This window comes from Quercus robur, chromosome 10 (genome assembly GCF_932294415.1).
Source record: "Quercus robur chromosome 10, dhQueRobu3.1, whole genome shotgun sequence".
Lineage (NCBI taxonomy): Eukaryota > Viridiplantae > Streptophyta > Magnoliopsida > Fagales > Fagaceae > Quercus > Quercus robur.
In genome coordinates, this window is record NC_065543.1 from 35,822,795 (window position 1) to 35,894,883 (window position 72,089).

Here is a 72,089-nt window from a genome sequence, read left to right on the forward strand (position 1 = left end):
AGTTCATCTCAGCTTGATCGTGACAAACACCATATCAACTGTTATACGTGTACTAAAGCCTAGCTCTTCGACCCACTCTCTACAAATTTATTGTACTGGGTTCACTGGCCCAAGATCCCATACATCTTGGGCTAAAAAACGTGACCCTACAAATATTAATTCTTTATTTTTTTTATTATTATTTTTCCCAAAATTTGATACAGTTTTTCATTCAACAAATACCAAAATTAATCTCTTTTGTATTTTCATCAATCAACAACACTCAAATCTCTTCTACCCAAATTTTTACCAAACAAATTGATTCAAAGCTTTCTTTTGCTAAGATTTGATCACCTAACTATATCCATATCTTTTACTAGAAAGAAAAGCCCCAAATCTTAAGTCAAAGATAGAGAAACAAAGGTGTTGTGTTGAGAGAAACAAAGAAAAAGAAACACAAAGTTTTGCTTAGATTTCACCAACCACCAACATCAAAATTGTTCTGTGTTGGGTTAAGAGAAACAGAGAGAAAGAAACCCAAATTTTTTGCTCAGATTTCATAAACCAACAACTTGAAAATTGTTTTGTCTTGTTGGGTTCGATCAAAATAAAATAAAGGATCCCAACCGTGCTAGATAGGTTTTATGTTGTTAGATTCAATTGGTGGTGCAACAGTGCTGGGTACTGTTCCATTGGGTTCCATTTGTAGTGGTTGTGACTTTGATTGATTGGATCAGGAGAGAGACATTTGAGAGTGAAAGAGAGGGATGGGTATTTAAGAGAGAGAGAGAGAGAGAGAGATGAATAAAAAAATTGAGTGGTTTGATATTTTATTGAATTTAATTCATATGGAGCGTGAATAGTGCCTTATTTACCAAGAGAGCAACTATAGCAATTCCCTTCTTTTTTATTTTTTTTATACATTTTGAAGAGTCTGTTGGATCTGATTTTTTGTGTATTTGGTCTCCAAAAATAGGTTTAGAGAGCCTATTAGAGATGCTCTAAATGTGTTATATTTGTGTCAAACCCACATAAATTGTTTAATATGTCTGACTTGTTTAACTTGTCATTTTATCAATATTCACTTCAAAACCTTAGATATATAAACTTATTTTCTTTTCTATTAGTGATATTGAGATATGTTTTACTTTTGAATGACTATTTTATGATACAATATAATTATTTATGATCCAATTACTCTATTAATTTTGAATTTTATATTAAAAAAATCTTCTTCTTTTTTTAAATTTCGGTTTTTCATAGTTCAAATCAATAAAATTAATACTAAAAAAAATCTTCTTTGATAAAATTTTATATATGGGTCAACACGACTAACAAGTTTAATAAACAGGTCATGTTATGATTAAGGAATCCTCCATTTAATAAACATGTTGGGTTAGTGTTAACCCATATAGTTAAATACTCATTAATTGACATGATACAAACTTGACATGCGAACATGAATTGCCACCCCTATTCCTAAACACTAGATATCTTTAACTATCAGCTTTGTGAGTGTTTTTGTTAGAACTTGTTGGGCTTTGTGGAGCCGAGTTTTGTTTGATCCGGTTTGACAACCCAACCCGGCCCGAATAATATTGCGTGGTTTTTAATGGGAGATTTATTGAGGTTTAGTCCATGGAGCGGAGGCTTGGGCCGATAGGCCCAAGTTGGAGCGCTCATGGACAAGCCTATTGTAATTAGGGTTTTTTAGTGTGGAGTTGGTTGTCGTGTTTCATATATAGAGAAAATATTGTAGCCGTATGTTGTATTGTATTCTTTCCTGAAAATAGTGAAATCCCTGCAACTCCGTAGACGTAGGCAAATTGCCGAAGCACGTAAATATTGTCTTGTGTGTGTGATTGTTTTTTTTCTTTGGCATGTGTTTTCTCTATTTTTTGTTTCTCACATGTTGGGAATTCGGCTTAATTCCCTACAACTGGTATCAGAGCCTACGGTTAGGTTTGAGTGGGAGCAATGGTAGAGGAAGCAGGAAAGGCGTCTGGAATAGAAAAGTTTGATGGCACAGACTTTGGATTTTGGAGGATGCAAATCGAGGATTACCTTTATGGGAGGAAGTTGCATCTGCCGCTTCTAGGGGAAAAACCTGAGGTTATGAAGGCTGAGGAATGGGCGCTTCTTGACAGACAGGTTTTAGGAGTTATTAGGTTAACTCCGTCTAGGTCTGTTGCACACAATGTTGTAAAAGAGAAGACCACAACAGATCTGATGAAGCCTTTGTCCGGTATGTATGAAAAGCCGTCTGCAAATAACAAGGTGCATCTGATGAAGAAATTGTTCAATTTAAAGATGGCAGAGAATGCATCAGTAGCACAACATCTGAACGAATTTAACACTATCACAAATCAATTGTCATCTATAGAAATTGATTTTGATGATAAAATTCGTGCTCTGATCATTTTAGCTTCTTTGCCAAACAGTTGGGAGGCAATGAGGATGGTAGTAAGCAACTCTACAGGAAAGGAAAAACTCAAGTACAATGATATACGAGATTTAATTCTGGCTGAAGAGATTCGCAGAAGAGATGCAGGTGAAACCTCAAGATCTAGTTCTGCCCTAGGCAGAGGTAATAACAGAAATTCAAATTGGGGCAGATCAAAATCCAGAAATTCTAATTGGAACAGAAGTAAATCTAGATCAGGCCAACAAGTACAATGCTGGAATTGTGGGAAAACAGGTCACTTTAGGCATCAATGCAAAAGTCCTAAGAAGAAGAATGAAGATGATTCTGCTAATGCTGTAACAGAAGAGGTACAAGATGCATTACTTTTTGTGGTAGACAGTCCATTTGATGATTAGGTTTTGGATTTAGAAGCTTCATTTTATACCACTTCACACCGAGAAATCATACAGAATTATGTTGCAAGTGATTTTGGTAAGGTGTATTTGGTTGATGGTTTAGCCTTGGATGCTGTTGGTATGAGAGATGTCCGAATATTGTTACCCAATGGGTCTGTTTGGTTACTGGAGAAGGTTCAACATATTCCTGACTTGAGGAGGAATCTGATTTCTGTTGGACAACTTGATGATGAAGGACATGCAATACTATTTATTGGTGGTACTTAGAAGGTTACAAAGGGAGCTAGGGTATTGACTCATGGAAAGAAGACTAGTACTCTGTATATGACTCCATGTCCAAGAGACACAATTGCAGTTACTGATGCAAGTATTGATACAAGTCTATGGCACCGCAGACTTGGTCACATGAGTGAGAAAGGGATGAAGATGCTGCTGCCAAAAGGAAAACTACTAGAATTGAAGTCCATTGATTTTGACATGTGTGAAAGCTGCATTTTAGGAAAGCAGAAAAATGTGAGCTTCTTGAAAATTGGCAGGACACCAAAGACTGAAAAATTGGAGTTAGTACACACTGATTTGTGGGGGCCTTCTTCGGTTGCATCCCTTGGAGGTTCAAGGTACTACATCACTTTTATTGATGACTCAAACAGAAAGGTATGGGTTTATTTTCTGAAAAATAAATCTGATGTATTTGAAACTTTTAAGAAGTGGAAGGCCATGGTTGAGACAGAAACAGATTTGAAAGTAAAATGTTTGAGGTTAGATAATGGAGGAGAGTATATAGATGGAGGGTTCAGTGAGTATTGTGCTGCACAGGGAATTAGGATGGAGAAGACCATTCCTAGGACACCACAGCAGAATAGTGTGACTGAGCACATGAACAGAACTCTCAATGAGCATGCTAGAAGTATGAGGTTGCATGCTGGACTACCAAAAACTTTCTGGGCTGATGCTGTTAGCACTGCAGCTTACCTGATAAACCGAGGACCATTAGTTCCTATAGAGTTCAGACTTCCTGAAGAGGTTTGGAGTGGTAAAGAGGTAAAATTTTCACACTTAAAAATTTTTGGTTGTGTTTCTTATGTTCATATTGATTTTGATGCTCGTAGTAAACTTGATGCAAAGTCTAAAATATGTTTTTTCATTGGCTATGGTGATGAGAAATTTGGCTATAGGTTTTGGGACGAACAAAACAGGAAAATCATCAGAAGTAGAAATGTGATATTTAATGAACAGGTAATGTACAAGGACAGGTTAACTGTAGTGTCAAATGTGACAGAGATAGATCAAAAGAAATCTGAGTTTGTCAACTTAGATGAATTGACTGAAGGTACTGTCTAGAAAAGAGGTGAAGAAGATAAGGAGAATGTAAATTCACAGGTAGATCCGAGTACACCTGTAGCTGAAGTCTGCAGATCTTCCAGGAACATTAGACCTCCACAGCGTTATTCACCCACTCTAAATTATCTCCTGTTGACTGATGGTGGTGAGCCAGAGTGTTATGATGAAGCCTTGCAAGATGAAAATTCAAGCAAGTGGGAGTTAGCCATGAAGGATGAGATGGATTCCTTGTTGGGGAATCAGACATGGGAACTGACTGAATTGTTAGTAGGAAAGAAGGCTTTGCACAACAAGTGGGTATACAGAATAAAGAATGAGCATGATGATAGCAAACGTTACAAGGTTAGATTAGTTGTTAAAGGGTTCCAGCAGAAGGAAGACATTGACTACACAGAGATATTTTCTCCAGTTGTGAAGATGTCAACAATCAGACTGGTACTGGGAATAATAGCTGCAGAAAATTTACATTTTGAGCAGTTAGATGTGAAGATAGCATTCCTTCATAGTGACTTGGAGGAAGACCTTTACATGATTCAGCCAGAAGGGTTCATTGTTCAGGGATAAAAGAATCTAGTCTGCAAATTGAGAAAGAGCTTGTATGACCTAAAACAAGCTCCTATGCAGTGGTACAAGAAATTTGACAGTTTTATGCATAGAATTGGGTTCAAGAGATGTGAAGCTGATCACTGTTGCTATGCTAAATCTTTTGACAATTCTTACATTATATTACTGTTGTATGTGGATGATATGCTTATTGTAGGGTCTAGCATTGAGGAGATTAATAATCTGAAGAAGCAATTGTCCAAACAGTTTGCAATGAAGGATTTGGGAGCTGCAAAGCAAATTCTTGGTATGAGAATCATTAGAGATAAAACTAATGGTACATTGAAGCTTTCACAGTCAAAGTATGTGAAGAAAGTTCTCAACAGGTTCAACATGAATGAAGTTAAACCAGTGAGCACACCCTTAGGAGGTAGTCATTTCAAACTAAGCAAAGAACAGTCACTGAAGACAGAAGAAGAAAGGGACCACATGAGCAAGGTGCCCTATGCCTCAGCTATTGGCAGCTTGATGTATGCTATGGTGTGTACAAGGCCAGACATTGCACATGCAGTGGGAGTTGTGAGCAGATTCATGAGTAGGCCTAGAAAGCAGCATTGGGAGGCAGTCAAGTGGATTCTGAGATATCTGAAGGGTTCATCAGATACATGTCTTTGGTTCACAGGTGTAAGCTTGAAACTGTAGGGTTATGTAGATGCTGATTTTGCTGGTGATAATAGAAAGAGTACTACTGGGTTTGTTTTTACTCTGGGTGGTACAGCTATATCATGGGCTTCAAATCTACAGAAGATTGTTACTTTATCTACTACAGAAGCTGAGTATGTTGCAGCAACTGAAGCTGGAAAGGAGATGATTTGGCTACATGGTTTCTTAGATGAATTGGGTAAGAAGCAAAAGATGGGCATTCTACACAGTGACAGTCAGAGTGCAATCTTTCTTGCCAAAAATTAGGCTTTTCATTCAAAGTCGAAGCATATACAAACAAAATACCATTTTATCCGTTACCTTGTTGAAAATAAACTAGTAATACTTGAGAAGATTTGTGGATCTAAGAACCCAGCAGACATGTTGACTAAGGATGTTACTATTGAGAAGTTGAAATTGAAGTTGTGTCCAGCTTCAATTGGTCTTCTAGCTTGAGGACAGGAGGATGAGTTGCAGGGATGAGGGATTGTTTTTGGAGGATTGCGGTTGATGTTGGTGATTGAACTAGTCTCCAAGTGGGAGATTTGTTGGGTTTTGTGGAGCCTAGTTTTGTTTGATCCAGTTTGACGATCCGACCAGACCTAAATAATATTTGTGTGGTTTTTAATGGGAGATTTATTGAGGTTTAGTCCATGGAGCGGAGGCTTGGGCCAATAGGCCCAAGCTGGAGTGCTCATGGACAAGGAAATTTTTTTTGGCCCGTTTAGCCCATTGTGGAATCGCCTTTTGTAATTAGGCTTTTTTAGTGTGGAGTTGGTTGCCATGTTTCATATATAGAGAAAATATTGTAGCCGCATGTTGTATTATATTCTTCCATGAAAATAGTGAAATCCCTGCAACTCCGTGGACGTAGAAAAATTGCCGAACCAGGTAAATATTGTCTTGTGCGTGTGATTGTTTTTTTTTTTTTTTGGTTTGTGTTTTCTCTATTTTTTTTTTGTTTCTCATAGGTTGGGAATTCGGTGAAATTCCCTACAGAACCTTTGTTGATGTTGATTTAAGCATCAGAGTATTTGTTGATGTACATGAATGTCAACTTTGAGTTCTTTCATGATTTATTATTATTATTATTATTTTTGCAAAAATCCCAAAATTAGAGCAAAACATGTAACAATTGATCTTAAGCATCATTTGTTGGCATCCTCTATAGGAAACTGTAAGTCATCTTACTAATTCCTCAATAATAGGTTACATGGTCCAAACCTCGACAATAGATGCCAAAAGAACCAACACCCTTAGAAGTTCTCAACCTCAACAGATGACCCTTAAGGAGTTACAACTGTAGAATTAGTGCTCTAAAATTCAACTTCATGACTTTATCTTAGTAATAAAATTGTTTTATTTTATGAGATTGTATGTCTATGGACATTGTACATTATGTGTTGTAGTCTATGAGATGCATTTTATGTGATTCAGGTATGAGGATAAAATTTGCATACAAAAGATCCAAAATACAAATCCTTGCTCTTAGTTGGTGATAAGATTGGGCATCTATGATAATCTATTTTGATCATAGAGGTGGTGACTCGATGGAAAATACTGCCATGACTAACAAATTGCTTATGTGTTACTTAATTAGAATAATAATATATTTAATTGATATTAAAAAGCTTGGTCATCACTTATATGCAAAAAAAAAAAAAAAAAAAAAAAAAAAAAAAAAAAAAAAAACTACCACATCAACGTTTTAAAATTCTCATTTAATTTGATAAAATCATGAAAGTGAAAAAAAAAAAAAAAAAAAAAACGTTCTTTTCTCTTCCCCCCAAAATAATTCTAGCACACGCACATAAATCAAATTCAAGTTGGCATTAACTCGTAACTAAGATGACATCCACACAAAACACCACTACCAGTTGCCTACAATAGAGCAAGGGCCACAACCAAACCAAAAACCCACACCATAAATACACAAAACCCACATTTGAAATTCATTCATGCAATCCGTGGAGGTTTTTTATTTTATTTTTATTTTTATTTATTTTTTAACAATTTGAATGATAGCCACAACAACTTCAAGGGACCCTATCCCAATAATTAAACAGCAACTCAACTCACTGTTTCTTGTGATTTCATTTCACCACTATGTGGAGCTAGTCACATTGTCTTGTCCATCTTGTTCATCAACGTCCACCCCTTAACCCCAAAGCGTAGATTCCTAGATATATGGATACTGCTTATTTTATTGAAATTGAAAAACTATTGCTGAAAGCACTTAATTAAAGGTAAAAGTTAGTTGAAATAGTACAGTGATACTCATGATATAGTGCCAAAAAGTGTAGTGGGGTCCATAAATAACAACAAAAAAAAGTTAAATAGTGAGATAATTTTAATTTTTAATCCTAATCTAAACACACACATAGTTTATTTTCCCTTACAAACAACTAAACACTAATATTGCTTTTTTAGTGCCCCACTGCCCGTTTGGGAGTCATAGAAGCAATTATAAATAGTTTATTGTTTACTATTTTTGGGACTTACGTAAGTTACTTATTTTATTTAACTTTTACATTTTATCTTCAGTATTTTTAGCAAAGAAACTAGATAAATTATTTTCAAAATGAAAAAGAAGAAAAATTAACTAGATAAACTAGATAATTTGTTAGTCATTTTTCTGTTAATAATTAGATAACAACAATGATGAAATTAAAACTGTTCAAAAAAGAAAAAAAAAAAAAAAAGGACTAAAATGAAAGAGAAGAAAAATAACAGACTTAAAATGAAAATATCCCAAAAATATAGGATGTAAAATGAATTATAGTCTAAAATCAGGGTTTACAATAGCTCCACTTCAGTTCAGCTCCTCCATTGACCACTACTAGAGTTTTGTAGGGTTTAAGCCCAAAATTTAACACAGGAAAAGCTTAGTCTGAAGAAAATGGCGAACTCAGTGGGTGCACTTTCCAGAAGGCTATGCCGCTCTCTACTCTCAACCACCCATAACCCTAAGCCCTCTCATTACGCTTCCTCCATGTCCATGTACACTACCGAGTCCGACCACCCCGAACCCACTTCCGACTCGGACGAGTTAGACCTTGACTCAGTTCCACCTGAGCAATCTTCTTCTCCAACCCAAGACTCCAATCCTCAACAACAACAACAACAACAACAACGCACGGTCTTCGATTGGCCTCTAGAGAATGGACTCGATGTGGGCATTTACAAGGTACATTTTTTTTACACTGATTGATTTTTTTTTTTGTTCATTTTTCTTTATTTTTGGTTTGAGTGTATAAATGGGGTTTTTGATTTGAATTTTTGTAGGCGATATTGGTTGGGCAAGTGGGGCAGAAACCATTGAAGAAGACACTGAAGAGTGGGAGGACAGTGACGATGTTCTCTTTAGGGACAGGTGGGATTCGAAACAATCGTAGGCCATTGGATAACGAGGATCCGAGGGAGTACGCGAATCGCTGCGCGGTTCAGTGGCATCGGGTTTCTGTCTATCCCGATCGCCTAGGTGGGATTGTCAACAAGCATGTTGTTCCTGGGTGAGGACTCAACCTTTGTTTTGTTTTGTTTTTTTTTTCACTCCCAACTTATATGATTTGTACATTACACACATATGCATAGGACTATATATTTGTAAAATGCCAAAATTTTCTGTCTATTGGGTTTTTGGGTTTCTGTTTTTGCAAATTTGCCGAATGTTGTAGATAAACATTTTTGAATTACTACCTTTTAAAATGTTGCTCCTGGGTGTGAGCGTGCCCGTCTGGGGTGAATGTCCCTAGATTACCCGGTAACTGGTTCTGGCAGGTGCAGTCAGTTGCCCATTAGTTTTACTGGCTAGAGGTGAGTCCATAGGGCTCTTCTTCAAAACTTTTAATATACATATTTTGTTTTAGCAAGCAAAATGCACTTTCACAATGCTAACAAAACAATGTCTGTGTGTTCTATATACTTTGTTGTGGTTTTTGAGTTTTTACTCAGTATTGAAGGAGAATTGGGTTTGATAGTATTTGGAAAGAAGGATACCATGAGGGTTTTTTTTTACAGACAGGTGTAGTGCATACAATTTTACTCATGTTTGCTTGATTTAATTAAATTTCTTTGTCGAATATTGCTTTCTTCTTATTGTCTTATGTAGGATTGCTTCCTCTAAATTTCTAGTTTTTGTTCACATCTGGCTTTATTGCAGATCATCTTTTTGAAGTAATAACAATATTTTGTTTGTTGTAGTTCAATTCTATATTTGGAGGGCAATCTGGAAACCAAAATCTTCACTGATCCAATAACTGGTCTTGTTCGACGTATAAGAGAGATTGCCATTCGTCGTAATGGTATATACATGACTTTATCCACTCTATTGAAATTGTTTATAGATACAGAATAAATTATTTATCCTGACACACGCTAAATATCATATATTTTTGTTGCATCTATATACAATCATTGTAGTGTTTTTATTCATTTGTGCTTTACTGTAGAGATTTATCATAAATGAAATGTATGCTTTGATTCTTAGATGGACATGCTGCTTTCCTTATCTCTTTCTTCCTTCCCTCCATGCATGGGGAAAACTCAATTGGAGCCATTCCACCCCCTTGCCACACCACTAAGTACTGAATTTTTTGGTCCCTTGGATATATATCAAGTTCCATGAAAGTGCCAATCAAATCCAAATTTACTTATTAGGGGGCTAATGACCAACCCCAACAATTTCCCACATTAATTTGATTTGTTTTGACTTTACAATGTTGTGATTGTTTCTTCATTTTGCAATGCTTTTAGGTATTCTTTTTTATTTGTATAACTAGCATGGATGTTAGAAATTTAAATTATGCTTACCTACACCTAGGGGTGTTCGTGGTGCGGTTTTGGACCATTTTTAGCACTACACTTTCTGGTGCGGTTTAGGCAAAACCATAACTGCACTGCACCTCATTTTTGCGGTTACTTGTTCGGTGCGGTGTATAAGATGCAATTTGAAACTAATATATTTTTCAGATTTTGTGCTTTTCCTGCCTAGCAATAAACTGATTTTCCCCTTTGTTTTGGGCCAAGTCTTAAAATATTGAGCTAGTTTTTCTTTATTTTGGGTTGGCTTTCTTAATTAACACTTACAAGGGTTATTATTATTTTTTTTTTTTGAAAACTAGGGTTATTAAACTATTTTTTTTTTTTTTGAGAAGTATTAAACTATTAATTAATAATATATTTAATATTAAAAAAATAAATATATTAATATATAGAGAGAGTGCGGTGTGGTGCGGTTTTCTTATTATAAAATCGCAAATTGCACTGCACCATGCGGTGCGATGTGGTTATGCCATTTTGCAGACGGTTTTGGTGCGGTTTATGTGGTTTGGTGAACACCCACACCTGACATTCTCAACAATGTTTTGCTTTATATTTCATGCACAAATGTGATTAACATGATGAAAATTCAAAGAGAATATGCTCTGTTCCGTACCTGTGCAGTATTCATGATGGACAAATCTTTGCTTCTTTTGGTAGACAGTTTGATTTCAGTCCATACTCCCATATTTTTCTGTGAGAATATGGCTACGTAGAGGCCACCAGAGCCTAATAGCATTTATTATTTTGCATCAAAAATTTGTACTAGTCTAGATGTTGAACCTTCTGAAGCTGTGGTTGGTGAAACAAGCTTTAAGAGTTAGTGGAAAATGCCTTAGATTATAGTTTTTTTTTTTTTTTGGTTGTTGTTGTTGTTGAGTTTCTCCATTATATATGATGGGTGCTTATTTTGTGGACTTTGCAGGTCGCCTTGTATTTTTAAGTAAAGGTGATGATGCACAGCAAGCATCACAATCAGAATTGAGAGGTGTTGGCTATTACTAGAAGTGTTGCTGAAGTGGGAGTGGCTGAAGGTTTATTTGACAGAAACCAATTTTCACATTTGTAATTATGTCATAGCCAATATGGAGGAGGAAAATCTGAAGGAAACACTAGCGCATGGTGGCCTTGTGTCTTTACCTATTATCACTTCTGTTTTGGAAGTCAGTATAAGGTTGGGAAAGTAGTTTTATAATCTTCATTATCTGTTCATCCATCAGATAGGATATTACTGAGCCTCCACTTGGAATGGTCTTGTGAGAGAAGTTGACCTTTTTATGTAATTTTGATTTTTCATGTTTTGATTGTTTAATATCATTTAGATATTCGGTGGTTCTAACTGGTGCACGCTTTTGAGTTCTTGTAAAGGTGGGTGTAGAATCACTTTTTTTTTTTACATGAAAGTACAGCTAAATCACCAGCCACATTTTGGATGGAATGCAAATATAAGAATGGGAAGGGTTGGGTTTGATATAAAACAAAAATCCGCAGATATCAGATTATCAGTTGATAGCACCGTCCTAGAAGGTGAATGAAAGTGTGACCAATTTTGATATGTAGCTAGACGAAATAGAACGTTTCTTCCTCGGCTTGCAGGATGTTGCTAATGGTGGCGTTGGGGTTTATGTTCTGTGAGAGGGGTGTTCCGTGCAGCCAAGATACCCCTCTTATCCTCTTATGAGAGAAAGATGTGGGTACGTTGGGCTTAGGCCGAATTGACTGGACTTAGAGGGGCCGAAGTATGAACTAATTTTTTTATAACAATCCAAATTAGCATCTTTTTTTTTTTTTTTTTTTTTTGTTGTTGTTTTGAGAAACAATAAAATTAACAAAAAGAGAGAAATAAAACTCACACCAAAGTCAAACTCCTCTTGAATATGTAAAACATATCAAATATGATGTAATCAAGTTAAATATCCAATGAATAATCAAATTCAAAATTTTTAATAAAGTTTTGAAGTCATGCTACAGAAATAGGTGGTTGATCCCAAGCAAAAGTATTGATTGTACGTACATAGCTTTATAAATGATGATTGTAACTCCCAAAAAAAAAAAAAAAATCACTAAAGAGTACAATTCCAAAGAGGAGAAAAGTAGAATAAAATTTTAGAAAAAAAAAAAAAAAGAAGAAAAATACATATGAATAATAAATAGATAGAAAAATAATTTTAAACACAAAATTGATTTTTTTTTTTTTTTGCTTAAAAATATCATAGAATACACTAATGCAATAAGAAAGATAAAAAGCAATATATGAAAATATTTGGAAGTGTTTAAACCAATTACTCAGTCATCTAGAAACATTATATAAGAAAGACATAACAATTTTTTGCTAATTTATTAAACAAAATATTTACAAACAGTGAAAGGAAACTGCACAAAGATCATCTTCTTTAATTGCATAAATTTTCTTCATCGTTTTGTCCAAACCATCCTATTAAAACCTGACAACAACACAAAATAAGACATTATAATATGTTTTTTTTTTCCTCAAATCAGGTCAACAACATAGAAATAAATAAACCAAATACTTACATCAAGTAACAAATATGAATTAATTAATAATAGGACAATTGGGGTACAAACCTCTACTAGGAGATCTGTACCATGCTTGATTTGGTCTTCTTCAGGGTAATTGTCAAGTTATATATTTTCTACCATCAAAGATTAAGCAAGGCTTATGAATACCTTTTTATAGACAATATCTTTTATAAAAAAAAAAAAAAAAATCCATTCTTCATTGATTTCATTTTTTAGTTATAAACATCTAAATTAAAGTAGATAAATATGTAAAGAGAAGATCATATGTAAAGTTAAAACCACCTAAGATGAACATTTATAGACAATATCTTTGTTTTGATTTTTCATTGATTTATCATTTAATTATAACATCACAATTAAAGTAGATGAATATATATATAAAGTTAAATCTACTTACGTTGAATTTGTAAAGTCAATATATTTATGTGTTTAATATTGTCAAAAAAATTGAAGGTAATAAATGAAGAAGAAAAAGATAATGATGTGGCCAATGACATGGTAGATGAGGTGACTTAAAATAAGCATACTAATAATAAATACTACAATTCAAATTTATATATATATATATATATATAAGTTAGGTTCAAATTACACCTGATGTAACTCTAAGTAATGTTACACCACCCAATAACTTGTTATAGAATTCATATTTTGAAAATCTCACCGTTAAATTAAATGTTTTATATGTTTTTAACATTCTTGCCAATTTTTATGTCAATTAGATATTATTCAATATTTGATCCATAAACTCATCTTTTATATATTATTTTAAACTACAATAATTTGAATTTAAACAATTGATTAACAACATAGTTATTAATCTTTGATCACCATGAAAATTTGCAAGAATAGAGAATATACGAAGATAATGTAATCTAACGGTAGATTTGTCAAAATTTGCATCAAATTAAAAAAATATTGAGTTGTGTAACATTGTTTAAAGTTACACCAAGTGTAACTTGAATCCAACCCTATATATATATATATATATATATATATAAATTAAGGGCAACTTTAAGTGTTCTTTGAGGTTCAGAAAACCCCTGACTTGAAATAAAAATAATTTATATATAAAAAATAAATTTTTATTAGTTTACTTTACCTTTAAAAATATTCTTGCACACTCTGATCTAAATCTTGCACACATTGATCGCAGATCAACTCAGCCCAAAACTAAACCATAACATATATTAGTCCAGTCCAAAACTAAACAACAACATAGATTAACTCATTCCAAAAACCAAAAACAACATAGATCACATATCTCTCTCTCTCTCTCTCTCTCATGAATCCTATCTCATCTCTCTTCTCTATCTAACTATATTGGTATGTTCAACTCTAAGAGTAAAGGGTGAATATTTGTGAGTTGCGAGCGTCTTTCTTTATTATAAATTTGTATTATCTGTGTAAGTGTGTCTGATACTATTTATGAGTTTTTTATTTTATTTTATTTTATTTTTATTTTTATAATGTTATTTGTGTGAATTGTGATATGTTCGAATGTGTGCATGTATAGTATAAATATAATATAACTTTATATAATTTAATAGCTAGTAAATACAGATGATTTTTTTTTTTGTTTTTTCTTTTGTTTTATGAAACAAAAGGTTTGTTATATGTGTGCATATTGTTATTATGTTATAATAATATTATGTTATAAAGTTAGTGATTCAAGTAAAAAAAAAAAGAAAGTAAAATTAGTGATTGTTCAAACATTTGATTGGTTAATTAGACATTGAGTGTATTATTTGTGTGGATGAGTGTGACTATGTGGATCAATAATTAACATAGTGCCAGTGGGTTGAGTTTTGTCATTTAGTTTAACATGTTTTTTAAAAAATAATGACAAATAAATAATGACAACTGTATAAAAATAAAAGTGGTCACACTTACACCTACCTATATTGACAATAGATAATAACAACTGATAGTTAACTATCATGTAATGATTTCGAATATAAAAACTCATAAAAAACTTCATGCATTTGCGTGTTTTTTATTTTATTTTTTATGTCAGTAACTCAATATAGTCAAATTTTCTTTTTATTAAATTTTGTTAAACTTAAATTTGTTAATGTAAAATTCTTGGAGCTGCCACTTATATAAATGTAAAATTAGAGCAAAGTGAATAGAGGGACTAAGCAAAAAAGTTCCTGTACCTCCAAGATCTTTGCTAACTATTAGCATTTTTCCAAATATGCATTTTCAATTCTATACAATTATCATTTTTTTTATAAAGTTTCAATCTATGGTATCCATTTCTGATAATTGCCCTTTAAACACTAATCAATTTTTGGTGTAGATAGAGATTGAACCTTAGATCTTTTATACAATTATCATTTAAATACTCCTAGATGGGAGTTGAAAGGCCTTTGCGAAGCCAAAACCCTTTTCTAGACACGGGAATGAAAACTATTAATTAGCCCATAAGAAGTTACTGTACAAGTTATTGTCTTATAACTAGCAACGTAACATATATTTGTCTTTTTGCTAAAAAAGATTGTCTATTAAATATTTTTTTTATGAATATTAAATATTTTTTTATGAATACCAAATAATAGTAAATAAACTAGTTCCAAATTAGTGTCCAATAGATTTGAGTCCATGATCAGCAACATTCTTGCATTCCACCCTTAAAGAGGCTCACATTGCTTAGATAGCTTATATATATACTGTTGGTTGGGATTCTTATTGAGTGCACCACACAGCACCACCAGTGCATTGAATTATGGTTACATTCGGTAGGAAATCACCATATTAGTATATGATATTGCAGTAAATCAAAAGAAAGCCACATATCTAGGCTTTTGCTCTTCCATTAGGATTTGTCATTCTATACTAGGGAAGCAATTGAATAATAGTATAATACATATAATCACTTTATCATTGAGCCTACTTAATACAGGTAGTTCTAATTAGCACCTTTCTTTCTTAGGGAAACAAAACCATCTTTCTTAACAATGAGTGATTTCTAATTCTACCAAAGTCTACATGATTTTCTCTTTATTGATCTACTGCTCACGAAAATATTTCTTGGCTCTTTTGTTGGCTAGAAGTGGTTTCAAATGGTGTGACTTGCATATTAAAAAAAAAAAAAAAAAAAAAAAAGGAAAAAAGTTGCATATGCTTTTCATTTTTATGTATTTTTGGATACTGACCACAGAAAGGGTGATATGCTAACCTACTATATGACTTGCCCAGCATCACATATCTGTCTCGCTGTTCTGTCTCATTGGTCTCAGTTTCTCTTGTTGTTGTGTCTCATGATCCACTAGTTTTTCCTATATAAATGAAAAATATGTTTGTGATTTAAGTGATCATAATTTTTGCAATTGGAAAAATGACAGTGGCTGTGTGAATCTGAGATTACTGTTTGCTCTTGTTGCTGTATGTCATGAGTCACTCATGATCCACCTGTTTTTCCTGTACAAATAATACATAAATGCGATTTAAGAAATCATAATATTTGCAATTGGAAAAAATGACAATAGCTATGTGATTACTATTGGTGCTGCTATAGTTGATCCAATGAAAAAAATTACCGTCTGTCAAAACATTTTGTTCACATAGACAAATTGTGTTCTTTCTTTCTTTCTTTTTATAAAACTGTGGTCTAATTTCTGCTTATTAAAAAAAGTTTTTAATATTTGTAAAATATATACTGCAATGGTCTACACAATACAAGTGTTAAATTCTTCCATTGCTGAGATATTTGTGGTGAGAATGTGCCATACCTTACCTTTGAATATGTGCTCTAAGGTGGCATTGAGGTCCCCCTTCCACTGAGGTGTTCTGAATTTCTTGTCTTCGTATACTCCTTCTAGCTTAGGTGTCTTTAGATTAGTTGGAACAAATGTCCTTAAATTGGGACATCCAATTACCATAATTTTCTTCAGGGATGGCCACTCAAAAGCATTTTTTTCTTTGCAAAAACACTGAAGATTTGGTAAATCCTCGAGCCAGATTGAGTTCACTTTGTAGAACAAAAATTCTTCTTCTTCTTCTTCTTGTTTTGCTATTGCAAGGAGTTCTTCAATTTTTTCACAGCCAATAACTTTTATTTCCTCTAACATTACAAGCAATTTCCCTATGGATGGTGAGAACAAATTTGTCAGATTGTTACATTTCTTAACTTCTAACAATCTCAGGTTTCCAAAGCCCATGATCCTTTTTGGACCCTTCTTCCATATGTGCATCAGTTTTGATAAACCATTTAGATGCAATTTTCGTAACTGGTCAAGTACGGGTGCCACGTGACTTTCCTCAACATTTAGTTCCTCAAGTTGAAATATAACTTCTATTGAATCACAAAACTCCAAGTAAACTGATTCTAGATTCTTTAAGCACTCAATTAGATTGGATGGAAAAAGAGACCATATCTTTGAGGGATTATTGATATCACTAGCTCTTGGATCCTTCGGCTTAGTCAAAGTACCCTACAAAAAATCAAGGACTGTTAAACATGCAAAATAATAATTTCTTTTCAATTATTATTTGCATTTTTTTAGAAAAAAAGATTACTCTTGAATGTCTTTTTTATTTTTTATTTTTTTATCTCACTATGTTGAATGCTTTAAGGTTATGGCCAACAATTGATTTTATTGGATATCTATATGAGAGTCAATGACCATGATCCATTGGAAAAAAGTGCATAAATCATAGAACTTCTACGTACCTCTTTCTTCACAGAATAGCTTCTTTGGGATTTATTGGTGGTGCCTTGGTCTGACACAGCCATTGGACCATAATTTTTGCTACGTGGTACACACTCAAGGCATCGCCCAAGAAAACCAAGGGACCCAATTCTAGGCTCATGAGGTCTTGAATCCAATTCCTCGTTGATTTTCTTCAACTTTCTTGGTCTCTGAGTTTCTGAACCAATTGTTTTCAAATTGTAACAATGACTCAAAGTAATATCCTTAATGGATGGCCATTCAAAAGAATAAGCTTCAATACAGAAACTCACGAGATTTCGCAACCATTGTAGCATCAAGGAACTAAGTTTAGGGAAAACGATGATATCTGCTGCCTCTTCTTCTCCATCTCTCTGAACAATGTTTTTGATTGCATAACACCAACATAGCTCAATGCTTTGAAGTTTCACAAGTAGTTTTGCAATAGAAAGTGGGATTAAATAAATTAGGCGGTCACAGAAAGATACGTTAATTGATGTTAGGTTTTGAAAGCCCTGAATTCCTCGTGGAACATTCTTCCACATGTACGCCAACTTAGATAAACGCTTTACCGTTAAAGTTTTCAATTCAGAAAGGATTGTGATTCCCTGGCAGTCATTGTCGACCTTTAGTCCTTCAAGATCAAACAGCACTTCAATTGAATCGATGATAATCAACCGAAGTTCTTCTAAATTCGGTGGCCACAAGATGGTTGTAGATGAAAAGAGTTTATGAGAGATAAGGGGTGTTGATTCAAGTAAGTCTGAGCCAGTAGTATGTTGCTGAATGTCATCAGTCACCTCAGCCTTTTCAGAAGTGGTCAATTTATCAGTTTCACTGCTTCCAACCTGATGAATCCATTAAATTATTATGATATATAATCAACAATTTTCAAGTTTTCATGTAAGAAGCATCAAATTCAAACCAGATCGAGCTTGAATTGTTAAAATCAATAAATCAATTTCAAAAACATAAAACAACGAGCTTTGAGTGGTACATACATACCTCCTGATTCAAGGATGATTGGACAAGCTGAACGGGACCCACGCTTGTACAAAATCCAATGAGACTTCGTAGCCTCTCTAGGTGTAGAAGTGTCAATTGCGGAAACATGATCTTATCAAGTGCCTTCTCATCTTCTCCTTCCTTTGGGAAAATTTCTTTCATGTGAGCACTGTAATATATTTCTAACTCTTGGAGTTGAACCAAACCTCTCGCTATGGACAATGAAAAAACATTTTTCAACTGTTCGCAACAATATAGCCGAATTGATCTTAGGTTGCCAAAGCAACCAAGCTTTGCATCGGTCAAGGATCTCTCTGGGAATTGGCAATGATATATCTCTTTTAAATTATACAAATCAATCAAGTCCAGTGACTCCAGGATAGGGAAGGCAGCACGTGGAGTCTGATGCAATGTAGCATCGATTACATATTCTACATTTTTACATTCACGAACTTCTAGAACCTTCAAGCATTGAAAACCTTCTTTGTCTAACTCATACGCAATGTTTTTAAAATCTTCTATTTCTCTCAAATATAAAATTTCACGTCTTGCTAACAGTTGAAGAAGCGTCCAACTCTTTGCAATATCACATCTTCCAAGTGCCAATCTATTTTTAAATAAATAAGAATCTGTTTCTGCCAAATAGTGATACATTCCCTCACCTACAGATATCTGAAATTTTATCATTTGATTTTTAAAGAGAATGTGTTTTGGCAAGACCTCAATATTTGGTATATCAATTTTTAAAGCCATCAAATGGTTGGACAAAGACATCAGTTCAGCAAGGCTTGCATTTGCTCCCTCTTTGTTGCCTTCCATAGGTTCCCAATCCACACTGACTCTAGACATGTACAACTCTTCTAGGTGAGATAAACTCAATAGGAGACCAGGTGGAATTCGCTGCAGAGTCGGGCATTTTGACAGATCTAACACCTTTAAATGACTAAGATTTCCCATTTCCCTGGGCAACTCTTTGATGTAAGAACCCAAAAAGCTAAGAATTTCTAGTTTCCTTAGTGCTCCAATTGCTGACACATCTGTTAACCAACAAAAATCTAAATGCAGGGCCCGAAGGTTTTGAAGGACATGGATTGACTCCGGTAGTGATGGAAATGACATACGTATCAAAGACAAAACCTTTAATCCACTCATCCCTTTAAATAGATTGGCTGGGAGCGTCTGCAAAGTCCATCTGGGACATAGTAGTTGCAAAAGCTCAAGTTTCGGACACACCAAGCCATCAGGATGCCTTTTCAGTTTTTCAGATACAAGTGAAATTGCAGAGTGCTCGTATGTCTCTTTCTCTGGCCATTCTTCCATTCCATTATTACATTGTACCAAATGATTTTCTGCAATTGATATTGCAACATCGCGGACAACATCATGCATTTTGACAGATTCTTCTTCCTTGCTATCCAACAATAAAAATGATCTTTTAAGATACTCAACAATTGCATGGACTCTATTTCTCGCTTCTCCCACATTATCAATCTTTGCCAACAAACTTTGTCCCACTCCATATCTGACTATATATTCAATAGGAATATCATAATCTTCTGGAAATAGACAGCATAACAAAAAGCATGACTTGGCTTCATCACTTTTTAAGTAATCGTAACTAAGCTTTATGCTGGAATACACCTTAGAATCCAGACCGAGAATATTTTTTGGGATTGAATTTTTAAGTTGTTGAAGTGCAGCACTCCACTCAAACTCACTTTTGTTTTCAAGCGCTCTTCCAACTGTCACAAGAGCAACAGGTAGACCTCCACATTCCTTTGCAACCTCTTTCGCTATTGGATGTAGATTGGGAGTATCAACACAATTACCTGCCATCTCTCTAAAAAGATTCCATGCTTCTTCTCCAGATAAGACTTCGATTTTAAAAATCTCCTGAGATTTCATCTGATTGCAAGCGTCTTCACTTCGTGATGTCAACAAGATTTTGCATCTGTTATGTTGACCTCCATAAGGAATTCCTACAGCCTCTAAATCAAGTGCATCCCAAATATCATCCAATATTACAAGGACACTCTTACTACTGGTTATTCTATTTTTTAACCGTCCTCTTCTTTCTGAATACTCTTCAACAAGTTCCAGACCTAGCATCTCCGCAATTTGACCTTGAATCTTTTTATCATCTTGATTTTGGGACACCACTGCCATCGCAACTTCATCAAATAACTTATCATCTTTTGCTATTTTCGCTACCTCTTTTGCCATTGTTGTTTTTCCAATCCCCCCCATACCGCATATGGCAATCATGTTGATATTGTTGTCCCTTAGAGCCTTTAAAACTTCTTTCACAATTGATATTCTTGATTCAAAAACCTTAAAACCTGAAGATCCAATTCCTTGTGGAGGAGGACGATAGGACACTCTAGCAAACTGTCCATCCTTTAGAAGCCCATCAATTTCTAGAGTTTTCTTCTTAGCTTTCCTACTCAAGGAATAACGCAACTTCAGATTGGGACACCATCCATCCAAGCACATAGTATTCGCTTTGACATCTTCTTCAAGGAATCCCTGCAGACCTTCACTGATGTTGTCTACATTCTGTACCCATCTCTCAACCTCAGGTGCCATTACCTCTCCCTTCCTTTCAGCTTCATCAATTTCTAATTGCATCCCATGTCTCTTGTCTCCCAGCTTCTGAAATTGATCTTTGAGATTCTTGACGTTGCTGTTTAGGTGAATCAGATAGCCAATCTGTTGTCCGATTCGCTCCAGCAAGTTTTCTTCAATTTTTTCTATAATTGGTTTGATACCTTCCATAGCTATTTCCATTTCTTTGCTTTCTTCTTTTGTATTATCTGTACGAAAAAAAAATCAAATTAGACGTGTACTTGAAACAAAATACAATTTGTTAGCTCAAGCTTGCATCCACACCAGACATTGTATAATAGAACAAGATACCCACAAACACAAACACAAAAACACCCACACAGACAAATCAACAGAGACATACACAAACACACCCACGCGGACAAACCAACAGAGAAAGAGAGAGAGAGAGAGAGAGAGAGCATTGTTGTGAACATGATTCACCGAAACATACAGATCGGTGCTGGCGGTGTAGATCGGTGCTTGCGGTTTTGATGCTTGTGGTGCTTGGGGTGGGGAGGTGATCTGACCGTGAGAGAAAGAAGAAGAAGATGGTTGTGGTGGAAAGGTAATCTGAAAGTGGGTGGAAACTTTTGAAGAGAGTGGAGAGCTGAGACTGAGACAAGTACAAAAGAAAAAGACAGAGAGATAAAGGGCAATAGACAAAGATAAAATAATAATAACAAATTAAATAAATATTATTATTTAAATAGAATAGATAATAAAATAGATAAATTGACCCGTGTGTTTTGGAGAAGTATTAGTATAAAATAAATAAAAAAGTAAGTACTTTATACTAAAAATGGCTGAAAAAATTTTGATGTTATTACTCAAAGCTTACCATTTAAACCTTAAACTTACGGACTGTTGTCAACGTGAACTTTTAGTTAGGATCCCACAACAATATGTCTATTAACTTTAAGGCTGGTTTGTTACTGTTGTTAAACAGTTTTTACTGTTTAAATAATATTAATAGTACGTTTTCACATTTTTCCACTTCCACTTATTTTCAAAAAAATATAAACAATATTACTATAATAACATTACTAAACGGTCTTAAGTGTCCAAAACAATGGTAATTTTAATTAATGGTTGAATAGGAGTTAGGTAGTTAATTTTGAGGGGCTGGATGTAGAATTGGGCGTGGTGGTTCACAGTGATCTTCAGAATTTTTTTTTTTCCCTTAATATAAATTTTGGCAGTTATTTATATTTTTTAAAAAAAATTATTTTAGTGATTAAATATTGGATTTTAAACGGAAGGACTAAATTACAATGAATGTAAACTTTAAGGAAAATTAACAATAAATAAATAAATTTTTTCAGACAGAATAAATAAATAAATGTTGAAAAACGAAAATTAACCTAAACATATGCCGTGTAATTTGAATTTTAGCATATTTATTATTATTGAAAGATTGCTACATTGGATACATGAAAGGAATGCGGATTTTTTTTTTTTTTTTGGGGGTTAATATTACAATTTTCTTTATTTTTTTGTTGATATATATATCACACTAATATATAAATATTTTATGTAAAACCTCATTTAAATAAGAAAAATAAAATATTTCCTATTTTGTCAATGTCTATTAAAGCTTCAAAACCTAAATGCACAAAACAAAATTTTATTTTACATAAAACTTTATAGTTTTAGCTACATACATGTTATAGCTTAGTTTTTGAAATATTACAGTTTGATCATTTTAGAGTATTAACTAAAATATCATAATTCACACAAATTGTACTTGTACTTAAAAAGTGATCTCCCTTCAATGTATCTAAACATTTTCCCCCACTGTGTAGGGTTGGCAAAATCTGACACGACCCGCAAACCAGACACGATTAACCCGTTTATAAATAGGTCATGGGTTGAGGCTAAATGGTTTTGGATCATATTCAGGTTGACACGACTAACCCTTTTAATAAACCAGTCGTGTTCGTGTTCAACATGCGAACCCGTCTGACCCATTTGACCCGTTTAGCTGATAAAATTATTAGATATTTTGATATTATTGCTTAATTAATGGTTGTTTCTATATGTTTATTACTATATTTATGGTTATAATTGTATTTTAATTTTAGATATATGGGAATTGATAAAAATTATATAGATTTGGTATGATATTAATGAAATAGATTATTAAATGGGTCATTTGTATTGACCTTTATGTGACTTGTTAATCAAACAAGTTAAACATGTTGAGTTGGGTCGACCTGTTTATTTCTGACACGTTTACTAAACAAATTGGGTTCGAGTCAACCCATATAGCTGAATACACATGGATTGACACGACACAAACCCGACCCATGAACACGAATTGCCACCCCTAACTGTATGCTTTAGGAGAGAATAAAAATATGAAAAGTATGGGCCCCAAAGCAAAAAATATTTACATAGTTAGGATGGAGTTATTACAGATTGTATCAGAATCATGCTCCAGCCAGAAGTGTGGGCTCCACACGCAAGGACGCGTGTACCCATATCGGATGTCTTATGTAAGTTCCATGATTCGTACCCCTTTAAATGATATATTAGCATGTCAGTTCCTTCTCATAAAGGCGGGATGCGTTGTACTTAATCTCTTTGAAAGTGATTTTAGACTCAAAGCCGATGCGAGCCTAAGAGTACGTGGTGTCTCTTAAAAAGAGGAAAATGGAGTTGCAACCTGTTATAGGTCCATGAACCAAAACACGACTCTATGAAGGTCTTCTTACCAAACAAGGTTTGGAGTTGGGGTACAAGATGGGAAGAGGTTATGCACCTCAAGCCCCAGCCATAGCTAGCCTTCATATATCATTGCTTAATTTGGACAAAATATACGTTTATCCAAAAAACTCAAAAAGTGTGCATTTGTATCTTGACCTAGGTGTAGCCTACTAATCATGTGAGACAAATATGGAAAGTGAAATAGACAAGTGATATCAGAATCAAAGACATGCAAGCACAAACATATAAACATGTGGATGCACATACAAGGAGTTAGGGGGAAAACATTTAATTCATAGCATTGAACTCAAAGAATCAAGGTATAGACGTGGAAGACAACATGATAAAAGCATGGTAAGAACAACTCAAGTGTGTGCAAGTGTATACCCAATTATCCATGAGCATAGGCACATGCATGTGGATAACAAAAAGAGTTGTGAGTCTTACTCCAATGAATGTTTAAGTCTTATGAGAAGGGATTATTAATTGAAGTGGAATCTTCATTAATTGATGTGTGTCTTCCCTTTATTAGACTTAGCTTGTTTTGATTCAACATTAACCACCTTGCATCTTTAAGGCTTGATAACATTTGATTTAAGGCATGATTAATTTGACTTTTGATGTTACCATTTAAGTTCAAATCAATTCGTTTTCGAAATGTTACAATTTGATCATTTTAAGAGTATTAACTAATATATCATAATTCACACAAGTTGTACTTAAAGAGTGATCTCCCTTCAATGTGTAAAGTCATTTTCCCCCTACTACTATGTGTTTTGGGGGAGAACTAAACCACGAATAGTATGGACCCCAAAGCAAAAAATATTTACATAATTGGGAAGAGTTCATTACAGATAATATTAGAGTCATGCTCCAACTGGAAGTATGAGCCCCACATGCAAGGATGCATGTACCTGTAAGGGGGTGGATTGTAAAGGACCAGTGAGAGAGGCAATCTTGGAGTCCCACATCGCCTAGAAAGGCACATGAGGATGTGCTTATAGGGAGAGATCTCCATTCAATGTGTAGGGAACTTTTCCCTCACTGTTATGTGTTTTGGGGGAGAAAAAAATTGAGAGTAGTTTGGGTCCTAAAGCGAACAATATTTACACAATTGGGGACCACAAAATAGCTTATTTGGGTGTAAACAAAACCCCTTAACATATAAGTCCTTTTATTTGAATTGTAAAAAAATGCTATTTTTTAATGAAATGTCTTGCATTAAATATTGTTAACTATTCACCCAGATGGTTTTCTATTATTCACATTGGTCCCTAGTCGTGTGCACGTGTGTGCATGCTTGTACTTTGTATTGCTTACGGGAATTTTGTTCCCCTTAAAGTAAGGGTAAAACTCTTGTGCATAGTGTGTTACACATACACATGTTTTTAAAATTGAAAATGTGACTTAGAATCATGTTTTTAGTTTATAAGAATACACAGTGTGGGTGTAATAACACAATGTATGAAATAAACAATGCCTTGAAATTAAATCTTGATTCCACCATTGCATGACAATAGGAATTCCTTGACGTGTGTCTATTAGAGAGCAAGATGCGTGCCCAGAAGGTGCTGGTGCTAGGGCTATAAATGAACCAAGCTATTCATAAACATCTCAGGTCTAACTCAATAAAAGCTTATTTATATTTGTTTGTTTATAAATAAGCCAATTTTGAGCCTTAGTTTTAGGCTTGTTTAAAAAACAAGCCAAGCCTAAGCAAAAAACATTTGTTCATGAACAAGCTCATAAGCTATATGGCTTGATACCAAATAAGTCAATTATAGACTCATTTATAGGCTTGATATTTGTTTTCTATATTAACTCACTACACATATCTTAATAATAACATGACCCACATGGGACTACTTCCCATTACCTTAATTTTTATCTTTTCCCTAAAAACTGACCAAGTACCACTTTATACTTTAGTTACATTTAAAAAAAAAAAAAAAAAAAAAAAAAAAATTTAAGTAGGCCACGTATGTCCCTTCCCCATTCACCATCTATTGTAAAGTTACGAAACATGTTAGTCATTTCTCATTCACAATAGTTACACTCAAATCTCTTTCTAGTTCTTTACCATCTAAAGTGGATGTAAAAATTAAATTTTAAACAATTGCTTAAGTTATAGACAAGAAAGGATGAATAGATGGATTCAATTATGTAAAGTTGTAATTTGAACGATGGTTAATCATAGGTAGGACTAGAAGCATGAGAAAATGAGTATGCTATGCTATTTTCTTATTTTTGTTTACTTAATTTTTGAAGATTTAAGAATTTGATAATATAATTTTTTTGGATCACAAGCTCAAAAGTTTGTCTTGAACTCGAGCTCATGCACAAAATATTATTTTAGGCTTGTCTCGAGCTTGAGCCAAGTTTGAGCTTTTGACTTTTACTAATGAGTCAAGCTCGAACATATTCTATTCGTCAAAGATCAGCCCGTTTATAGCCCTAGCTAGTGCACAAGGTGGGTGCAAGTGTGTGGCCGGCACATGGAAGCTTGGATATGCATGTGGGTAGTAGGACCTTTTGGTGGAACATGAATAAGGTCCATGACTCATGATCTCTTTTTTGGTAGTGATTTTTGTGGCCTCATGTACATCAGCTTCTGATCTCTTGACTTGTTTGATTAATGGCCTAATAATTGCAAGGCTTGGATTTGATGAAGGCAGTCTTGTACAGCGCTAAATGTGCTAGTGGAGAATAACACTTCTGATAAGGGTGTCAAGAATGAAGAGAGGAGCGCCCATAACGTATTATAGTGTATCAGAAGTAGGAATGGCAACGGGTCGGGTTCGGGCCGGGTTTTTTCATATCCGGACCCGACCCGCGGGGCAAGGCCCGTAACCCGGACCCGGTCCGTTTAGGGTACCGGGTTTTTTTCCGGAGCCCAGACCCGCCCCAGCCGGGCCCCGCGGGTCCCGCGGGCCCCGTTTAGGAATTGGGCCCAATTCGTGGCCCAATCAAAAAAAAAAACCTTGCCATTTACTATCAAATCCTCTATCCCCCATTTCTCTCTCTCTAAAATCAAATCCTCCAAGATCTTCAAGAACCTTGCCATTTTCTTACTCCATATTTTCTCTCTCTTTCTCTTTCTTTTTCTGAACAAATCAATCAGCAGATTCACTTCCAAACCCATCATTCAAACTCTCTGAGAAATCGAAATCCATGGCTTTGCCTTCAAACAAAGCTTCTGCCTCAACGATAATGTCTGGCAGACCAAACTCAAGTGCAAGAAACTCAGAAACCATCAGAAGGAGTTTCAGTGGGAACCCATTTACGAAACCCTCAGTCGACGATCAGTGACCAAATCTCTCCAAACCAGAGAGCAATGGTGACCGAAAGTCCTGATCGGCGATCTTGAAGCAGGCGACGACGTTCGGATCGGTTCCAGAGACGCGAACGGTAGCCGGAGACAGAGGCTTGTGAGGGTCGGACTGAGGGACTGAGGTACTGAGGGACGGACTGTACCAGAGACGCTGAGGGACGGAGTGTGGGAGTGAGGGTTGTGAGGGTCGGACTGAGGGACGGAGGCTTGTGAGGGTCGGACTGAGGGACGGCGGCGTGAGTGTGGGAGTGAGGGTGATGGACTGTCGGACTGAGTAGGGAGGGAGGCTGCTGAGTGAAAGAGTGAAGAAAGTTAGGGTTAGATTAAGGTGTATACATATATATATGGGGGGTAGTTTTGTAATTTTAGGTTCCGGGTTTTTACACGGGTCGGGTTTCGGGCCGGGTCTCGGGTTTTTTAATTAAAACCCGGACCCGACCCGGACCCGCTTCGGATTTTTTTTTGAAAACCCATACCCGACCCTATTTCTAATCGGACCGGGTAAAATCCGGCCCATTAGGATCGGGCCGGACCGGGTACCCGCGGATCGGGCAAAAATTGCCATCCCTAATCAGAAGATTCAGAACATATGGAAAAAAATAACGAAAGTAGAAAGAGAAGGAACGTAAAGAAATTAACATGGTTCGACTTTGAAGGCTAGGATGGAGGCACTCTTGGACTTTGGGCCGGTGCCCCCACCAACCACAAAATTACGAAAAATAAATAAATAAATAGTATATATAAAAATACTGTTAGGGTCATATTTTCTTTGTATTGGCTTATCCTTTGACAAAATGTACTTTACTTATAATTGGATAGATCTAAGTTGGGTTTATTGTATTATTAAGTATTTGAAGTTTACTTTACAAGTGGTATCATTAAAGACATGAAGATTGAACCAAGAAACAAGTGAAGAAAACCTAGAACAATGAATCTCGACACAAGCTCGACACTAACATCTATCTAGATTTAATGAACGATTCTCGACACTAGCTCAATCTATCGAGAACTACAATTTCAGAATTTTCAAATTTGAATTTCGGCTCATAATAACTTGGATTACTAGGGTTTCTTTCACTAAACCTCTAGACCATATAAAAACTTTATTTTAGAGTCATCAAACACACAAAGAATCAATTGGAGAACTCATACACTTTGTGAGAAGCTACTCTGTTTTGTGCACCTTAGGGTTTTGTAACCAAGTACTTCCAGATGTTCAACGTGCTTGGAAATGAAAAACTTTCTAGTCAACAATAATCATTCAGTTGCTTGGAGTTAGTCACGTACTGAGATCCATGCAAACGAAGAAGTCTTCTACAAGATCAAGTCCAATTAGAGATTGGAGCAAAGGTTCAAATATAAGTTGGTATTTTGGGATAGTCTAGGGTAGTGATAAGATTCCTTATACTTATAACTGCTTGTTCTTGATTAGTGGATTCTTGAGAGTGGTGACCAGAAATTCATCCGGTGGGATTTTTGCCTTGCTAGAGGTTTTCCCCATTCGTCAACAAATCACAGTGTTCATTTAATTTTTGCTGCACTTAGTTTATTTGGTGATTTGTTGAGGCCTTCATGATTTGCATGTAATTTGATCTAATTAATCAAATTGGGTAATTGAATTAATTAACCGGAGTCAATAACCCAACAAGTGGTATCAGAACGGGCACACTCTGATTAGGTTTTACTCTTTACTATGTGATTCATAAGCCCCTGCTGTTATGGATTGTGGACAATCATTGATCATTCCTCCTATTTTTGATGGTACTAAGTATGTATATTGGAATCTCTGCATGAGAGTTTTTTAGCAGTCCCTTGATGAAAAAGTCAGGCTGGCTATGGAAGTTGGATGGACTAAACTTGCTAAGCCCCCTACTTCATGGGATGACAATAAGATCAAAGCAGCAAAGTTCAATAGTAGAGCATTGAATGCCTTGTTTAATGCTGTAACTAACAAGGAATTTAAGAAGATCTCGCTTATTAAGAGTGCTAACGAAGCTTGGAACATTCTTCAAAATACTTATGAAGGTACCAAAGTTGTCAAAAATTCTAAACTTCAAAGACTTACTACTAGTTTTGAAGAGATCAAGATGGACGATGATGAGACTTTTGATGAATTCTATGCCAAATTCAAAGTCATAGTAAATTCAGCTTTTAACTTAGGTGAAAGTATTACTGAAGATAAGATTGTTAGGAAAATACTTAGATTTCTTCCTAAGTGGTTTCATGCAAAAATTACCGTCATTGAAGAAGCAAAGGACATCGAAAGAATTCCTTTGATAGAGCTGATTAGAAATCTGTAGACCTATGAATTAGGTCTAGTGAGTATTGGCAAAGGGAGTAAAAGCAAAAAAAAAGAAAAAAAAAGAAAAAAGGCTTTTAAGGCTAAGAATGATGAATAGGAAGGGTCATATGAAGATGAAAATTCAAAGTTCAAAGCTTACATCACAAGAAAGTTCAAGAAATTCATCAAGAATGCGAATGTCAAGATTAATGACAAGGATCGCAAGAAGTCTAGATTCCCTCCAATTAAATCTCAAGACAGGTTTAAAAGAGAAAACAAGGACGGTGGACAAATCAACACACCATCCGATCCAAAGTGGTTTGGTTGTCAAGGATATGGACACATGAAACAAGAATGTCCAACCTATCTTAAGTCAATTGGCAAAAGCAAAGCTCTAGCAGCTACCTTGAGTGATACTGAACCGGAAACAGATTTAGAAGACAATGATCAAGAAGAAAAATTCATGGCTTTCACTGCAGCCATTGAACTTCCCAAGGAATCTAAAGAACCGGTTAGTGAGGATGAGGAACTGATGGAGTCTAAGTTTGAAAAGTTGGATGAGAATGATGACATCTAAACATCCTACTCTAAGCTTTACAAGAATTACGAGAAACGTGAAAAGCTTTATAGGCTGGCTACAAATAAGCTAAGTGAAGTGGAGTTGGAAAGAGAATAACTCTCCACCAAAGTTGATGAAGCTAATCAAACCATTGGAGCACTAAGGTTTGAAAACAACTTTCTAGTTGAAAAGACTAAGAAGTTGGATGCTGAACTATTTCAAGTAAGAGCAAAATTGGAAAGAACCTCAAGTGCCAAATTGGATGAAATGCTAAACCTTCAAAAAGTTGCATCTGACAAAACTGGTCTTGGGTATGATCCTTCTTTCTCTTCCAGCAGTACTTCCTCTAATGCTTCACATAGTGTTATCTTTGTTCCTCCTACTATAAATGCTATTTTAGACATAAATGATTCTAAAATGGAGATAAAAAGTGGGGTTAAAAATAACAAAGGAAAGTCCATTTTAGGAGCATCCCCTAAAATAAATAAGAAAGAGAGCAGAATGCTCATTACTCCACTAGTATGAAGACTCTTCCAAAGAAAACTCACTTTTGTCATCATTGTGGAGCATCTAGACACACTTGTCCTAATTGCTATAAGTGGCTTGCCAGTCAACAAAGTAATAGTGTGTTGGAGAACTTCTGAAAGTTATACTTCTTCTGACAAATTTCACAAGATTCGATCCTCCTTCTCACTCACCTAAACGGGGACCTCCAAAGAAGTAAAACTCCTCCTCCTTCCAAATCTCATGTGTGAAAGGAAAAAGAATCCTCTAAGTGATTTAGTCACTTTTCCAGCACTGCTTATGTAGTTTTTGTTTTTGGGCCAGTCTAGTTTTTTAGTTGCATTTTAGTATGATTGTTTGTCTTTTGTTGTTTATTGCTTTCAGTAAAAAAAAATAATAATAATAAAAATAAAAAGGAAATTTTTGAAAAATACAAAAACAGTGTATTTGTGTATATTGGTACTATGTACCTTGAATGGCCAATGAAACAAGGTTTTCTAACTTTGTATCTCTTGTAACTTGGATGAGCATCTTCATGCACAACTAAGCAATGTGAGCTTTGAGGCTCGTTGTGTAATTTTTATGATTTGATTAATCTTTTATCATTCATATCTATCACTCTTTTTGATGGAAATGACTAAAAAATCTTAAGAGAAAGGCAAAAATAACTATCTCACCACTAAAACTCATTAATCATAAAACATCTATGTGTAATTCATAAAAGTCGTGCTCGGTAAGGTGTAGCACTTGCACATCAAGAAAAAGATGTTTGGATAGAAATTCAAAGGGTATTTCTTTTCTCTCTTATATACCCATGCATGATATGCTCCATTGTGCTTAAAAGAAAAAAATTCAAAGAAAAAGATAAAGCAAAAAGAATTAAAATGCTTTTAAATACAGTTGCAAGCATGTTTTTAGGAAATATGAAAGTAATATGATATACCTCAAAGGTGATGATCCCCATCAAATAGTTATGATTGTGTGTGAGTGTTCTTGATTCATGAGTTTTGCATGATGAGACACTTATGCTTTCTTGCAATAGTTTCACACACAACATGCAACTCTTTGCTACTATCTTAAATTGTTAGTAGAAGCTATCTAAACTATCGATCCCCATCACAAGGAATACATGTGTTAGTAGAAGCTATCTAAACTATCTTAAATTGTTTTTGAAAATAAAATTGATTAGACATGTTTAGTGTTTTGGATCTTCAAATGCTTTGTATCTAGAGATTGTTTTATTGAGTGCTCAACATGCTATGATGTTTTTTGGTGTGATGTTTATCTTGTTTGTATTCATATCATGTTTTTTCTCTCTTGAAAATTTATGTTTCTATGCTTTTTAATACCAACTCGATAGCAGTCTCGACACCTCTCGATACTCCTCAACACTTGTCACTTCTATGGAACTTTTTCTCGGTTTTTATCAATACCTCTCGATACTAGCCCAATACATCGAGCCAAATTTCCTAACCATCTGTTTGCTTGATACCTCCCCAACACCAACCTTGATCCATCAAAAATTTTGGCCGTCAACACTTGTCAATACATCAAGTATTAATTCTCGATACCTGCTTGATCTGTCGAGATGCTGGGTTCTATATATACTCAAGGGTCAACCCGGTTTCATTTTCACTCAAAGATCTCGATATTTGTCTCATCTCTCTTAATCAAACCTCATTTTTTTCACCAAAGCCCTCTTCCACCCACTTTTTCGGCCTTTTCCAAGCTTCAATTCATTGGTAAGTGGTCCTAATCTCTTCTTTCCCTCATTTCTCATTCATTTCATGCATTTAGACCTAGGTTTTTGAATTTTTTGGGAATTTTGAGATTTTTGATATTGTGATGATTTTGTGGATTTAGGTCTTGTTGTTTTGCTATCACATGCTCATTCATTGCATTCTTAAGCTTTTTAATTGAGTTTTCATGCATTTCTAGTTTGTGTGCTTGATTATTTTTGTGACTGTTGTAGTTTGGATTGGGTTTTTGCCCATAATGTTCTTATTTTTGTCTATCACATGCTCATGCATTCCCATGCATCATTATTTTCTCTCTCTCTTTTTTGAGTATGTGTCTTGGTGTTCCCTTTCTATTTCCTTAGTTTCTTAACCATGGAACCCAAGAAATCTGCCCCCTCCAAAAATCCCGTCTCTCGAACGGTTCCATGATCCAAAGTCCCAACAGGATTTTGAGAACTTTTGTAATAGGTCAATTCATTCGAAACACCATCTTATTTTGTTTGATTTTGCAGACACATTACTACCAATGCGTTTAGTGGGGTTGGGATTTTCTCTGCAAGAAACCCTTCCAAAGTCCTAGCATGTTTATATAGGAGTTCCAACATACACACTATAGATACCTCTGTCCCCCAGTTTCTGACTGTATTTTGAGAAACATGTATCGTAGTTACCCCGGAACTCATTTCCAAAGTACTACATGTCCTTAGGGTAGCTCATCATGACTATCCTGGTTGTCCTTATCTCCAAGATCTGTCTCAAGATAAGCCTGCCACATGCTTCTATTAGCGTACCATGACATGGGGTAATACTCGGAACTTCATTACCCATGATTTTGCAGAGAGTCCACGGATTCTTAATATGGTGATGACCTTTATTCTCACACCACAGTCTCACTATAACTTTATCACTGAGCCTCGTGCTCGTTTTCTTCTCTCTTTTGGAAGGTCTTTCTATATACTTTCCCTTACATATGATAGTATCCATATTGGATATCTATCAAGACACTGCTACACGTGATAAGCTAATTTTCCTTCAGCTATCACATGCACTCTCACACATGCACATGTTCCTTTTCCTTCTTCTACTCATTTTCCTATGATGGGTGCTATTAGTAAGGAATCTTTGGTTAGGAGCTCTGCTCAGCTGTTGGCCAAGGCCAAGCGGCCTCGTTATGAGTCTACTCTCCCTCACCGGGAAGAGGCTGAGTTTCACGCTGCAAAGGATACTACCTATGCCTCTTGACCTTCCTCCTCATCTGCTCCACCAAGATGACTTTGGTGCTTGTCTTTGCTATCTTTCTAATGAAATGTGTCAGATGAACACTAGGGATTGGCTGGATTGCTTGGCGTCAGTCTCGCCTTGGTGGCTTCATTCCTTCTCCCAAGCATAAGCCTTCTATGGACTCTTCTAATAGTGGAGATGATGATGGTGATGGTGATGATGCTTCTGGCTCAAACTTTGATGATGAGATGACGACCTCTCAATGATTCACCTTTTGTCACCCGTGACAAAAAGGCAAAGTAGTGTTGGTTATGAGAGAGTAGTCTTGTTGTTAGGGGGAGAGCTAGACTAGTGATAGGGGGAGAGTTTGATAGATGCAGTGAGATTTTTGTTGTATAGTTTTCTCACTACATGTACACTTGGTTTTGTAACCATTTTACATACATTGTGCTTTATTTGATATATATGGTGATGATGTATGTTTTTCACTCTTTATCTCACATGTGTTGGTTATTTTCTTTCTTTATACACATGTTTCTTCGTTTATATAACTTGTCTGTTTTTCACACTTGATGCCTTGATGGATCTTGTTTAGTATTTCAATTAAGACAGGTTGCAAGTCTTTCATATCGTGATCTCTCTTCTTGCAAAGTTTTCCAAGAGCTCATATTATTAGTTAGACTTTTGTACTTTCAGTGTATTTAATTGAGGAGATTGTTATCTTATACTTCTCTCATAATTAAGTTTGTGGTTTTGTCAAGGGATTGCTAAAAAGGGAAATTGTTAGGGTTATATTTTCAATGTATTGGCTTATCCTTAAAAAACGCATTTCACTTGTAATTGAATAGATCTAAATTGGGTTTAATGTATCAAGTATGTGAATTCTACTTTACAAGTGGTATCATTAAAGACATGAAGATTAAACCAAGAAACAAGTGAAAAAAAAGTTGGAACAGTGAATCTCGACACTAGTCTCAACATAAGCTCAACACTATCATCTATCGAGATTTAATGAAGGATTCTAGACACAAACTCGACACTAGCTTGATCTATCGAGAACTATGATTTCAAAATTTTCAATTCTGAATTTCGGCCCATGATGACATGGATTGTTAGGGTTTCTTTCACTAAATCTCTAGATTATATAAAAGCTTTATTTTAGAGTCATCAAACACATAGAGACTCAATTAGAGAACTCATACACTTTGTGAGAATCTATTGTGTTTCGTGCGTGTACATGCAAGTTAGATTCTCAAATGTGCAAAGAAAGTGAACTACATATCTAACAGTAAATTTAAGTGTAAAATGCTCATGAACAATAAAAATGAGAACTTTAACACTTTAACATCTAAAGAAAGTAAAAGGCAAAGAAAGGAAAGTAAAGAAGGCATGCAACATACATGGAAAACCCTTAGGAAGGGGTGAAAAACCACAGCAAGTGAAGGGCAGAATATCCTTAACTCCTTAAAGCTCTTTATTATGTGAAAATTTAAGGTATTACAGATGGTGATATTCTTCCCCAAAAGCCTCCATTTTCCTCACATTCTTGCCTAGATTTCTGCCTCTCTTTCTATCTATTTTGTCTCTTACCCTAATTGCTCAGCAACATGTTCCTTCTCTAGTACGAGGAATGTTGTTAGGTACACAAAAACAGGTGTCAAGCCCCTATTTCCCCATTTAAACCCTAATACAGCTATTGTACTATGCCATGGTTGGAGGAGTGAGATAATTCGTCAATATCAGGATGGTAAGATGAAAGGTGGCTCTGCTACACCTTAAGGGACAAGTATTAGACAAGGAATGGGACGCCAAGGGGGTAGGAGCGATACATGTGTTTTCAGCAGTGGTCCAAATTAGCTTCAGCCAATAAGAGGTGTTCTACAACTCTAACCACAAGGGGTCGCTATCTCCCTTTTACGCTGGTGCTGGGTTCTATGCCAGGGCACGCAATTCTCTCCCCACAAGGGTGATCATTCTGTTGGCACAAGTCAGGGACACTCTTCCCTTTGCCAACATCCCCTTTCCTCTCCTCACAGCTTGTCCACATGTAGGGTCCAAATTCAGCCAAGTTAGCACTCTTGTTTGCCTTGGCTAGTGTATTGTGTAATGCGTCTTAAGGTCTTGTAATCAAGTGCTTCTTGATGTTCAACATGCTTTGAAGTGAAGAACTTTGTAGCCAACAACAATCATTCAGTTGCTTGGAGTTAATCACATATTGGGATCCATGCAAAGGAAGAAGCCTTCTACAAGATTAAGTCCAATTTGGGATTGGAGCAAAGGTTCAGCAATAGATTGGTATTGTGTGATAGTCTAGGATAGTGGCAAGATTCCTTATACTTATAACCACTTGTTCTTGATTAGGGGATTATTGGGAATAGTGACCTAAAATTCACCCGGTGGGGGATTTTTGCCTTGCAAGAGGTTTTCTTTATTCGTCAACAAATCATTGTGTTCATTTACTTTCCACAGCACTTAGTTTATTTGGTGATTTGTTGGTACCTCCACTATTTGCATGTAATTTGACCTAATTAATTAACTTGGATAATTGAATTAATTATCTGAGGTCAATCTATAACCCAACAATTACTAATTTTAACAATTTTATTCTATAAAATTACACTTTACCTCCATTGAATAATACTATAGCCACAAAATTTTCTACAATATTTTTACAAAATGTTAAGATAACAAATTCTTATTGGATTTTATTTGGACCCACCACTTCCATCACTTTTTTTTTTTTTTTTTTTTTTTAACTTATGAATAACTAATCACCACATCAACAATTTGTAAAAATATTTGCAATTCTAGTATTTTTCTTCTTTTAAAAACCATAAAAAAATTTATAGATCTAAAATATAAAACAAAATATACAAACCCAACAAAAATTACCAATAACAATCCGGCAATTTAAACAATTTTTACCCAAAATAAACAATCCGGCAATTTAAAAAATTTTAAACAAAATAACTTTGTCCTTATCTAGTAGTAGATGCACGCATAAAAGACAACAAATATATATATATATATATATATATAAAATAAAATAAAAATAAAAATCTCTCAGTAGCTAAGCAAAGACCGTCCCCCTAACTTTAAGTCTCTGCACTGCCCTTGTTTGAAGGTCTATATTCATAGTAAAAATCCTCCATGGTTACTGTTTTATCTTTTAGAATTTTTATATTACAATAATAGAATAACCCTATGGCTATACTAGCAATGGAATAACCTCAAGCATGTAGTAGACTTAGGATGTTTAGTTAAAAAAAAAAAAAAAGATGTAGTAGACTTAGGATTTAGTGTATAAGTAGAATAGTAGTTCTAGTATAATAAAATTGGACAACCTACAATGGGCTTGGGCATAGTATCTCTAACACATCAAGCAATGTTATTGGCTAAAAGAAACATCAATAAAATATTTTCAGTAAGCTGCTATTTCCTCTCCAAAACGCTTTAACAACCTTGGTTGGAGGCCAATGCATATATTATACTTGATTTTTCTTACATTTTAACTCTACAGAACTTGTGACAAGTTTTAAACAGTTAGGTGTTGATGACTATCATCCAAATAGCAGTACATTTACAATTCCTATGAATATGTGAATAGGAATATTGGGTGTAACACTAAAGCCTTTATAGAAAATTATGTGTAATTTTTATGGCAATTTATGCTAATGGGTTGTGTTCATGTTGTTGTCTTGAGTGAGAACACTGAGAGGTATTCAATTACATGGATCAACCCAAACATGACTTATGTAATAATCATGTGTCAAAACCACTCAACACAAACATGACTCCTCTAATAATCTAGTTGACACGACACAAAATGACCCAACCTACATAACATGCTTAAAAAACATGTTGTCTTGGATTAGGATAGACATAATCGATTGTCCCATTTATTAATAGACTGGGTGTCTAGGTTCAAGATGTTGGGTTAAGATAACTTGACCACGGTTAATTAATTTAATTATCTAAGTTGATTAATTAGGTCAAATTACATGCAAATCATGGAGGCAACAACAAATCACCAAATAAACTAAATGCAATGGAAATTAAATTGATACGTTGATTTGTTAATAAATGGGAAAAACCTTTCGCAAGGCAAAAACTCCACCAGGTAAATTTAAGGTCACCACTCCCAAGGATACACTAATCAATAATCAAGCGGTTACAAATATAAGGAATCTTACCACTACCCTAGCCTATCCCAAAATACTAACCAACAGTTGAACTTTCGCTCCAATGCCCAATTAGACTTGATCTTGTAGTAACCTTCTTTCCTTTATTGCACAAATCTCCAATCTGTGACTAATTCCTTTGCACATATCCCAGCACATGACTAACTCCACAACAAACCTTTGATTGTTGTAGTTGATTCGCAACAACTTCACATAGAAACACCAATAAAATCTTCAATGTTAGTGCTTGATAATTTACTTTGTTACAAAACCCAAAGGCGTACAAAAAATGCAACAAGAACTCTTTATTCTGTAGGAGGAGACTAGAGTTTCAATAATAAAACCTTATGAAGTTTTCTAGGGTTAGAGTTTTCTTTCTCCACCTCCTTATTTAATTAGGAGCTTAATAGGCCTTTTAAATTGGCTTTCCTATTCCAATTAGGTTTACACAAACCTTGGGCTTTCCTAATCCTATAAGAATTATGCAAACCCATAAACAAATAGCCTTTAGGAATCAAAATGTTGTAGACTATATCAGAAATCCTGTAAGCTCGATAGATTGAGAGATATCAAGACAGGTTTCGAGCTTTAATAAATCTCGATAGATCAATAGGTATCGAGGAAGTATTGGGACCTGCAGATTCAGCTTTGCTTAAGCAGTTCTTGAGTAATCTTCATGTCTTTAACGTAACCACTTGTAATAATCATCTTGAACCTACTTAGATTTACCAAAATAAAAGTAAAGTGTGTTTTGTCATAAGATATTCCAATTACATAAAAATATGAACCTAACTAAAGAGAGTTAATATCATACCATACTAACTGATACGACTAGTGTTTGTCGTATTGGTATGTGAATGTGTACAAAAACACCCTTATAAGCAATTCGTACTCGTTAGACCATCACAAAAGTGGTCTTCTCTTCATTGCGGTTCAATCCATGTACCCTTGGAACAAGCCACTAGAGTGGATCCCACACTCCACCCTTGAGAATGGGATTTGATGAACACTTTTCATCATCTTCATCCTTCAGCCCTAATTTTCCTGAATTCTTTTAATTTGACCCTAATATTTAAAACACCATAATTTACTTATTTTAAGTCCAAACTAAACCCATAAACTATCGTGTTTTATCTTATGGAATGTACTATCAATCCATGTAAAAGAATATTGACAAAAAAGAGTTTTAGTGAGTCAAAATCGGCCTACAATTTTTGGGTTTTTCACCAACTTTCCAAACTAGGTTTTGGATTTTTCTCTCTACATAACGTACATCTCTACAAAATTTTAAAAGCAAGCTATTATTTCAGTAGAAACATATTCATATGATCACGATTAAATCATTCAATTCATGTCATAAAATAACATGCCTCTATAAATAAATATTTGAAAATTCAAGCATATAAGTTTTTTTTTACAAGTGATAGAGACCATGCTATCATTAATACAAGAGTGAAAACAAACATATATAGCTCTCATACCAATGTTGAATTTGTTAGATGAACCATATATTCACATACCTTTGTAGAATTGATTACCCACTTCCCATATCTTTCTCTTGGTTGCTTTACAAACTCCTCCACATGACCTCTACAGTTCTTAAAGCACCTTTGCAACACTGGAGATGCTACCAAAGTCTAATTCAAGATTCCATCGCTCTAAATTCCATGGTACTCTTGATGGTGCCCCTAGAAAGAGATGATTAGCATGAGAGAGCACTTAGGAATTGTATATACGATTTTGTTCTCGCAATTTCTCTCTTGCTCTTCTTTTTTTCTAACTATTGTAGGAGGTTCTAAATACAAATAGGATAAACCCACTCATTGTATATTACTCTACAATTGATTTTGACAACTTATATTTAGATCAGTTTAAATTCAAATTTAAATCCACTTATTAGATAACCCACGGATAGATAACCATGTAGATGATACATCGGCCATTGGTTATGAGTCAAGTCAAATCCGTCCCAGAATTTAACAATTATAAAGAAATAAATTCCCAAATTTTTTATTCCATAATAACATCAATTAAAGTACAAAGAAATATACAATCTAAAAGTTTGATCTCAATCAAAATGAATCTCAATCAAGATTTAGGGGAAAAAAAAATCTATGAATAAAAAATGATATGACAGTTTTTTCTTTAAGTTTGGATTAAAATAAAGGTTAGCAACTCAAGGGTTTCAATTAAGGATCAACAATATATAAACATTAAAAGTTCAAACTTATTTTGGACAAAAATGACATGTACTTATATGGGCTAAATTAATTTGTATCAAAATGGGTCAACTCATCTTGACTCAAATAATGAACCAGATAATTTTAACATAGACTCTTTTATATTAAACATTAATCTGTAAAAAATTGTGATGCATATATGGGTCTAGATATCCGTCGTCATCCTTACTTAGAGATGATTCAATATTTAAGGGTAAAATACTATTTAGGTCCTCAGACTTTATCAAAAGTTAGTTTTTCATCCTTCAATTTAAAAAAATTCTTTTTTTCCATCCTTAAGCGTTTTTTTAAAAAATTAATAGTTTAGAGAGAAAATATGGATGAAAATAGATCTTTTTTAAATTGTAAGAATATAAAGTAAAATATTTTCGATAATTTAGAGATGAAAGAGGAAATATTTGATAAAGTTTCTAGGCCAAAACAATATTTTACCCGTATTTAAATTGTTAAGCTTTGCAATTATGGCCATGTTCTGTTTGATTTGATGGCTCCGTCTATCTATGGCCTAATCGAACGTTTTAATTAAATAACGTGTACTGTACTTTTGTTCCAAAGGTTCGCGCTAATCGTATAATTGGAAGCTAAATGGAAGACGAAGTTTTTTAAATAATACATATGTACGCATATTTTACGAAGATTATACTTGTACTTACTATGTATACGATTATTGAAACTGATAATATATATAATAGACATAAAATAAGGAATTTTTTTAGTTTATATTATAATGTATCCATTTTGAAACAACTTGTTTATTTTTTTACTAAATATGTGTTAAAGTATATTTGTATTTAAAAAAAATTGAAAAAAAATTAAGAAAAAGTGAAGTTTTATTTAGCTTTTTGCTAAAAATGTACTAGGTGAGAAAGAGTAAGATTTTTTTTTAAACAAAAAAACAATACATGAAAATTAAAAAGCAAAAAGTTAATTTATAAGTTAGTCTCAAATACACACTAAGTAAATGTGTACAATATTGTATAAATTAATTTAGTCTACGATATAATATTTATATTTGTGGGGCCAGAAAATCTGCTACTCTAGCCCACTTTACATTAGGGCTCAAAGCTTAAGCCGAGGAGAATAATTGCCGATGACGCATAATGAAAGTCCAAAAAAGGGCCTAAGAATCTGGTCGAGGACGATCTCATGCTCGGCACCCCACAGAACGCCTAAAGGAAAGGACGAGCTCAATGCAGGAGCAGGACAAGTGAAAAAGCTGCCAATACTGTAATAAAGAACTCTGCGTCTGACAGGCCCATGCTCTTCACCATGCTATTCAACTTTTACAACCACTCCCAACCACTCTAGGTATGGGCTGATAGGACAAGTCCCCACCCCAGAAAATGAAACTTACACGTGGACATTGGAAGGAAAGTAAATACTAGTATAAAAGGGAAGAAGAACCAAGGGGGAGGGGGATCCCCAAAAAGAAAAGAAGTCCTACAAAAGGAAGAACGAGAAGAACACTAAGCTCCTCAGACGGGGTCTGAGGACCGAAACCCCACAGGCCGCACCGGAGGAAGGTTTTGCTAGACACGCCAGGTTCAACCTCATATAAATTTCTATAAAAACCATAACTAGACCGCTGTCCGGTGACCAAGGCCTAGCCTTTCAAGCCCACGCTCTATAAATTATATTGTTTGGGCCCTAACGTGCGAACCCAACATTATTTTGTGGGTCGTTACTAATTGTGTCCTTACAATATTGATAGTAAAAAATAAACCTATAATTACCTACAAAATAAAAGTATAACAATATAACGTGTAATTTGTTATTTCATATTTGATTATATTTTCGTACGCATTAAGTGTTTATTCGTCTACTCTTTTTTAGCAATCTTTATCAGACTAGTAATTTTGTTATAGCTTAGTCATTATGCTTAATGAGTTATAATTTAATTTAAAAATCTAGGTTTATAGGAAAGTTAAAATTTATTGATTCATTCTTAATGAGAAAGAAATATGGTAACATTATTATTTTCACCAACTTTCCAAACTAGGTTTTGGATTTCTCTCTCTACATGACGTAAATCTCTACAAAATTTTAAAAGCAAGCTATTATTTCAGTAGAAACATATTCATACGATCACGATTAAATCATTCAATTCATGTCATAACTCATAACATGCCACTATAAATAAATATTTGAAAATTCAAGCATATAAGTTTTATTTTTTAAGTAATAGAGACCATGCTATCATTAATAAAAGAGTGAAAACAAACATATATAGCTCTCATACCAATGTTGAATTTGTTAGATGGACCATATATTCACATACCTTTATACAATCGATTACCCACTTCCAAGATCTTTCTTTTGGTTGCTTTACAAACTCCTCCACATGACCTCTACAATTCTTAAAGCACCTTTGCGACACTGGAGAGGCTACCAAAGTCTAATTCAAGATTCCACACTCTAAATTCCACGGTATTGTGGATGGTGCCCCTAGAAAGAGATGATTAGCTTAAGAGAGCACTTAGGAATTGTATATACGATTTTGTTCTCGCAATTTCTCTCTTGCTCTTCTTTTTTTCTAACTATTGTAGGAGGTTTTAAATACAAATAGGATAAACCCACTCATTGTATATTACTCTACAATTGATTTTGACAACTTATATTTAGATCAGTTTAAATTCAAATTTAAATCCACTTATTAGATAACCCATGGATAGATAACCATGTGGATGATCCATCTGCCATAGGTTATGAGTTGAGTCAAATCCGTCCCAGAATTTAACAATTATAAAGAAATAAATTCCCAAAATTTTTATTCCATAATAACATCAATTAGAGTACAAAGAAATATACAATCTAAAAGTTTGATTTCAATCAAAACAAATCTCAATCAAGATTTAGAAAGGAAAAAAAAAATCTATGAATAAAAAATGATATGATAGTTTTTTCTTTAATTTGGATTAAAATAAAGGTTAGGAACTCAAGGGTTTCAATTAAGGATCAACAAAATATAAACACTAAAAGTTCAAACTTATTTTGGACAACAATGACATGTATTTATATGGGCTAAATTGATTTGTGTCAAAATGGGTCAACTCATCTTGACTCAAATAATGAACCAGATAATTTTAATACATGCTCTTTTATATTAAACATTAATCTGTAAAAAATTGTGATGCATATATGGGTCAAGATATCCGTCACCATCCTTACTTAGAGATGATTGAATATTTAAGGGTAAAATACTACCTTAAACTTTACCAAAAGTTAGTATTTCATCCTTAAATTTAAAAAAAAAAAAAAAAATCATTTTTTTATCCTTAAGCTTTTTTTTTTTTTAATTAATAGTTTAGAGACAAAATATGGATGAAAATAGATCTTTTTTTTTTAAAGTGTAAGAATATAAGAGCATCCACAACAGATGTTCTATAAAAAAATGTCATTTTGTCACATCAAAAGCCTACTTTATTATTTTACCACATTAAAAGCCTACTTTATTATTTTACCACATCACATTTATCAGATGTTTTATCATTTAATTGTATACATTAAAATAATATTTACTACACATTAAAATAATATATTGAGGGCGTTTGGCTACTGTGTTTTCCTGCGTCTACGTTTCCGTTCTGCGTTTTCTTTGTTTGTTTTTTTTTTTTTTTTTTTTTTTGCCCGCATATGTTGACTTTGGTGCACAAAAATTACTGTTTTGCACTGTAGCAGTACTGTTTATGTACTGTAGCAACACTGTTCACACATTAAAAAATATTAAAAATAGGTCCCACGGTACTTTTCATACATTTAAAAATTAAAATTATTTTGCTACAGTGTTTTCAGTTTTCAGTTTCAGTAACAATAAGCTCAATCCAAACGGACCCATTAACTCCTCACACCAAACACCAAGAAAGAGAGAGAGAGAAAGTCAAAAAGAGCGAGAGAGAAATGAATAAAAAACTATTTTTTTTAGCATTTTTGTCTGTACCGTTTCAAAATGGAACAGTATTGTTCACATATGGCAAAAATTATGAGATTTGAAACCTCTCATAAAAGAGATTTTTTGTGTTTAATGTACCAAATATGCCAAATATTTGACATTTGACACATTTGATATATTTTTTACTGTGGATGCTTTAAAGTAAAATATTTTCAACAATTTAGAAAAGAAAGAAAAAAATTTCAATAATTTAGAAACAAAAACAAACTTTTAAAGTTTTGGAATGAAAAATAAATATTTAATAAAGTTTCAAGGCCAAAATAATATTTTTCTCGTTATTTAAATTGTTGAGTTTTGCATTTATGGCCATGTTCTGTTTGATTTGATGGCTCCGTCTTTCTATGGCCAAATCTAACGATTTAATTAAATAACGCGTACTGTGATGCATATATGGGTCAAGATATCCCTCGCCATCCCTACTTAGAGATGATTGAATATTTAAGGGTAAAATACTATTTCGGTCCAAAAACTTTATCATAAATTAGTATTTCATTCTTAAATTTTTAAAAAATTATTTTTTTATCCTTAAGTTTTTTTTTTTTAATTAATAGTTTAGAGACAAAATATGGATGAAAATAGATCTTTTTTTTTTAAGTGTAAGAATATAAGAGCATCCACAGCAAATATTCAATAAAAAATGTCATTTTGACTCATCAAAAACTTACTTTATTATTTTACAACATCATTTTACAACATCTCATTTATCAAATATTTTATCATTCAATTCTATACATTAAAATAATATTTACTACATATTAAAATAATATATTAACTCTTCTCACCAAACACCAAAAATGAGAGAGAGAGAGAGAGAGAGAGAGAGAGAGAGAGTAAAAAAGAGTGAGAAAAAGAAATGAATAAAAAACTTTTTATTTTTAACATTTTTGTCCATACCGTTCCAAAATATAATAGTACTATTCACATATGACAAAAATTATGAGATTTGAAACCACTCATAAAAGGATTTTTTGTATTTAGTGTACCAAATGTGCCAAATATTTGACATTTAATATATCTACTATGAATGTTCTAAAGTAAAATATTTTTAACAATTTAGAGATGAAAGAATAAATTTTCAATAGTTTAAAAACAAAAACAAACTTTTAAAGTTTTGAAAAGAAAAATAGATATTCAATAAAGTATCAAGACCAAAATAATATTTTTCTCGATATTTAAACTGTTAAGAGTTTTACATTTATGGCCATGTTATGTTTGATTTGGTGGCTCCGTCTTTCTATGGTCAAATCTAACGTTTTAATTAAGGCTGTGTTTGGTTGCTGTAAAACGTTTTCCGGAAAATACATATTTTCCGGAAATGCTAATTTCCGGAAAAGGAAAATATTTCTGTGTGTTTGGTTGCATTTCAAAAAATTTTCCGGAAAATATTTTCTGGTGTTTGGAAAAGAAGAAGGAAAACACAAATCCAGAAAAACACAAGCCACAACCCAGAAAACACGAATCTAGAAAACACAAATCCAGAAAACACGATCGTGATCCGAGATCGCGATCTCGCGAAGGCGAGATCGCGATCAACGTCGCGATCTCGCGACGGCGCGATCTCGCGAAACGCTTCATGAGATCGCGCCGTCGATCGCGATCTCGATCCGGCGCGATCTCGCGAAAGCGAGATCGCATTCGACGGCGCGATCTCGCGAAGCGTCGATCGCGGTCGTCGGACTGGTCTTCTCCCCTCGCGCGCGCGCGCTCTCTCTCTCTCTCTCTCTCTTTTTCCGGAAATCCTTTGAAGTGAAAATGAGGGGAGAAATTCATTTCCGGGTCAAAGGTGAAATTAGTGGTCAACCGGAAATCATTTTCCGAAAAATAATGTTTTCCGTGACAGCCAAACACATGGATTTTCCGGAAATTGATTTCTGAAATTGGTTTTCACCCAATTCAAACGCAGCCTAAACAACGCGTACTGTACTTTAGTTCCAAAGGTTCGCGTATATTGACGTATTATTGGGAGCCAAATGGAAGACAGAAGTTTTCTAAATAATATGTATGTATGCAGATCTTACGAATATTATACGTGTACTTACTAAGTACACGTATATGATTATTGAAACTGATAATATATATGTAATAGCCATCAAATAAGGAATTTTTTTAGTTTATATTATAATGTGAAACATATTATTTAGTTTTTTTTGCTAAAAATGTATTAAAGTATACTTGTACTTTAAAAAAAAAAAAAAAAAAGTGAAGTTTTATTTAGTTTTTTGCTAAAAATGTACTAGGTGAGAAAGATTAAGAATTTTTTTTTAAAGAGTACATGAAAATTAAAAAGTAAAAAGTTAATTTATAAGCTAGTCTCAAATTCACAATAAGTAAATGTGTACAAATTGTATAAATTAATTTAGTCTACGACATAATATTTATATTGATAGTACAAAATAAACCTATAATTACCCACAAAATAGATGTATAATATAACGTGTAATTTGTTATTTCATATTTGATTATATTTATGCATGCATTAAGTGTTTATTTGTCTACTCTTTTTTAGCAATCTTTAATAGACTAGTAATTTTGTTATAGTTTAGTCATTATGCTTAATGAGTTATAATTTAATTTAAAAATCTAGGTTTATAGGAAAGTTAAAATTTATTGATTCATTCTTAATGATAAAGAAATATTGTAACATTATTATTTTAACTATTGTATAAATAGAGAAAAATATAATCATCATATTTTTTTTTGTTCAGCACCCCAAAATCAAATTCCTGACTCCGCATGAGATGTAGAACTACATGCCCACAACCAATAACTAAACAACAAAATAGGAGTAACAAATATTAAATGAATAGAGAAGTAAGAGAAATTTGAAACAATCTGGTAAATCAATGAAGCATTACCATAGAAAAGGACAGAAAAGTTTCTAGTACATAGGGCTGTCCATGGGTTGAGTCGGATCGGGATTAGAGTTGATTTGTACTCGATCCGTTTGAGTTTGGTGATTGAGAATTGGACCCGTACTCGACTGACAAACAGGTCGGACCCGGGGTTTCGAGTTGTCGGTTGAAGGGTTGAAATCGTTGGTTTAACGGGTCTTGGCTACATATTAGACAAAAAAATGAATCAAACAAATGATCAATAAAATACAAATCAGATAAACAAAATAAAAAAAAGTGTTAGGGTTTTTATTTTTTAAAGTTTGGGTTTCAATTTTTTAAGTTAATGTTTCGAGTTTGATAAGTGAAAACTAAAATTTATGACCAAACAAATCAAATCAATAACTATAGATGTTTGAGTTTTAAGTGATTTGATCAAATGATAAACTTGTATCTCAAAATAGAAAAAAAGAAAGATAATAAAGGAAGAAAATATACTTAGGACAAGATAATAGTGCAAGACAAGATATGTTTTCAGACTAGTCTCAGTAAGAGTACAAGACAAGACAACTTTATACAACTTCCTACAAACTAACGAGAGGTGGAAAAAAAAAATTAAAGATAGGTGGTAGATTTTCTACCAATGAGAGGAAGACAAGTGGGGAAATGATCCTAACCTTATCATTTTGCCTAACAGGTGACGAGAGCCTAAAAAAAAAAAAATTGAAGATAGGGTGATAGATTTTCTAACAATGGGAGGAAGACACGTAGGGCAGAGAAAAATTTAAAACAGATTTCACTTTTTTTTGGCCAGTTCGGTTTATGCAAGTCTCAAATCCTTTTAACACACCACCTGAAGTGAGACTTTGGTTTTCAAGGGAAGATGACCCCTACCTGACCGATCAGGCTATTCGGATTGGCCTGCTGGGCTTCAGATTCGGTCGGGTCCCTGGCCTGTTGGACAGCTCTAGACACTGATATGACACGGATACAAAACTTTTGAAAAAATATTTGTGCTCATAGTACATGTGTGTGTACTAGGCTTATTTAGTTTAAAGCACCACTCAAACTCAGTTTTAATATCTCAATTCTTGTAATACAAAATTCTATCCCATGTATCTTATTCTATTCTCTCTCTCTCTCTCTCTCTCTCTCTATATATATATATATATATATATTATCTTAACTCATTCCCAATTTGTTTAGCTAAAAGATTTAGTTTCAATTTTCAACTTAAAAACTCAACTTTAGCTAAAATGATGAAGCCCACACATCTGCTTGAGGCAACACTCTAAGCACTAAAGATGCCAAACCCAGAGGTCAGTAGCCAACTTAAAGCTTCCCCACCTTCTACCACCACTGGCAATCCACAAATCCACCAATCAAAACCCTCAAACACTCAACCTATTACTTTTGTTTTCCATCCACCACCTCATAAATCACAAAAAACCATACCTATTCACCATTGCAGATCCATTCACACCACAAACACCTTTAACACCACAACAAATTTATATCTATATATATCTAAAAGTTGAAGCGTAATATTTATTGTTGTTACGCTTTTATAGAGCTACATCAACGGCCACATAATCTACTTATTTTCTCTTTCTAAACTTTTATTCTCCTAATTCTAAGAAAAAAAAAAAATCCTGTTAGTCCACATTTACTATTACACCTTCAACATTTCTCCTCTCTCTCTACCTTTTTGTCTCCCACTACTCTCTACTTTACATCTTTATTTCCCCACTACTCTCTACTTTACTATTATACTTTTTTTTTTTTATCATTTTCTCTTTCTTATATTTTAACTATTCTTCTCCCCATTTTATTTTGTAAAAATTCAATATCATTTTTCCCATTCAATCCATATTTTCCCTACAAAAAATGATGAGTACACTCTCTCTTTACTTTCTTGTGGATTTTTTTTTTCTTTCTTATAATTTTCTTTAAGGTTGATGGTTTTTGTAAGTATGTGTTTTGGTGTTGTGTTTTTTTTTTTAATTACCCATTACAAAGTATTCTCTTTCCCTTTTATATATAACTTTGCTTGAATTTTGATTTGGCTTAGTACTTAGTTTTTTTTTTTTTTTGGATAGGTAAATCATGATGAAAACAAAGAAAGAAAGAAAATACAAGTACAACTCAATCACTCATAATTATGCATGCATTAACCACCAGCAATATGAGAGTAGATTTTTTAGGCTTCATCATAGCTCATGGGAATCCATTTTTTTTGGAGAATAAGATTATCAAAACGATTTTTGATTGGATAATTGCATATTCAAGTAACGTGGGGACCCCTTATCAACAATTAGATATCACACTTTTGCTTTGGATTGTATCACATGCTGAGTCAAACGGATAAGTTTTGCCCTAGATCTTTGTTGTTCAGAAAGATGCATGATCTGTTGTACGGCCATCACATTTTGCAACATTTTTTCCTATTATATAGCTTTGCTTGAATTTTAATTTGAGTTAATACTTAGTTTTTTTTTTTTTTTTTTCTTGGATAGGTAATAAGAGTAATATTAATCATGATGAAAAAAAGAAAAAAGAAAAAAACTACATGATATTCATGATGGTGAACATAAGAAAAAACAACAAACAACATCAAAGAAAAAATAACTCTTGGGACGATTCTAAAAGTAGAAAGAAACTCTATGATAGAAGAACAATTAGAAGAACCCCAACACCTAGACTAATTGAAAAGAGTTCGCTAGCATAAAGCTTATACTTAGTTTTTTTGAAAATAGGAATTTGAGTTTATGTCAAAACACAATCTACATGGCTATGAATTTTAAAATGCCTACCAATTTTTTGAGTGAAAAATTGTTATAAAGTTTATCTTTTATTCCTTTTGTTTTGTTTTAATTTTGGTTAAGATAACATTGTAATTTTATGATGAATTTTTATTATTATGATAATCTCATTATTCCTTGAGAGATGAGAAATTTGAATTATAAATTGGAAATTTATAAAGTTTAGTTGTATATCAAATATAACACACTACAACAGAAGTTAGAAAAATATAGTTCACGTTTAAAAAAAAATTAATCAAACATACAAATTATAATAGTATGATATATTTATACTTTGTAGAGAAAGGATAAAAAAAAATACTTGTAGAAATCCTTTTTAAAAAAATAAATAATACTTGAAGTAATTGTTACTTTTTATGTATTACACATTTACACCCCATTATATAATATTTTCACACATCACATGGGTTTGCAACTAGTCACCCCTATAAAACCCATAATCTCTAAATAAAGAAAGAAAGAAATAAAACCCACAAACGCATATCACAACCCAAATTGGAGTGCTAAGAAAGAAAGAAAAAGCTGGGAAAAGAAAGAGAAAAGGCTAAGAGCAAGGAATCTGGGTGAAGGAGAAATAAAGAAAGAAATGAGAAAAGAAGAATGAAAAAAAATAAAATAAAAGAGAAGAAAGAAGCATACAAACTGAAGAAAGAAAAAAAAGGGAGTGTTGGCCAGTGGCAGCTTCAGAAATTTTTTCCACATTGGTCATTAAGAAACTTAAATTATACAATATTTAGGGTACATTTGGTACACTAAATGAAAATTACGACATGAATTGTAATCTTTATTACCAGTAATAAAGTGTGTTGTAATGTAATTGTAGGGACTATGGCCCAAAGTAACAGGTTGGGCCTTGGACCCGTCCGAGGATACCAGCCCATCCGAGGAGTGGCTTAAACAATCCATGTTAAACATCACTGGAAAAATATTACTGGAAACAAAGACAACAGGTCCGAGGAGGAATTTCTCCTCGGACACTAAAAATCCAGAGCGAAAGGACATCCCAGCCGCTGAAGCTCATCCCCTGAATACATGAAAAGGAAGGAAGCACAAAATATCTAAGCAAAAGCTGCCACCACCACATTGAATGCACCACAGCTACTTTTTTGGCCGCATTAATGTGGAGAAGACCCCTAAACAGTGCTACCTTGGCTACCGCAACTCACAAAGAACTGAAAGAGGTATCTGATGGGATAGGTGCTCAAGTGGAGGCTTGGATGATCAACAAGTGTAAAGCCCAGATGATAAGAAAAAACCTATATAATGTGTAGAAACCCCCATGAGAGTGGGACGGAAAAAAAAAGGAGGAGAGAGTATTGTAGCATGCAAAGGAACCCCACTGTATTGATCCGTAGATACAAATTAAGTGTTTAGCCCTATTAGATCGTGTGATCTTTCAGTATAATGGTTTTTGCTCTTGTTCATGTGTTACCTTATTCCATGCAATATCACGTTTAACTTGTTAAAACCTAATTCTTCGATCCACACTTTCCAAAAAAATTCATTGTGTTGGGCTCTTTGGGCCAAGACCTACAGAATAGGGGTTTGGGCTCCAAAACCGTGTCCTTACAATAATAACTAAACATATTCATTAGTTAGTTGTGAATTATAATATTAGAATGAAACTTAACATTTATTTTAGGAAATATCTCACTCATACAATTATTCTCCTTAAAAATTGTTATTTTTAAATTTAAGAGAGATATGTGTTATTTTTTATTTTTATACTTGTTAGATGTATATAGAAAGTTGGTTTATTTGGAAATATATTAAGTTTTGAAATTATTACATTTACTAAGGAATAGCTAATACAACATTTTAAAGATAAATAGTTATTCCTCATTTTGAAGCATAGCTATTCACAAAGAATGACTATTTATTGTAATAAAAACATAACCAAACTAAAGAATAACTAAACTATAGGAATAACTATTACATTACAACACCTATTACAGTCTACCAAACATGCCCTTAATAAAAAAGATAGTTATATCTCATTATCAATGCTACGAGCTTATTTCTTTCAAAATTTTAGTTAAATAAAAATTTTCTTGGATTTTTCTTTTTGTTTGTAAAGGCCCAATATACATATTTTGAAAATCTAATTGTTGAATTGTATGTTTTTTTTTTTATGTTTTTAAAGCACATGTCAAGTTTCATGTCAATTGGATGTTATTTACTATGTAATCCATAAACTTATTTTTTACGTATAATTTTACACTACAAAAACTTGAAAATTAAACATTTGATTGATGATATAAGCTATTTATCTTTAATCTTCTTGAATTTTTGCAAGCATGGAGAATATAAGAGGTAGGCTTTTAGATCCTCGAAGTTCTTCCCCAGGTTATGAGGGACTTAGTAGCGGTGGGAAAGAGAGGTAGGCTTTTAGATCCTCGACCGCCTACTGACACTCGGCCGTCCACTCAAAAGACTTTTTTAGTGTGCGGAAGAAGGGTAGACACTTATCCGTTGCTCTTGATACAAATCTGTTCAACGCTACTACTTTGCCATTGAGGCTTTGCACTTCTTTCACGTTCTTTGGGAGTGCCATTTCTACTATGGCTCGGATCTTGTCAGGGTTGGCTTCAATACCCCTTTAAGACACCTTGAATCCTAGGAACTTTCCCGTTGTTACCCCGAAGGCACACTTAGTCGGGTTGAGTTTCATGTTGTAAAAGCGAAGGGTGTCGAATGTTTCCTTGAGATCCTCCAGATGATCATTCCTCCCGATCTGGTTTGCAAACATCTTGTTCATGAGCCTTTGATACGGCGTGCCTGTGTTCTTTATAGTCTTGTAGTGTTAAACAATTTTTTTCAATAAATTATGAATTAAGAAAATTAAGTTTCAAAGTATTCAACAATATTGTAGGCAAACATAGATATTATACAATAAAATAAATATTATATGTAGGTCTTAGTATACATAAAAATAATTTCAAATAATATTATGAAGTAATCTGGGCATCGTGTGAGACATTATCTAGTTTCACTTAAGGACTAAAGGAAAACTTAACATAGAAATAAAGGACAATAGGCATCTATGATGTACTAAAGTGACATCATGTGTATGAGAATTATAATCAAAATGTAGTGCATTAACTAGCATCCTTAACAAATTAAGAAGAAAGATATAATAAGAGAATGAAAAAGCATCTCACCTTATTTATTATAAAATTTCTAATTTAGTACCTGAAGGGGTAAGAAATTGCGCAACATTGGGCCTGACGGATTCGAACTCATGGGCCAATATTAAGCATGGGCCCAGGGCTTAGCATCACTTGAAATACTTGGTGTACACGTTTGGAATCCGAGGGAATCCTAGGGAAATCAGAATGTCCGCACAAGGATAATTCTAGAAGATCCGCCTTAATGAAAAACCCACTCTACAAGGAAATATTTGTCCATCACGTTTGGGATTGTTAGAGGAAGAGTCCCATAAGGAAAAGACTTCTAGTCCAAGGAAGAGAAGCCGACTTTCTTCTACTATAAAAGCTTCAATACCCTCGCAAATCAAGGTACGCATAATTTACCCTCTCTAGCACTCTAAAGTTGAGAACAATTCTAACTTGATCGTCGGAGGGTATTAGGTCGACACCACACCGGTGCCCACGGCGAGATCACTTCTTTCTTCTTGCAGGTTGTTAAGTTCGAGCAAGCGTGGATTATGTTGCTCACTGGTGATATTGCGGCCTCATCAGTACCTGTTTAGAATGCGTTTATAAGTCAGTTTATTGCTTATTTTTCTTATTATTTGTGGGTTTCACATGATCAATTTCCTACTTATTTTATTTATGTTTTACTTTTTGGAAAAAATTTTATTACAAAATTGGTTGTAACCTAATGCTACAACCTTACCTAATAAAATAAACATTATTATTGTAGGTACTCAAGAATTTTTGCCTTTACCTTTGGCTTTGGCTTTTTTGGCTTGATTGCCTTGCCTTGCCTTGGCTTGAATTCTTTTGTCCCACATTGAAAAGATAGATTTCCTCTTTCTACCTTATAAGGGGTGAACCAATGAGAAAGAGTACCATTAGTTTGGTTAACCAAACTAGTGGTACTCTTTCTCATCGGTATAACCAAACTAGTGGTACTCTTTCTCATCGGTTCACCCTTTATAAGGTACACAATAAGAGACGTATATGGGCCAAAATGGCCAAATACCGCCTTTTTTAGAAATTTTTAGCAAAAAAACACTGTTTCGGAAATAAATGGCAAACTACCACTTTTTTTAGAACTCGAGTTTCAGAAACACGAGTTCCTCATTAGTTCTGCCACCGTGGCATTGCTGAATTGGAATTTGAGTGAATAAAAAAAAATTATGTGGTACTCAAGCTTGGTAAACTCGAGTACCATGCAACACAATACTCGAGTATACCAGGCTCGATTACCTTTTATAAATAAAATGTAGAAAATTTTATTTCTACGGTTCTTGAGTTTACCAAACTTGAGTACCGTGTAAATTTTTGTTTTTTTTTTTGTTTTTTTTTTGTTTGGGGATAATCAACAAATAAACATAAAGATAAAAATAAGTAGATTTTTTTATATTTTTATTTATTTAAATAGAAGCATTGTAAAATATAGAGATTTTAATTTCGAAGTATGAATTTAATTTCTACATTAATTAAAATTGTTCATTGTTTTCTCATAAAAATTGTTCACTGTTTTATGTATAAACAATTTCTACAGTTTTGCATAAAATTATTTTCTGTTCAGCATTATTTAAGAAATTGTTCGCTCTCTTTTTTGCATAAATTATTTTCTGTTCACTATTTAAAAAATTGTTCACTGTTTTCTCATAAAACACCTAGTGAAATCGTGTTTTCTAAATTTAAACGCCAAATCTAAATGTTTTTTCATGTTTGAATTTCACAATAATCGAATATATTTTTCTGCATTGATAAAATCTGTTTCTACATTAATAAAATTTTCTCTCTGCACATCATACTTACTGTATATTCAAATCTGCTTACTGCATTCATAAAATCTTTTTTTTGCATTAATTAAAGCTATTCACTGTTTTCTCATAAAAATTGTTCACTGTTTTCTGCATAAACTATTTCTAGCATTTTGCATAAAATTATTTTCTGTTCACAATTTAAAAAATTGTTCACTATTTTCTCATAAAACACTTAGTGAAATCGTGTTTTCTAAATTTAAAAGCCAAATCTGAATGCTTTTTCATGTTTAAATTTCACAATAATCGAATTTGTTCTTCTGCATTGATAAAATTTGTTTCTACGTTAACAAAATTTGCTTTCTACACATCATGTTTACTATATATTCGAATTTGCTTACTACATTCATAAAATTTATTTTTTGCATTAAGTAAAATTGTTTACTGTTTTCTCATAAAAATTGTTCACTGTTTTCTGCATAAATTGTTTTTAGCATTGGAGCAATTATTGCACTTAAATGGTTTTTGTGTTTTTTAAAATATGTAACCATATAAATAATGGACAAACTCCATGAAAGAAAAATGAATGATTCGTATAAATCACCTAATGGTAAAAGCCTTGAAAAATTTTGAATTTGTAAAAAAGTTCGAATTAGTTGAATGTAGAATTGTTCACTAAGTAAAACTATTTTCTGCATTAAGTAAAATTGTTCACTGTTTTCTCATGGAAATTGTTCACTATTTTCTGCATAAACTATTTCTAGTATTCTGCATAAAATTATTTTCTGTTCAGCATTATTTAAAAAATTGTTCACTTTCTTTTCTGCGTAAATTATTCTCTGTTCACTGTTTAAAAAATTGTTCGCTGTTTTCTCATAAAACACTTAGTGAAATCATGTTTTCTAAATTTAAACGCCAAATCTAAATGCTTTTTCATGTTTGAATTTCACAATGATCGAATCTATTTTTCTGCATTGATAAAATCTTTTTCTACATTAATAAAATTTGCTCTTTACACAACATGTTTACTGTATATTCGAATCTGCTTACTGCATTCATAAAATTTGTTTTTTGCATTAAGTAAAACTGTTCACTGTTTTCTCATAAAAATTGTTCATTGTTTTCTGCATAAACTGTTTTTAGCATTGGTGCAATTATTGCACTTAAATGGTTTTTGTGTTTTTTTTAAATATGTAACCATATGAATAATGGACAAACTCCACAAAAGAAAAATGAATGATTTGTATAAATCACCTAACGGTAAATGCCTCGAAAAATTCGAATTTGTAAAAAAGTTCGAATTAGTTGAACGTAGAAATTCTAGAAAAATCGATGGAAAATCAATGAACGGACCAAATCGTGAAGGTGTACATAAGATGTACAGATAGTCTAGACTTGTTGAGAAATTTGATTTTGTTGAAAGTATAAAATAATGAAAATTCAATGGAAAAGTATGTACATTTGATGTATAGATCGTATGAATTTGTTTAAAAATTTGAATTTGTTGAATGTACAAAACTATGAAAACTCAAGGAAAAATTGTGTACATTAGATGTACAGATAGTACGAATTTGTTGAAAAATTTGAATTCGTTGATTGTGTAAAATCGTAAAAATTCAAATGAAAATTGAAGAACATACCAAATTGAGTAAACTTAATGGAAAATTAATTACATTAGATGTACAGATCATCCAAATTTGTTTCCAAATTTGAAGTCGTCAAATGTACAAAATTGTGAAAATTCAATTTAAAGCTATGTACTAATGTACTAATCATCCTGATTTGATGAAATTTTCAAAATTGTTGAACATACAAAATCGTGAAATCTTAATGGAAAATCGAAATTGTTGAACGTACCAAATCGTGAAAATTCAATGGAAAGTTGTGTACATTAGATGTACAAATATTCTAGACTTGTTGAGAAATTTGATTTCATTGAAAGTACAAAATCGTGAAAATTCGAGAGAAAATTGTGTACATTAGATGTACAGATCATTCGGATTTGTAAAAAACAAAATTTAGATGTATAGATCGTTCGAATTTGTTAATTGTATAAAATCTTGAAAGTACAAAATAAAATTGTGTAAATTAGATGTACAGATAGTCTGAATTTGTTGAAAAGTTTGAATTCGTTAAACGTACAAAATCGTGAAAATTAAATGGAAAACTGTGTACTAATGTATTGATCATCCGAATTTGTTGAAAAATTCGAAATCATTGAATGAACAAAATCGTGTAAACTCAATAGTTAATGAACAATTAATTTTTAGATTTGCAAAAGTTGAATGTACATAATCATTAGTAGTCAGACATTAACAATAACATTTTGTATTGCCCAAAACGTGTAGACATTAACAACAACGTCTAATATTCGTAGGTAGAAATTTTTGGAAATCACCATTACTTGAATCTAAGAAGTCTGAAATATCTCTTTCATCATGTAACGCAGTAACTTCATTAATAGACTTGATGGCTTGCTCTTGTGCCTTCCCCTTTAGATGCTTCTTAGCTTTTTGGATTGCATGAAAACGGTCTAATCGCCTTTGCATTTGATTGTTCTCTTGTTCAAGACGAGCAAGTATGTTGGCAGGTTTATCTCTAGCTAACTCGGCTGAGCGTGCCTTAGGAACTCATAACCCATGCCATCGACAATACACCTCCAACTCACACCTCTTCTCGTATAGGGTTGACCATGGTGGTTCTGCTATGGTGAACTCTATTGCGGTGGTAACTGTACTTAGTTTTGTAGGTTTGCTGACCATGATATGCCCGACGCTTCCAAGACTCTCATACGTGTATATTAGCATATTAAGGAAATCTCTCTTCTTTCCAACCCATTTTGCTCCATAGTTTCATAAACTTGAGTTTCATAAACTCAAGTTCCAAAAAAAGTGGTATTTCCCTATATCGTTCCGAAACAGTGTTTTTTTGCTACAAATTTCTGAAAATTGTGGTATTTAGCCATTTTCACCCGCGGACTCTTGTATTTCTCTTTAATTTTGCCGCCCAAATAGTTGTATTTTTTTTATTATAATATAAATAATTTGCTATTAAAGTGGAATTGGTTTAGAAACTTACGGTAGTAGATTGTCTGTCTTTATTTTTATTGTTCTGGATATATTGTGTGGAGCCTTTTAAAGTGGAATTGGTTTTAAAACTTTGAATGTTTAGTAGGTAAAATTTTATAAAATCAGTTTATTATAGTGTGAATTGTAGCGCTGACCTGTGTGCATAGTATGTATTTTGTTTATATTTGGCTCTTTTTGTCTGTACAATTATTTGTTTATTTTTTATTTGTCTTTACCTATGGAAAATGAGTTAGTACAAATTTAATATTGATGATTTCTGTCATTTAAAAGAAGGCTGTTTTCTCTTTTAATAGATAAATTGTATTTTAATATATTAAGAAATAATTATTTTGTATTTTTTTATTTGTTGATAGTTTCTTAATACTAAATAGATGATACACATTTTTTGTTTATATTTTAATCCCCTCAATCAAACTTCTATCTTCGTCTCTAAATCCAAAATGGCTAAAACACATCGGAATGACTTGAAATTATTCCCGGGGTGGAACATGGGGTGTTACTATCGAAACAAAATGGTAATATAATTGCTATTTCTAAGGTTCTACTATTTTTAAGCTTAGTGTCCGTTTACAGCTTATTTAGCTGTTTGCTAAAATTTTGGCTGAAAGTGTGCTAAATTATATTTCTACTTTGAAAAAATTTGAAAAGGTGAAAAATAATGTAGGAAAAAATGAAGTTTTAAAAATCTGTACACAAAAGCTAAAAGCTAAAAGCGAAAATTGATGCCAAAAAGACTCTTATCTCTCTAAAGGTTTTATTTTTTTGCATAATTTTTTTCTTCTTTCTTAGATAGTTGTAATAAATAAAAGAGAGAAAAAATTGTTCTAGAATTAAGTAATTTAGCAAGCAGTAACTGTGCAATAATACCATATTTTTATTAGAATCCAACAATAACTCCTCAGCTATAGTGTGTGTATGTATATTTTGCTAGCACATAGAGTATTAGAAGTGAATTTAACCCAACAAAAGATTTGTTAAAATTCACATCCAACAAAGAAATATTGAGTGATGTAAAATAACTTAGAGTTACACAAAGTGTAACTAGGACCCAAATCCACATGTATATCACACTCTCAAATGTAACGCCGTCTCCATCTAAATAGTCTCCCCTTGATCTAGCTACCTAAAGGTCGAGCTAATGAACTCACATTCTTGTGTATTTTTTTTTTAAACACATCTATTTTTCCTACATCACCAAACAAAAAACATGAATCTATTATTTCTCACATTACTTTGGATTCCGACTATCTTTCTTGTACTCATTCTCATCCTCTCTTTGTCATTGATTTTGAAACAAAGGAAAGTCAAGAAAGTAGCCAACCTTCCCCTAGACGCTCCAAAGCTTCCCATCATTGGCACCCTCCATCAAATTTGAAACGCCAGCCACCTAATAACTGAAATTATAATGCTTGGAACATGAATTGAGGTTATAAATGCATCACAATAATGATCTTATTTCTACCCCACTAACTTCGTAGATTGACTAAGCTATGAGTCGCAACGCCTCAACATCAAATCGTACAATGCGAAACAAGTTTGGATCTACTTCAACAAATGCATTATCACAAGTTCAGCAGATCAACAACTACAGACATACACAAACCACTATGGAGGGAAATGGGTTGGAAAGAAGAGAGATTTCCTTAATATGCCAATATACACGTACGAGAGTCTTGGAAGCGCCGGGCACATCATGGTCGGCAAACCCACAAAACTAAGTACAGATACCACTGCAATAGAGTTCACCGTAGCAGAACCACCATGGTCAACCCTATACGAGAAGCGGTGTGAGTTGGAGGTGTATTATTGATGGCATGGGTTACGAGTTCCTAAGGCATGCTCAACCAAGTTACCTAGAGATGAACCTGCCAACATACTTGCTCGTCTTGAACAAGAGAACAATCAAATGCAAAGGCGAATAGACCGTTTTCATACAATCCAAAAAGCTAAGAAGCATCTAAAGGGGAAGGTGCAAGAGCGAGCCATCAAGTCTATTAATGAAGTTACTGCATTAGATGATGAAAGAGATATTTCAGACTTCTCAGATTCAAGTAATGATGATTTCCAAAAATTTCTACCTACGAACATTAGACGTTGTTGTTAATGTCTACACGTTCTGTGCAATACAAAATGTTGTTGTTAATGTCTGACAACTGATGATTATGTACATTCAACTTTTGCAAATCTAAAGATTAACTGTTGAGTTTACACGATTTTGTTCATTCAACGATTTCGAATTTTTCAACAAATTCGGATGATCAATACATTAGTACACAGTTTTCCATTTAATTTTCACGATTTTGTACGTTTAACGAATTCAAACTTTTCAACAAATTCGGACTATCTGTAAATCTAATTTACACAATTTTATTTTGTACTTTCAAGATTTTATACAATCAACAAATTTGTATGATTTGCACATCTAAATTTTGCTTTTTACAAATTCGAACGATCTGTACATCTAATATACACAATTTTCTCTTGAATTTTCACGATTTTGTACTTTGAATGAAATCAAATTTCTCAACAAGTCCAGAATATTTGTACATCTAATGTACACAATTTTCCATTGAATTTTCACGATTTGGTACGTTCAACAATTTCGATTTTCCATTAAGATTTCATGATTTTGTACATTCAACAATTTTGAAATTTTCATCAAATCAGGATGATTAGTACATTAGTACATAGTTTTAAATTGAATTTTCACAATTTTGTACATTCAATGACTTCAAATTTGGAAACAAATTTGGATGATCTGTATATCTAATGTAATTAATTTTCCATTAAGTTTACTCAATTTGGTATGTTCTTCAATTTTCATTTGAATTTTCACGATTTCACACACTCAACGAATCCGAATTTTTCAACAAATTCGTACTATCTGTACATCTAATGTACACAATTTTTCCTTGAGTGTTCATAGTTTTGTACATTCAATGAATTCAAATTTTTAAACAAATTCATACGATATATACATCTAACGTACATACTTTTCCATTGAATTTTCATTATTTTGTACTTTCGACAAAATCAAATTTCTCAACAAGGCTAGACTATCTGTACATCTTATGAACACCTTCATGATTTGGTACGTTCTTTGATTTTCCATCGATTTTTCTCGAATTTCTACATTCAACTAATTTGACCTTTTTTACAAATTTGAATTTTTCAAGGCATTTACCATTAGGTGATTTATACGAGTCATTCATTTTTCTTTCATGAAGTTTGTCCATTATTCATATGGTTACATATTAAAAAAAAAAACACAAAAACCATTTAAGTCCAATAATTGCACCAATGCTAAAAACAGTTTATGCAGAAAACAGTGAACAATTTTTATGAGAAAACAGTGAACAGTTTTACTTAATGCAAAAAACAGATTTTATGAATGTAGTAAGCAGATTCAAATATACAGTAAACATGATGTGTAGAGAGCAAATTTTATTAATGTAAAAATAGATTTTATCAATGCAGAAAAACAAATTCGATTATTGTGAAATTTAAACATGAAAAAGCGTTCAGATTTGACTTTTAAATTTAGAAAATACGATTTCACTAGGTGTTTTATGAGAAAACAGCGAACAATTTTTTAAACAGTGAACAGAGAATAATTTACGCAGAAAAGAGAGTAAACAATTTTTTAAATAATGCTGAACATAAAATAATTTTATGCAGAATGCTAGAAATAGTTTATGCAGAAAATAGTGAACAATTTTTATGAGAAAACAGTGAACAGTTTTACTTAATGTAGAAAATAGTTTTACTTCGTGAACAGTTCTACATTCAACTAATTCGAACTTTTTTACAAATTCGAATTTTTCGATGCATTTACCATTAGGCGATTTATACGAATCATTCATTTTTCTTTCATGGAGTTTGTCCATTATTCATATGGTTACTGTGGGGCCCGGCCCCAAAATAATGGGCTAGTCAAACCACGGGCCCGTCCGAGAAGCATCCTGTCCGAGGAGAAGTCATAGCCAAAACCTTATTCAAGCCCAATTGCAGTAAAAGAAACCTGTCCGAGGAGTAACTCCTCCTCAGACATTACGAAGTTCGGACGAAGAGCTCGCCCCAACCATTGCAGTTCATCCTCCAAGCATATAAAAAAAGAATAAAACCCAAAATATCTCATGGAAAGCTGCCACCACCACATTAAATGTGTCACAACTACCCTCTTGGCCGCATTAATGAGGAAAAGACCCCTGAACAGTACTACCTTGGCCACTGCAACTCACAAGGGAGTGATAAGGGTGTCTGATAGGACAGGTGCTCAAGTGGGGGCTTAGATGATCAACAAGTGTAAGGTTCAGATAAGAATGAGAGAGCTATATAATGTAGTGGAGTCCCTCAAAGAGGGGGACGAAAAATGTATTCGGCACTCAGGAAATAGAATCTTCTGTTAGATATCTATTCTTGTGTTTTTATTCCTGCAATAATATTTTCCATGCATCAGACCGACTAAGCTCACTGAGGCTAAGTTCTTTGACCCATCCTCTACAAGTATTTATTGTGTGTTGTGCCTTGGGCCAAGGCCTGATCAATAGGGTTTGGACCAGGAAAATCGTGCAACTACAATTGGCGCCGTCTGTGGGAAGAACTAGGGCATCAGCTAGCACAACGATCGAGCATGGCAGAACTAGGTCCACACCAGGAGAATCCTCACCAGGCTAACTCCCAACAAACACAACCTGCCGAGTCCCAGAGGCAAAATAACCCCGCCAACCCAGGCGGCAGGGGGAATCATGAGGGGAGTGTGCATACTATCCGGACGAGCCAGAGTCACACTCAGATAGGTAGTCACGTGTCCCAGAGGCGAAATAGTCATCAGGCCATGCAGCGAGAGATAGATGACCTGAAAAGGAAGTTACGACGTGTGCAACAAAAACGATCTCCCTCTGACTCAGACGAGTCTTCTAATGCGGAGGATGCGAGTTACTGACAGAGGTTAAGGACCCCCCCAAGTGAAACCTTTTCCTACGAAAGGGAACCACGCCCTGTACGGAAGTATGAGAGCCCATCCAGTAAGGGTTCGGGGAACGATGCTATGAAGAAGGCGCTGGACCAGGTTTCAAGGTCACCCTTCACGTACAGAATTTAAGGGGCTAAGCTGCCTCGACGCTTCAACCAACCGGCGTTCGCCATCTATAACGGCCGAGCAGACCCAGTAGAGCATGTGAGTCAGTTTAACCAGAAAATGGCAATCTACTCACAAAATGAAGCCCTAATGTGCAAAATCTTCCCATCCAGCTTGGGATCAATGGCGATGAGGTGGTTCAACAGCCTGAAGACAAACTCCATAGGCTCCTACAAGCAGCTCACTCAGGCTTTCTGCTCCCGTTTTATCACAAACACCAGAGTCCCTCGACCCCTCAGTTCGCTATTGTCCTTATCCATGCACGAAGGAGAAACCCTGAAAGCATACTCGGATAGATATTGGGAGGTGTATAACGACTTAGATGACAACCATGATGATGTTGCTATCAGCACGTTCAAAAGCGGTCTCCCCACCGAGCATGGCTTAAGGAAATCCCTCACTGGTAAACTAGTTACCGACCTTCATCAGTTGATGGATAGGATCGACAAGTACAAAAGGGTGTAGGAAGATCAGCTGCAAGGAAAGGGAAAGGAGAAGGTCATCCCCCCCAAAGCAAATGATTTTAGGTCGGACCGGTATAACCCTAGCCAGCCGAGGAGAGATTTTTCGCGATAGGCTGGACAGAGCAACCCGCAGGCAGTGAACGCCGTATTCAGGGAGCCAGTACAACAGGTACTGGAGAAAGCAAGGAACGAGCCCTATTTTAGATGGCCAAGAAAGATGGCTGGAGACCCTTCCAAGCGTAACCAGAACCTGTACTGCCACTATCATCAGGACCATGGGCATACCACCGAGGATTGCAGGAATCTATGGAATCACCTAGATCAATTGGTCCAAGAAGGGAAGTTACGTCACCTTCTGCACCCCTCGAGCGGCCATCCTGGTCAAGCAATACAAGATTCTCGAAAGGATGTGTCCTTAAGACCCCCCGCCGGAACGATACATGTCATCCTCGCCACACCAGGAAGAACTGGGCCACCCATCCCCAGGGTACTGGCTGTTGATCGGCTCCCTTCCGAGGACAGGCAAAGGGAACCAAAGAGGTCAAAAAAGCGAAGCTCTTTGATACTGGGATTCTCGGACGAGGATAAGAGAGGAACTATCCAACCTCACGACGATGCCTTGGTGGTTACGTTAAGAATTGGAGGCTTCGATGTGAAAAGGGTGTTAGTAGACTCGGGAAGTGCGGTAGAGATAATGTACCCCGATCTATACAACGGGCTGAACCTGAAACCGGAAGATTTGACAGCCTATGACTCCCCCCTTCTCGGCTTCGAAGGGAGGATTGTTACGCCAAAGGGGCAGATCCGACTACCCATACAGACTGGGTCGGAGGTGGTGGAGGTGAATTTTATCGTGGTCGACGCTTACTCACCCTACACCGCAATAGTTGCCAGGCCATGGATCCACGCCCTAGGAGCCGTATCCTCCACACTTCACCAAAAAGTAAAATACCCATCTAGAGGACAAGTAGAAGAGATCCGAGGAGATCAGGCCGTGGCCAGGCGATGTATGGTGGCCGCCATCTTACATCGGCCCCGTGCCGAGTCCTCGGCCCCTGAGAGCTTATAGCAACCAGCCACCTCGGCAAAGCAAGGCGATGGTCTAGCCGAGGAGATAAGGTGCGAAGGTTTAGATAAGATCGCTGTCAACAACGACCCGGAGAAGTTTTTTCAAGTCGGCTTTGAGTTGCCTTCTCAGGAAAAAGAGGAACTGGTCAGATTTCTCAGAGGGAATGTCGATGTGTTTGCATGGGATGCCTACGACGCCTCGGGAGTTGATCCTAGCCTTATTTGTCACCGCCTGAACGTCAACCCCTCTTCCACTCCGAAGAAGCAGCCACCCCGACGCCCTTCAAAGGAACATGCTAGTGCCGTAAGAGACGAAGTGGCAAAACTGAAAAAAGCAGGGGCTATTAAAGAGGTCTTTTACCCCGAATGGTTGGCAAACACGGTGGTGGTAAGGAAGAAGATAGGGAAGTGGAGAGTCTGCGTGGACTTCACGGACTTGAACAAGGCGTGCCCAAAGGACCCATTCCCCTTTCCCCGAATCGACAGATTGGTGGATGCCACCGTGGGTCACCCTCGAATGAGCTTCCTGGACGCCTTCCAGGGCTATCATCAAATCCCCCTTGCGCTAGAAGACCAAGAGAAGACGGTTTTCATGACGCCCATCGGAAATTATCACTATAAGGTGATGCCGTTTGGGCTGAAGAACGCAGGCTCAACCTACCAAAGAACGATGACCCGGATGTTCGAGCCACAGTTGGGCAAGATCATTGAGGTTTACATAGATGATATGGTTGTGAAGAGTAAAAGGGTGTCCGAGCATGTGAAAGACCTTGAAAAAATCTTCGCTATCTTAAGGAAACACCGGTTGCGGCTGAATGCTTCCAATGTTCATTCGGGGTCGGGTCTGGGAAATTTTTAGGGTACATGGTAACCCACAGGGGAATAGAAGTAAGCCCCGATCAAATCAAAGCAATTCACAGCCTACAGGCTCCTCGGAATCCGAAGGAAGTGCAGAAGCTCACTGGCATGATTGCAACATTAAACCGGTTCATATCGCGATCAGCGGATCGATGTCGACCTTTTTACCTCCTGATAAACAAGTGGAAAGGGTTTGAATGGTCGGAGGATTGTGTTAGGGCTTTCCAGCAGCTTAAGGAATACCTGTCTCGACCACCCATCATGTCCAGCCCTGAGGCAGACGAAGTACTGTTTGCGTACGTCGCTGTAGCTCCCCATGCTGTAAGCCTTGTACTGATACAGGATGATAATGGGGTGCAGCGACCGATTTACTATGTGAGCAAATCATTACATGAGGCCGAGGTGCGATACCTACCTTTGGAAAAGGCAATTCTGGCGATAGTACATGCCACCCGGAAGCTCCCTCACTACTTTCAGGCGCATACGGTCATCGTTCTAACTCAGCTCCCCCTTCGAGCAGTGCTTCGAAGCGCCGACTACACAGGAAGGATCGCCATGTGGAGTGCACTTTTGGGGGACTTCGATATTAAATATATGCCCAGATCCTCCATCAAAGGTCAGGTCCTCGCAGACTTGGTGGCGGAGTTTGCTGAACCCTCCATAAAAACAATAACCGAGAAGAAAGACATGGATGGAAAATCGGTTGGTACAATTTCAGCAGGGGGGACCTTGCATTGGAAGGTCTACGTGGATGGCGCGGCCAACCAAAGAGGATCTGGAGTTGGGATAGTTTTAATATCACCGGACGGTGCTGCCATTGAAAAATCACTGAGGCTCGGGTTCTCGGCTACGAACAATGAAGCCGAATATGAAGCTTTACTTCAAGGGATGACGATGGTTCGAAGATTGGGTGGAAGAGTAATAGAAGCATTCTCGGACTCCAGGTTGGTCGTCGGCCAAGTGATGGGTGAGCTGGAAGCCAGAGATGCTAGGATGCAAGAGTATCTAGGACAAGTTAAACGCTTATAGACAAGTTTTGAATCCTTCAATCTGACGCACATTTCCAGGAGTGTAAACACCCATGCAGACTCGCTGGCCACTCTCGCCACGTCCTCGGCGCATAATCTACCGCGAATGATCCTTGTCGAAGATCTAGTCCAAGCAAGTCCCATTAGAAGAAACCTGGCCCAGGTCCATCAGGTCAGAAAGAGCCCCAGCTGGATGGATCCCATTAAGAACTTCCTCCAAGACGACATCCTACCAGAGGCAAAGTTGGAGGCCGAGAAGGTACGGAGGAATGCTCCTCGGTTCTGGCTATCGGAGGACTACAAACTATATCGGCGCTCCTACTTTGGACCGTACCTACTCTGCGTACATCCAGAAAAATCCGAGTCTCTACTTGAAGAGTTACACGAGGGAATTTGTGGAAGTCACACCGGAGGAAGGTCACTGGCGCACAGGGCACTCACCCAAGGATACTAGTGGCCGAACATGCAAAGAGAGACCCAAGAATACGCTAAGAAGTGTGATCATTGCCAAAGATTTGCCCCAAATATCCACCAACCCAGAGGGGTTCTCAACCCCCTCTCTAGCCCATGGCTGTTCGCGCAATGGGGTCTTGATATTGTCGAACCCTTCCCCAAAGCCGCGGGGAATAAGCGATACATAATAGTCGGAACCGATTACTTCACTAAATGGGTGGAGGCTGAACTTTTGGCCAACATTAGGGACGTGGATGCCCAGAAATTCATCAGGAAGAACATTATCACCCGCTTCGGAACTCCACGTACACTCATTTCCGACAATGGTCTTCAATTCGACAGTAAGAGCTTTAGGGAGTATTGCCGCGAGTTTGGGATCATTAACCGATATTCCACCCCCGCCTACCCCCAAGGAAATGGGCAAGTCGAGGCCGTGAACAAGGTCATAGTGAACGGACTGAAGAAAAGACTGGATGAGGCAAAGGGGAGATGGGTAGAAGAGCTCCCACACGTCTTATGGACCTATTGGACAACGCCGCAACGGTCAACCGTTGAGACCCCCTTTTCGTTGACTTATGGGGCTAAGGCCGTGCTCCCAATCGAGAACAACTTTCCCACACTGAGGTCTAACTCGTTTACCCCAAACGGTAACGACGAGTTGTTGGGAAGAAGTCTAGACCTAGCCGAGGAAAGAAGGGAAAAAGCAACGATCCATATGGCCTATTATCACCAGAAGCTGAGACAAGGGTATGATGCCAATGTTAAACTACGACCTCTAGGTCCGGGTGATCTCGTGATGAGGAAGATTCTCGGCAGCGCAAAAAACCCCTCTTGGGGCAAGCTGGGGCCCAGTTGGGAAGGACCATACCGTGTCACTTCCGTGGCCGGGATAGGCGCCTACTATCTAGAAGATTTGGATGAAAAACTGTACCTCGACCATGGAATGTAAATAACCTCAGAAGATATTATTATTAATGAAAGTGGCTTAGCCCTTGTTTTGTTTCGTGATTATCCCCTCCCTACTGGTCTATTCATGACTATTCATAGTTTTAAACAGAACCTAAGTCCTGCATGGCTCCTCGGACCACAGACTTAGGGGAAATTATTACTTTTGGCAACTATTCATAGTTTTAAACAGAACCTAAGTCCTGCATGGCTCCTCGAACCACAGACTTAGGGGAAATTATTACTCATGAAAATTTATACAAGTTTTAAACAGAACCTAAGTCCTGCATGGCTCCTCGGACCACAGACTTAGGGGAAATTATTACTTATGGCAACTATTCATAGTTTTAAACAGAACCTAAGTCCTGCATGGCTCCTCGGACCACAGACTTAGGGGAAATTATTACTCATGACAATTTATACAAGTTTTAAACAGAACCTAAGTCCTACATGGCTCCTCGGACCACAGACTTGGGGGAAATTATTACTTATGACAGACTGGGAAATCATTACTTAGGGGAAATCATTTTAAGGCGTGCGCGCAGTCTAGTACCATTGCAACCCTCATTCAAATTCGCTGCCCAGCATCCTTTTTATCTCAACCGTTTACATTTATTTATGTCGTTGCAAACGTTAAAAAAAAAAAAAAAAAGGGAGCGGTACTAGCATACATCCATAGAAAGCAAGGCAAACATTCTATATTAATATTCCGATGTCAATACAAAGAGAGGTCCTTACAAAAGAGCGCAAAAACAGGACGACTCTCATTCAAAAAAAAAAAGAGGGAAGGGAATACAGAAATTAAAAGCCTAAAGGCTAAGCCTTAGCATGAGGATCTTCTTTCTGCCCTGGCTGAGGAGGAGGAGCCTCGATGGTAGGGTCCGTGGCAGGATCCTTCGCTTTATCAGGCACAGGGACAGCATCAGGCACCGCCAGATCCTGCTCCGAAGCCGCTTGGGCGCCATCAAGATTCTCTCGGATCTCCTGAGGATAGAAGATGTTCTCGGGCAGTCTCAGCGCCGAATCCGCAGGAATTCCTGCTGCATTAAGGGCACGAGCCCATGAGATACTGCAGTAGTCCCTGCACACCTCAGGGATCTCCTCGGATAGTCTGGCCTCCGTTTCTTGGACCCCGAGCTGGCGAAAAGCACTCTTTTCAGCCTCTGCAGCCTCTCGGATCAGCTGAGCCTCCTCCTTGACCCGCCGCAGCTCATCCTCGACCTTCTGCAGGGCAACCTTAAGATCCAGCACCGCCTGCTTCTTGGTGGCAAGGTTGATCTGGGTCGAGTACAGCTCTTTGCGCTGATCCTCCGCCTGGGTCTCAGCACTTTTCAAACCGGCCTCTGCACTCTTGCGCCGTTTCTCTGACTCCTTGAACTTCTCCGTAAGTTCAAGGTGATCGTGCTTAAGGGACCCCAAGGCTTTCTCCGTCTCCGTCCGAGACTGGGTCTCAGCCTCAGCCCGACTGCGATTATCACGACAAAACTCCTCTGCCACAAATACCTGTTGAGTAATCTGCGAACGAAACAAGATTGGTTTAAAATTTGGCGGGGTTAAATAAATTAATAAAACAGTAAAAGGGTCACTTACCATCGCGAGATCCCTTTTGAGGGATAGGAAAATCTCGGGCTGAGAGAACCGCCTGTAGGCCTCCATATCCCGAGGGAGGAGTAGGGATTGCTCCAAGGCATTAGCTACGTACCCTGCTCGGCCCCGGTTATACTCTCGGATTGATGCATTGTAGGGAAGGGCAACCCCATCTAGCTCCAACTTGGGGCTCCATGTGCGCGGGGTGGCGCGCACCTCAGCATGGTTCTCCTCATCCCGACTTTCCGTGGAGTCACCCCTTCTGCTCCTTAGCGCCCGGGTGGTCTTTTGTTGCTTGGTCGGCTGGGCAACCACCTCACCCTCCTCAGGAGTGTCAACCGGCCTTTTCTTCTTTAGGTCCGGATTAACCTTAAGGCCCAGGTCCGAGGGAATCTGAGAGACCACAGGGGGAAGGGTCTCGGCCTGTGACTGAGTTGGTCCTTTTGATGACTGACCTTTTGATGATTGACCTTTCCCTCGGGAGGCCATCAACTCCCGTAAAGTTTTTCCCTTCCCGGCCATGGGTTCTATCTCTTCGTCCGAGGGGTCGTCCGAGCAGGTTATGATTATGGGAGCACCAACTGCGGAGTGTCGGTCCTGCTCTCCTTCAGGATCAAAAGGCTCAACCAAGGGGGCTTGCTGAACCTCCTCATCAAGATAAAACTCGTCTAACTCTTCCTCAAGGGAAAGACGAGATGATTCGGCTTCCCCTTCAACCGGAACAGCAACGCCAGGCTCGTCTGGCGGAGGTAATTGCTCTGCTAGGTAGGGATTTTGAACGCCGGGTAGTACGACTGGTGGAAGATCACGCCGAGTTAGGAACCCGGTCTTAGACACGTCAATCCTAGCCACTCGGACTGCCAGCCCTTATGGCGTGACCGATAGCTTGGAAAAAGTGGCTTAGAGGTTGATAGCCCAGAACCAGATGAGCCGCACGTAACTGTCCGTCCTCGGTAACGTAAATTTCTGACCTTAGAAGGTAGTTCAACGCCGGCACATTCACGAGGCTTAGCCGAGGAGCGACATGAGCTTTATCTGCAAACGTCCAAGAAAAGTGGGATTAGTTCATGAAATTTTCCAATTGTAAAGAAAGCGAGAAAAATAACCCCCCAATACTAAACCCTTTCCCGAAAAGGATTGACCCTAAAGATGCCGCACCTGGGATTCCTGCCCGAGTTGGACAATGAATACCATCGAACCACTCCCCCGAAGCAATAAGGAAATCATTCTTCACGGTCTTATTGGATATTGGGAGACAAGAGATTAACCTAACGACCTCAGATCGAGATTTAAGATAATACCCTCCGTTCTCGATGTGGTGACACTCGTACAGATAAATCACATCGTGCCAGGTAAGGCCTAGATTCATCCGCTCGTCTAGGACATCTACACAGCCTAGTATCTTGAACATGTTTGGGGCACACTAATGCGGCGTCAACCTATGGTTGAACAGGTATTCCCTTGTAATCCTACGCATGGGAAGTGTCATCCCTCCCTCTATGAAAGCAATCATGGGGATAACAACTTCTCCCTCGCCTCTATCTGTCAATACTCCTTCAAGAGGACAGTACTGCAGCCCCACCCCCGGGGGAATGTGGTATTTTGCCCTAAAGGCCTCCATAGCGGCCGGAGTTTTTACTAGTTTTTCGAATCTACCCATCTGAGCTGAACTGGAGGAATGAAAATAAAGACCGAGGAGAAAAGTAAAGTCCAAGGAGAGAATCGGAACGGCGAAATGAACGAAATTTACCGATACCTTCACAAAACGCTCAATGGGATGCCTGGAAATCTCTCTTGGAGGAGACGCTTCACGAAAAACGGCTATAGAGGCTTAGCGGACGCAAGTATTTGTAGATCTCTGGAGTTCGATGGAGTTCTCTGGAATCCTCTGGGGTTTATGAGATGCAGATAAAAAGAAAAACTGAACCCCTCTGACATCTTATATAGCCGGGAGGAGAGAGAAAAGATCGCTCCTGCCTAAAAAGTCAAGAAAAAATTATGGCCGTTCGATCCACGTCTCACCGTTGGATGAAGGGGACAGAAAGCCTCCAGAAGTAAATGGCCGCGCCTCGTAAATTGTAGCGCGTCCAAAGTAACTGCCCGCACGCACGCCCCAAGCCCTCCTTACTTCCATCCTCTCACTAACATCAAAACCCCGCTTTTCTCCTCGGAAGGAGATAAAAACCGGAGTTTTGAGGGGTTATTGTGGGGCTCGGCCCAAAATAATGGGCTAGTCAAACCACGGGCCCGTCCGAGAAGCATCCTGTCCGAAGAGAAGTCACAGCCAAAACCTTATTCAAGCCCAATTGCGGTAAAAGAAACCTGTCTGAGGAGTAACTCCTCCTCGGACATTACGAAGTTCGGACGAAGAGCTCTCCCCAACCATTGCAGTTCATCCTCCAAGCATATAAAAAAAGAATAAAACCCAAAATATCTCATGGAAAGCTACCACCACCACATTAAATGTGTCACAACCACCCTCTTGACCGCATTAATGAGGAAAAGACCCCTGAACAGTACTACCTTGGCCACTGCAACTCACAAGGGAGTGATAAGGGTGTCTGATAGGACAGGTGCTCAAGTGGGGGCTTAGATAATGTAAGGTTCAGATAAGAATGAGAGAGCTATATAATGTAGTGGAGTCTCTCAAAGAGGGGGACGAAAAATGTATTCGGCACTCAGGAAATAGAATCTTCTGTTAGATATCTATTCTTGTGTTTTTATTCCTGCAATAATATTTTCCATGCATCAGACCGACTAAGCTCACCGAGGCTAAGTTCTTTGACCCATCCTCTACAAGTATTTATTGTGTGTTGCGCCTCGGGCCAAGGCCTGATCAATAGGGTTTGGACCAGGAAAATCGTGCAACTACAGTTACATATTTAAAAAAAAACACAAAAACCATATCAGTGCAATAACTGTGCCAATGCTAAAAACAGTTTATACAGAAAAGAATGAACAATTTTTATGAGAAAATAGTGAATAGTTTTAATTAATGCAAAAAACAGATTTTATGAATGCGGTAAGCAGCTTCGAAAATATAGTAAACATGATGTGTAGAGAGCAAATTTTATTAACATAGAAAGAGATTTTATCAATGCAGAAAAACAAATTCGATTATTGTGAAATTTAAACATGAAAAAGTATTCAGATTTGGCTTT

At 35.7% G+C, this 72,089-nt stretch overlaps 2 protein-coding genes across 11 annotated transcripts; one reads left to right on the top strand and one right to left on the bottom strand.

Moving 5' to 3' along the window:
- The first annotated feature begins 8,202 nt into the window (after positions 1 to 8,202).
- Positions 8,203 to 11,553, top strand: LOC126702826 (single-stranded DNA-binding protein, mitochondrial). Its single transcript, XM_050401684.1, has 4 exons — positions 8,203 to 8,572; positions 8,671 to 8,897; positions 9,589 to 9,689; positions 11,132 to 11,553. The coding sequence occupies exons 1-4, from the start codon at positions 8,285 to 8,287 to the stop codon at positions 11,209 to 11,211; spliced, it is 696 nt and encodes a 231-aa protein (XP_050257641.1). The 5' UTR covers positions 8,203 to 8,284; the 3' UTR covers positions 11,212 to 11,553.
- Positions 11,554 to 12,448: 895 nt separating this feature from the next.
- LOC126701530 (disease resistance protein RPS2-like) lies at positions 12,449 to 47,181 on the bottom strand. 10 transcript variants are annotated; one of them, XM_050399684.1, is made up of 11 exons: positions 47,073 to 47,181; positions 46,599 to 46,797; positions 42,073 to 42,239; positions 39,075 to 39,242; positions 18,426 to 21,238; positions 17,423 to 18,268; positions 16,482 to 17,183; positions 16,118 to 16,170; positions 15,929 to 16,028; positions 12,793 to 12,860; positions 12,449 to 12,650 (listed from the first exon to the last, which is right to left on the bottom strand). In XM_050399684.1, exons 5-8 carry the CDS (start codon positions 21,210 to 21,212, stop codon positions 16,147 to 16,149), a joined length of 4,359 nt encoding a protein of 1,452 aa, XP_050255641.1. In that variant the 5' UTR covers positions 21,213 to 21,238; positions 39,075 to 39,242; positions 42,073 to 42,239; positions 46,599 to 46,797; positions 47,073 to 47,181; the 3' UTR covers positions 12,449 to 12,650; positions 12,793 to 12,860; positions 15,929 to 16,028; positions 16,118 to 16,146. The 10 variants fall into 10 exon arrangements, 7 of the variants coding, with proteins under 7 accessions (XP_050255641.1, XP_050255645.1, XP_050255643.1 ...); XM_050399688.1 differs by lacking the exon at positions 12,793 to 12,860 and having other exon boundaries at positions 16,487 to 17,183; XM_050399686.1 differs by lacking the exon at positions 12,793 to 12,860 and having other exon boundaries at positions 15,933 to 16,028.
- Between the last annotated feature and the right edge of the window lie 24,908 nt (positions 47,182 to 72,089).

Coding starts and splice junctions, on each gene's coding strand:
- LOC126701530 (XM_050399685.1), bottom strand. CDS start 21,212: ATGGAAATAGCTATGGAAGGTATCAAACCAATTATAGAAAAAATTGAA. Junction 17,184..17,422: donor GCTATTCTGTGAAGAAAGAG/GTACGTAGAAGT, acceptor GATTTTTTGTAG/GGTACTTTGACTAAGCCGAA. Junction 16,171..16,481: donor AGCACATATTCAAAGGTAAG/GTATGGCACATT, acceptor TTATTTGTACAG/GAAAAACAGGTGGATCATGA.
- LOC126702826 (XM_050401684.1), top strand. CDS start 8,285: ATGGCGAACTCAGTGGGTGCACTTTCCAGAAGGCTATGCCGCTCTCTA. Junction 8,573..8,670: donor TCGATGTGGGCATTTACAAG/GTACATTTTTTT, acceptor GAATTTTTGTAG/GCGATATTGGTTGGGCAAGT. Junction 9,690..11,131: donor GATTGCCATTCGTCGTAATG/GTATATACATGA, acceptor TGGACTTTGCAG/GTCGCCTTGTATTTTTAAGT.